Source organism: Oncorhynchus nerka, linkage group LG8 (genome assembly GCF_034236695.1).
Source record: "Oncorhynchus nerka isolate Pitt River linkage group LG8, Oner_Uvic_2.0, whole genome shotgun sequence".
Lineage (NCBI taxonomy): Eukaryota > Metazoa > Chordata > Actinopteri > Salmoniformes > Salmonidae > Oncorhynchus > Oncorhynchus nerka.
Genome location: NC_088403.1, coordinates 46,575,800 through 46,636,747, shown reverse-complemented (window position 1 = coordinate 46,636,747; position 60,948 = coordinate 46,575,800). Strand labels below are relative to the sequence as shown.

Below are 60,948 nucleotides of genomic sequence, written 5' to 3'. Positions count from 1 at the left end.
AGTGGAGGTTGAGAAAAGACTACAAATAAAGACTAATTTACGTAATTCCAAAGACTCATTTACGTACGTTTTTAAAAAGGTCTACGAAAATGTATTTTTTTAACAGTAGTTATGGGGCTACATCTAGGGATTTTTCGAACAGTAACTAAACTATTTAAATAAACGTTTAATCTAATACAACTTTTTGACGGAGAACACGTAACACCGTAGTTTTACTAAACACATCGCGGAACTCTTTCGTTGTGAGCACGGAGAATAGTGGGACCTATTTCTGAGAAACACAGACAAAGAAAGATTGGTGTAGAAATGTCTCATGTTGTAGCTAAGCAGGATACCACATTTATCTGATATTACACAGATACCAATTCAGTTATAATATAATTGTGTTTAGAAAACAAAATAAGTCAAAATGTTGATTAAAGTCAAGGTAAGAGAACGTCAGACACATACAATATATGCAGCCACACAAGCAATTTGGCTAGTTTAGGTTTTAATTCAGCTGCTCAGTGCACACAGTCAGTAGCTAGCTAGCTAGCTACATGCGTCCATAAAATAAGAATCGAATAACTTGGATCATAAGTAACTAACTGACGTGTGCTGGTTATGAAGGCATCCTCTTAACATGACTAACTATTTGATCAATGTCTGTCTCTCAGACACTCACTGGGAAAGAAATTGAGATTGACATAGAGCCCACAGACAAGGTATGTGCTAGAATTTTTTTTCCACTATTTCCATTGTTCCTTATCTCTCTGTGTGTGTGTGTGTGTGCATTCCACAGCCCTCAGTGAAACCATACAGTGATATTATGTATTCAGTGTGTGTATTTTCTGTCTCGTCTCTTGTCAGGTGGAGAGGATTAAAGAGCGAGTGGAGGAGAAAGAGGGGATTCCGCCTCAGCAGCAGAGGTTGATCTACAGTGGGAAACAAATGTAAGGCACAGAGGCAACATCGTGGAATGAATCATGTGTAAAAGAAACCTTAGCTTATATATTCTCTGTTTTCAAGTGATTGCGCCGCATTAGTCTTGGAAGTTCCAGACCTAGGGCAACAGCACTGGACCATTGTTAATGTAGGAGGCAACCCGTCTTCCTAGGAAGAGTACACGTCCACAGACATTCTCTCTAGTCAGTGGTCAGATAACAACACACACAAAAATAACAGTTTGTGCATGAGAATGAAGTTGTCCCTCTCTTCCTAATATCAGTTTCTTTCCCTCAGGAACGATGAGAAGACAGCAGCAGACTACAAGATCCAGGGAGGCTCCGTACTACATCTGGTCCTTGCGCTAAGAGGAGGGGAGGTCCTCCACTGTCCCACGAGCCTCCTGCTTGCCTTGTAACCACCACACCCGCCTTGGACCCAGTAGATGTTGCCCTTAGGCACAGATCTAGGATCAGCTTAAACCTCCTCAAATCCAAACCATAACCATTATGGGCTATAAATGCTGAACTGACCATAGATCAGTAATTATGGGCAACTTCAGCCCTCTCCCCTTGGGGAGACCTTCTTGGAGACGTATTACCCTGTTACAATCACTCATGTGTCATTAATATTAAAATATGAGGGCTCTGCTTCATATCTGTAAAGAGAAGGTTTTGTCCTTTGGGCTTATCACCATGTCAGCACTCGCTCCTGTCCCTCCCTCTTTTGAGTGCATCAAACTGATGATGCCGATGTTACGTTTACAGTGCATGAAAGTGAGAAATTATAATTATTTTAAGTAGATTAATGTAATGGTTTAGTTTGTCAATAAATAAAAAACATCAGTTATCAGTGACTTTTGTTGTGTTGTCATTAATGATGTGTTTAATGTTATAGAACTGAAAGGTACGTTCTGTAGGAAAAATACAAACGCCACACCAGTCATCAACAATGAATATACTTCAGTATATATTTATTTATCTCTTGTTACTACATGTACATTCATGCTGAAACTCACAAAAATAATCCAGAAGAGACAGGAGGTTGGTAGAAAGTTTAACAGTTTTCATGTGGTCAAGAAAATCTCTTGGCTCTATGTGTAAGGGAGATGGTTGGACTCAAAAATCATTTGCAGCAGAAAAGTATTTTTTTTAAATAGCTTAATTTATTTGAACTATCTGTCTATTTGGCTCCCAATGGTGCCAGGAGGATTAAGTATGGGGCTCACAATCTTATTGCTTAGAACAAAAACGCAGTGAGACCTCACATCATGTATTGCGTCCATCTCCATCAACACATAGATAGGCATTGCCATAGCCTGGTTAAATGTGTTGTTATTGCGCTCACCATTGTTTCACTTGGTGAGTGCAACGTTCAGTGTGGTTTAACCAGGCTAGCATAGACAAGAAGGTGAGCAATGATTTACTGAGGTGTGTTTTGCAATATATAAAAATAGAATCTACCTATTTTATTTCTATGTTGCAGTACTACACACACCAAGGCTTCTACTGTATATTCCTGAACCACCATTGAAGGCCTGCAGTCCTCTGTTTGGTCTGTGTCAAGGGAGGCAATTGCTTGGTGTTATTAAATAGCTCATCAGTTTAGATGAGGCAGTGATTGAGTAGCCTGGTTCTATCTGTAGTCTATGTGCTTTAGCCATTCATTGTACGCTACCACAGTGATAGTCATGGTTGCATATACAGATCTAAGACCAGGCTAATATTGACCAAGCAGAACAGTAGGTCTGATACTACAATGTTGCTACAACGATTTCTCATTGGTAACGCATAGTAGTTGAAAAAATGAATATTCTACTGAAGGAAATAGCAAAATGGGGATATTTAAGTGCTATACCTGTGGGATTCTTCCTCAGCAATACACACATGATACACATTGGGTTTAACATTGGGTTACCATGAATGTATATGAAGTCGTCAACCCTGTGCACATGCATCGCAATGTCCTTCTGTTGTAAGAGTAAAGCCATATTGTTTCTGAGGCGACTTGAGCTGATGGTGGTGGATTAATAATGCACAGTTATGTCGATAAAGAGGATACATTACCCACTTTAAAAAACAAAATGTTTTTCCTGTGGTGAGTTCCCATACAGTACGTACAGTAGAATATATAGTTAATGTGACATCTAGCGATATATAGGCACATATCACACAACTTTCAGACACCCTGTCTGAGCTACAGTATATGTTGAAGTTCCAGGCAGACTACATTGCAGATGCATGCCAGATCTCACAACGCCTGGGTAGGTGTTTAACACATCAGCTAACCACATGATATAATATAGCAATCTGATGCCTGACTGCCCAGTTGATGACGTGACACATAACCATTGATTGATGCAATGCAACATCAGCAATGTAGTCGCCCTGGAAATCGACCTTTGACCCCGAACGAACGCTGTGATTATTAAATCTTCACAAGGACAACAGACACCAACCCATACCATGACTTTTGACTTGTGCTAGCACTGCAGAGGGCAAACTGTCTCTATACAAACTGGTTGACTTATCATAAACTGCAAGTATAGATGTATATTGATTTCAATGACTTAATACTGTAAAGTATGTGTCTAAGGTCCAAATCTGTATTATTGTACAATATTAATACAACTGCATCAATTACATTATTTTTTGTATCTGCATGATCAGTAAATTACCATCGGAAATAACGTTAATGTGATTTTAGAGGAATGTGTATACATTTATGAAAGATTAAGACATCTAGACTAAAGGAATGACTTCTTCACTTCACTGGTAAGAGGTCTTAAGACAAAGGTGGTGGTCATTAACATAAAGCCAGCCCTCTATGGAAACCGGTAAACTCTTGAGTGTTCATTGGTTTTTGGCAGTGTGGAGAAGGCAGTGTGAATGTACTGAGAAGGCCCCAAACTGGTTATAAAATCTGAAGAAGAACAGTGTGTGTACGTGTGTGTTTCAAAGGTGAAATAGCGAGGCCATTGTTGGTATACTGGGCCACACCACCATCCATAGTATACACTATCGGTCAAAAGATTTAGAACACCTACTCATTCAAGGGTTTTTCTTTATTTTTACTATTTTCTACATTGTAGAATAATAGTGAGGACATCAAAACTATGAAATAACACATATTGAATCATGTAGTAACCAAAAATGTAGCCAATATCCACCCTTTGCCTTGATGACAGCTTTGCACACTCTTGGCATTCTCTCTTCATGAGATAGTCACCTGGAATGCATCTTTCTGTCTCTCTCTTTCTCTCTTTTCTCTCGGAGGACCTGAGCCTGATGACTCCTTGCTGTACCCAGTCCACCTGGTCGTGCTGGTGCTCCAGTTTCAACTGTTCTGCCTGCGGCTATGAAACCCTGACCTGTTCACTGGACGTGCTACCTGTCCCAGACCTGCTGTTTTCTCTCTCTACCGCACCTTCTGTCTCTAACTCTGAATGATCGACTATGAAAATCCAACTGAGATTTACTCCTGAGGGGCTGACCTGTTGCACCCTCTACAACCACTGTGATTATTATTATTTGACCCTGCTGGTCATCTATGAACGTTTGAACATCTTGGCCATGTTTTTATATAATCTCCACCCGGCACAGCCAGAAGAGGACTGGCCACCCCTCAGAGCCTGGTTCCTCTCTAGGTTTCTTCCTAGGTTCTGGCCTTTCTAGGGAGTTTTTCCTAGCCACCGTGCTTCTACATTTGCATTGCTTGCTGTTTGTGGTTTTAGGCTGGGTTTCTGTATAGCACTTTGTGACATCGGCTGATGTAAAAAGGGCTTTATAAATACATTTGATTGATTGATTAGCAGGTGTGCCTTCTTAAAAGTTTATTTGTGGAATTTCTTTCCTTCTTAGTGTGTTTGAGCCAATCAGTTGTGTTGTGACAAGGTAGGAGGGTATATAGAAGATAGACATATTTGGTAAAAGTCCATATTATGGCACTTTTACCACTTTTACTATATGGATAGTCCATATTATGGCAAAAAAAGCTCAAATGAGCAAAGCGAAATGAGAGTTCATCACTACTTTAAGACATGAAGGTCAGTCAATACGGAATATTTCAAGAACTTTGAAAGTTTCTTCAAGTGCAGTCTCAAAAACCATCAAGCGCTATGATGAACCTGGATCTCATGAGGACCGCCACAGGAATGGAAGACCAAGAGTTACCTCTGCTGCAGAGGACAAGTTCATTAGAGTTACACGCCTCAGAAATTGCAGCCCAAATAAATGCTTCACAGAGTTCAAGTAACAGACACATCTCAACATCAACTGTTCAGAGGACTGTGTGAATCAGGTCTTCATGGTCGAATTGCTGCAAAGAAACCACTACTAAAGGACAGCAATAATAATAAGAGACTTGGTTGGGCCAAGAAACATGAGCAATGGCCATTAGACTGGTAGAAATGTGTCCTTTAGTCTGGAGTCCAAATTTGAGATTTTTGGTTCCAACCGCTGTGTCTTTGTGAGACGCGGTGTGGGTGAACAGACAATTTCCGCAGGTGTAATTCCCACTGTAAAGCATGGAGGAAGTGTTATGGAGTGGGGGTGCTTTGCTGGTGACACTCGCTGTGATTTATTTAGAATTCGCAGCGATACGCAATCCCATCTGGTTTAGGCATAGTGGGACTATCATTTGTTTTTCAACAGAACAATGACCCAACACACCTCCAGACTGTGTAAGGGCTATTTTACCAAGAAGGAAAGTGATGGAGTGCTGCATCAGATGACCTGGCCTCCACAATCCCCCGACCTCAACCAAATTGAGATGGTTTGGGATGAGTCCGACCGCAGAGTGAAGAAAAAGCAGCCAACAAGTGCTCAGCATATGTGGAAACTCCATCAAGACCGTTGGAAAAGCATTCCAGGTGAAGCTGGTTGAGAGAATGCCAAGAGTGTGGAAAGATGTCATCAAGGCTATTTGAAGAATCTCATTTGTTTAACACTTTTTTGGTTACTACATGATTCCATATGTGTTATTTCATAGTTTTGATGTCTTCACTATTATACAATGTAGAAAATAGTGAAAATAAAGAAAAACCCTTGAATGAGTAGGTGATCTAAGACTTTTGACAGGTAGTGTATGTATACTGTATATTACAGAGTCACCTGACAACAAACAAACAGAACATTTCTCGTTCATATCTAAATCCCTGATGTCACTTTAACAACAAACGTAACTTTACATTCATGTAATATTATCCAGTTATTCTTTTGGGGACAAAACATGATCAGTTATATTAATTCAAACACCAAATAAAGCACTATCAAACTACTTTGAAGAGTAGATGTGTAGATGTGTATTCATCTACAAAAATACTGAATTACCTCATTACTGATAGACATTAATAATAGACATTTACATCAACACCAGCACGCCACTGCTGTTGATTTACACTGAAGTAAGCTTAGCTACACATACAATTCAACTTCTGACAATTTTCTCCCAGAGCGTTGACATATGAGTGTGTGTTTGTGTGCATGTGAGTGTGTGTGTGTCCGTGTCTCTACAGGTGTAAGAACTGTAGTCGGCTTGTTAGTCTGTGCTTCTCGTCTTTTAAATCATCAGACTGTTCATTTGAAGAGTTGATTGTCTGCCTTTAATGAAATCTTCCTCAGGTATGCAGTAAACACACTGAGTCAACCTGGAATATTCAAAATGGCCATTTCTTTGTTTTTTTTCATCAACATGATTTAAAAAAAAAAAACTCTTTAAAAATCTCTGGATAAAATAACCTGTCAATGATAACAATTACATACCACTACCTAAGGCACCGAACCAGATCCCTCATAGGTTCTTAAAAGTATATCTTCGCTGTTGCAAAAAAAGAAAAATAAGACCCAAAAGTTATTGATATAGAACATAAAAAAACTAATATAATAACAATGACACGTGATATAAACAATTACAACAATTATAAAAAAAACATTTTGGAATCAAAAACAGTATTTAGTGTATTTGAAACAGAACATTCAAAGAATGTATCTGAATTTGATGGTTTTGATAAAGGAATACAGCTCTGGTGTGTTTTCAGTAAGACAAGGCAAATTCTATTCCAAAGGTGGCAAAAAAGAAACAAAACACAAAAGCAATGCTGATGATGAATCTGCCACAGTACAGTACGAGTACTTTAAAATGGCCAGCGCTCTCTCACTCATGGAGTGTTCAGGGAGTGTGTGGAGGAAGATGAGGAGGATGAAAAAAAAGAGTAGTTAAGGGGGTAAATTAAATGATTAGAGGATGAAAAGATGAGTGTGTATCTGTGAAGATGTCAGGTTGGATATGTCTTCTGCAATAAGCAGCGTTGAAAGGTGGCACACTGAAATGTAATGACCGGATATAGGTCTATATAGGTCTCCTCCTCCTCTCCTCTATGTGGCACAACATTGGTGATTGAAACAAAGATACAATCAGGTGGGTGAACACATAAAAACAGTGTGTGTCACTAAGAGTATTTCCGAGTCTGTGAGTGTTAACTCCTCTCTGCCATAGTGATATACCTGAAACTCTGACTCTACCTCAATGAGAGTGTATTTCTCTGAGTTTGTGTGTGTGTCTGTGTGTGTGTGTGTGTTGAGGAGTTGGTGGGTGGTGGTGGTGTGGGGGGGGGGGGGGGGGCTAGTAAAGGTGTGTGTTTAGCAGTCTGCAGACTTTCGTGTCTCCCCATCGTCTTGCGAGAGAGGAGCCTGGGCCTCCTTCAGCTCCTCGCCCTCCTCCCCGTTCCCTGCTCCCTTCGTTTCCCCTGGATACACAACCACACAGAACTTCTGGCCCAGGTAGGTCATCTTGGCTGAAGAGAGAGAAGAGGAGCGGTTAGGACACTAGAGTAGACTCCAAAACTAGTCAGTGGATCCATAGTAGAAATAGAGGGAAACAAGAGGATGACAAAAGACTGCAAACGTATAGTGAATGCAAAGTTGATATAAAGAGAGAAAGACAAAGAAGTTTATAAGTATCACATCATAAACACAGTACAATAGAGCCTTGGCACATGTAACAGGAAAATACACAGGGTTAGATAGTTAGATTAGTAACTGTGGCCTTATCTGAATACCCGGACTTGTGTTCTAAATAGTAGGCATTTTGGGATTGGGAAAATAGAATGTTTTATGGTAAGTGGAATTTTAAAAATCTAGTATGCTTTAAATCCCAGGATGTCATACTCATTTGGTCTTTTCCTCTAGTAGAATTCTCTGCACACTAATGAGGAGAGAATCGTCTTTTGAGACCTCCGTGTGATTACTACACAGTACATACTAAATGATACACAGGTTGATTAGTACACCGTGTGTTGTTTTAGTAAGCAGTAGGCAACACATATTTCGGACACATAGTCTATCATAAACAGCCTTAACATTGCCGATTTGGTTGTGGCTACTGAGATTAGTAGTGGCACGCTGTGAATCAACATACGTAACATAACGTCAAGTGACTAGAGACAGTTGAGTTCATAAAAACAACAATGATTTTAAAGGTTGAATAAAGTTGAATTCATCTGAAGGAAGTTCCAGTTTATTGTAAATATGAAGTTATTCTTAATTGACCTGCCTGGTTAAATAGAGGTTAAATAAAGAAATAAAGTTGCCGTACCAACGAAGCTGTTGAAGCATTCAGGCTTGTTGTCCCAGTAGACACCCAGGAAGTAGACAGGCACTCCAGTCAGCATGATAGCCATGCCGAGGCCACACACAATGGGCTCAGAGTACAGGGAGAAGATGAGCAGGAAGGCCCAGAACAATAGGTAGATGACCGGCCATACCAGACTGATCTGGAGGGGGAGAGAGAGAGGGAGTGGGTGAGGGTATGGGAGAGAGAGAGAGAGAGAGGGTGAGGGTATGGGAGAGAGAGAGAGAGAGAGAGAGAGAGGGTGAGGGAGGGGAGGGAGAGAGAGAGAGAGAGAGAGAGAGAGAGAGAGAGGGTGAGGGTATGGGAGAGAGAGAGAGAGAGAGGGTGAGGGTATGGGGGAGAGAGAGAGAGAGAGAGAGAGTGAGGGTATGGGGAGAGAGAGAGAGAGAGAGAGAGAGTGAGGGTATGGGAGAGAGAGAGAGAGAGAGTGAGAGAGAGAGAGTGAGGGTATGGGAGAGAGAGAGAGAGAGAGTGAGGGTATGGGAGAGAGAGAGAGAGAGAGAGAGAGAGTGAGGGTATGGGAGAGAGAGAGAGAGAGAGTGAGGGTATGGGAGAGAGAGAGAGAGAGAGTGAGGGTATGGGAGAGAGAGAGAGAGAGAGAGAGAGAGAGAGAGAGAGTGAGGGTATGGGAGAGAGAGAGAGAGAGAGAGAGGTGGAGTCATAATGCAAAAACACAATGAGAATAGGCCCTCAAATACCTACAGTCAGATTTACCAAAATCTTTGCACTAGCTATAACATTATCCCATACTTTCAAAAGGGAATTAAACACTGTGAAACAAACTAGATGGTACTTTTACATTAAGTAAACTTGTGGGACATGATTTAGCTCTTTAAAAGTATTCTTGTGGTAGTGGAGGAAGTGTTCTGATTTCAGATTTAAATAGCAGAGAAGTAAACCAGGAAGTCATAATGTGACACCCCTATGCGACACTCGTCCCTCAACTGATCTGTCTTGTAGGACGTGGAACTCGTCTCTAAAAAAAAAAATCAAGATTTTTGCTCATCGATCTAACACTAGTTCCTAAATTTAAAAAATCGCTGTAGCTATGACGCACTGGCTACTACGGCAAACTCATCATCTGAGCAAACTTGCTCCAGCTAGCAGCCTAGTGCAGGCTTGTTTGAATGGCCTTTAGGTAGCTTGTTTGAATGGCCTTTAGGTAGCTTGTTTGAATGGCCTTTAGGTAGCTTGTTTGAATGGCCTTTAGGTAGCTTGTTTGAATGGCCTTTAGGTAGCTTGTTTGAATGGCCTTTAGGTAGCTTGTTTGAATGGCCTTTAGGTAGCTTGTTTGAATGGCCTTTAGGTAGCTTGTTTGAATGGCCTTTAGGTAGCTTGTTTGCCAGCTTGTTGATGAAGTTGAACGGCACCAAAGTTATTTGACTGTAATCAGAAATCAGCACGTACAGCATCTGACTGACAGCTGGCACTGTGCCTTCGCTACTTTATAACATTTGTCCAACGCGATGATAATGTCGCAGAGGACAGTCAGCTGTGCTGTAGAACTGGGCGCACTATTACGGCAGAACGGATATATTGAAAAGATATTTGTGCATTAGCTACATCTTCACTACACTACCTAGCTAGGAAAGGTGGTTCAGTGGACGATGTCACCTTGGTAACATTTTCGAACGTTAGAACAGCCAAATTTGTTTTTAGCTATCCTGTGAGTGAGCGTTATCAGACAGATCAGTGCAGACGGTCGTCACGCTATCTAACATGAGACAATGGGGAAAGTGGTCAATGTAACTGATTTGTGTCAAAAATTACATTGTTGACAGTGAATAGAATGTTTGAAGTCACGGAAGTTTATAACAATGGCACTTTTAGAAGGTTTTAGAAATCCCATTCAAGTGGAGGATTACATTTTTTTAAGGACAAAAAGCGTAATAGGTTAAAAAGTACAAATATTATCAAAACGTTGTATGCAAGCAACTTAATCCAGACACATTTTAAAGTTTGAATGTAATTTCTAGCTTCAATGGTGTCAGAGGAGTAACGTAAACTCACCCCATTCCGTACAAATGTGCTGCAACATTCAAACGAGGCGACAAAGAAAACTAATGGGACTGTGTTGACGTCAAAATCGGGGGTGTGAACTAGGTTTCTATTCAAGCTTTGATCGACATGGTAATGGCTCTATAGTATTGGAGAAAAGTTGAAAAAACTGACCCTCGGTTACATCTTGACGTGTCATGTAGTAACGTACAGCACACATAAAGCAACTATTTCTATCTTACAATCTCTCTCCACCAGGTGTAGCACTTCTATCCTCCTTTAAAAACAAGAAATGGACAGTAACGGGGTAATGGGGGGGGTAATGGGGGGATACCTAGTCATTTTTTTGCATCATCATTGCATGTGATCATCATTCTCAAAGCTGTTGGACAGATTGAGTGAAAAAAAGCAATTTTCCCACACAACATCTCTCCTTCTCACTATCACGCATTAGTTTCTCTTCCCCACCCGCCATTTTTAAAAAGACCCGACGGGGCTCATTGCCTGCTTGAATTATGCAGAAACGGGCAGCGTTTAGGTCATGTAATTGATTCTGTTGGAAAGGGGAGAAATTGTGCTTTACAATGGTATTGACAGTACAGTTGATCTGGAAGTATTACGTTTTTGGGGAGCTAAAATAAGGGCAATTGTACGGACCAAGGCGATGTACAAGTTTACATGAGTTTACGTTAGTGTACTAAAGAATCATATAAAGATAGATGTATGACAAAGATTTAAAGTGGGACGTCCAATTAAAAAGTATATATAAAGTGTATCCTAAATTAAGATTTGTTGGAAACGTTTAGTAAATATAGCCTCTAGAACCCAGTGCCAAGAAAATGTCTTCTTTGAAATTCACCCTGATTGGTCGGTGCATATCGGGTGCCTTGATGCGCAGTACGATCTGCCCGGCAACAGTGACCCCGTAGAAGAGGTAGTTGATGAAGCCCACGTAGTTAATGAGGGTGTACATGTCACTGGTGCACAGCATCAACAGGGTGGACAGACACTGGGGGAGGGAGGGAGAGAATGGGTCAATATGGGTACAGTATATGAAAATATAAAGTACACTACATGACCAAAAGAATATGGACACATGCTCGTCGAACATCTCATTCCAATATCATGAGCATTAATATGGAGTTAGTCCTCCCTTTGCTGCTATAACAGCCTTCACTCTTCCACATACTTTTGTATATACAGTGGGAAGAATAAGTATGTGAACCCTTTAGAATTACCTGGATTTCTACATAAATTGGTCATAAAATTGTATCTGATCTTCATCTAAGTCATAACAATAGACAAACACAGTCTGCTTAAACTAATAACACACAAACAATTATAAATGTTAATGTCTTTATTGAATACACTGTGTAAATATTCACAGTGCAAGTTGGAAAAAGTATGTGAACCCCTGGATTTAATAACAGGTTGACCCTTCTTTGGCAGCAATAACCACAACCAAACGTTTTCTGTAGTTGCGGATCAGACCTGCACAACGGTCAGGTGGAATTTTGGACCATTCCTCTTTACAAAACTGTTTCAGTTCCACAATATTCTTGGGATGTTTGGTGTGAACCGCTCTCTTGAGGTCATGCCACAGCATCTCAATCGGGTTGAGGTCAGGACTGACTAGGCCACTCCAGAAGGCGTATTTTCTTCTGTTCAAGTCATTCTGTTGTTGATTTACTTCTGTATTTTGGGTTGTTGTCCTGTTGAATCACCCAACATCTGTTGAGCTTCAATTGGCGGACAGGTAGCCTTACATTCTCCTGCAAAATGTCTTGATAAATTTGGGAATTAATTTTTCAGTTGTAAGGTGTCCAGGCCCTGAGTCAGCAAAGCATCCCAAACCATGAAGCTCCCTCCACCATAGTTTAAAATTGGGATGAGGTTTTAATGTTGGTGTGCTGAGCCTTTTTTCTCTCCACATATATTGTTGTGTGTTCCTTCCAAACTACACAACTTTAGTTTAATCTGTCCACAGAATATTTTGCCAGCACCACTGAGGAACATCCAGGTGCTCTCTTTTGCAAACTTTTTTGGACAGCAGTGCCTTCTTCCATGGTGTCCTTCCATGAACACCTTTCTTGTTTAGTGTTTCACATATTTTAGACTCGTCAACAGAGATGTAAGCATCTTCCAGAGATTTCTGTAAGTCTTTAGCTGACACTCTATGATTCTTCTTAACCTCACTGAGCATTCTGCGCTGTGCTCTTGCAGTCATCTTTGCAGGACGGCCACTCCTAGGGAGAGTAGCAACAGTGCTGAAATTTCTCCATTTATAGACACTTTGTCTTACCGTGGACTGACTTTTAGAGATACTTTTATGCTTTATGCAAGGCAACAATTCTTAATCTTAGGTCTTCTGAGATCTATTTTGTTTAAATTATGTATTCAATATAGACAAGAAAAACACAATAATTTGTGTTATTAGTTTAAGCACACCGTCTCTATTGTTGTGACTTAGATGAAGATCAGATAACATTTTGATGTAAAATGTATGCATAAATCCAGGTAATTCCAAAGGGTTCACATACTTTTTCTTGCCACTGTATAAGTGTACTGTGCAGACACAGACGCCTGTGTCAAAGGTAGAAAGAAAGAGGGGAAGAGAGATGGAGAGAGAGAGAGAGAGAGACAGAAAGGATGTAGCACTCACAGTGAAGAGCAGAGCAGGGATGGGGGTACAACGCTTCACGTGGATCATGGCCAGGAGACTGGGGAGGTGGCCCTCTCTGGCTCCAGCAAAGAACAACCTGTTCGAGAGAAAGAGAGAGAGATTGAGAGCGAGTGAGAGACGGGTTAACTACTAATACAATCCAACGCAGTGCAACAATAACGAAGCAATGAACGGTTGACGTAGGTGGGATAAGTACACCGATAAAAAAAAAACAAGAGAGTTCACAGAGAAAGATGTACAGTACCAGTCAAAAGTTTGGACACACCTACTCATTCAAGGGTTTTTCTTCATTTTTACTATTTTCTACATTGTAGAATAATAGTGAAGACATCAAAACTATGAAATAACACACACGGAATCATGTAGTAACCAACAAAACAAAATGTATTCATCATCATGTTGAATCATGTTAAACAAATCAAAATATATTTTATATTTGAGATTCTTCAAAGTAGCCACCCTTTGCCTTGATGACAGCTTTGCACACTCTTGGCATTCTCTCAACCAGCTTCATGAGGAATGCTTTTCCAATAATCTTGAAGAAATTCCCACATATGCTGAGCACTTGTTGGCTGCTTTTCCTTCACTCTGCAGTCCAACTCATCCCAAACCATCTCAATTGGGTTGAGGTCGGGTGATTGTGGAGGCCAGGCCATCTGATGTAGCACTCCATCACTCTCCTTCTTGATCAAATAGCCCTTACACAGCCTGTAGCTGTGTTGGGTCATTGTCCTGTTGAAAAACAAATGATAGTCCCACTAAGTGCAAACCTGATGGGATGGCGTATCGCTGCAGAATGTTGTGGTAGCCATGTTGGTTAAGTGTGCTTTGAATTCTAAATAAATCGCTGACAGTGTCACCAGTAATGCACCCCCACACCATCACACCTCCTCCTCCATGCTTCATGGTGGGAACCACACATGCAGAGATAATCCGTTCACCTACTCTGCGTCTTACAAAGACAAATCTCAAATTTGGACTGATCAGACCAAAGGACAGTTTATGTCCATTGCGCTAGTTTCTTGGCCCAAGCAAGTCTCTTCTTCTTATTGGTGTCCTTTAGTAGTGGTTTCTTTGCAGCAATTCGACCATGAAGGCCTGATTCACGCAGTCTCCTCTGAACAGTTGATGTTGAGATGTGTCTGTTACTTGAACTGTGAAGCATTTATTTGGGATACAATTTCTGAGGCTGGTAACTCTAATGAACTTATCCTCTGCAGCAGAGGATGAGAGCCAGTTTCATCATAGCGCTGGATGGTTTTTGCGATTGCACTTCAAGACACTTTCAAAGTTCTTGAAATTGATTGGCTCAAACGCATTAAGGAAAGACATTCTACAAATTAACTTTTAACAAGGCACACCTGTTAATTTAAATGCATTCCAGGTGACTACATCATGAAGCTGGTTAAGAGAATGCCAAAAGTGTGCAAAGCTGTCATCAAGGCAACGGGTGGTTACTTTGAATAATCTCACATTTTAAATATATTTTTTGTTTGTTTTAACACTTATTTAGTTACTACATGATTCCATATGTGTTATTTCATAGTTTGGATGTCTTCACTATTATTCTACAATGTAGAAAATAGTAAAATATAAAGAAAAATCTTGGAATGAGTAGGTGTGTCCAAACTTTTGACTGGTACTGTTTATGGAGATAGATAAAGAAAAACAGAGATACAAGAGGCAGATAAATAATGTGGAGGAGAATACCGTGACGAGGTGAAGAGGGACCCGTTGACCCCTCCGAAGGTGGACAGAGCAACAGAGATGGGCATGATCCATGACATCACGCCTAGCAGCTTCTCACCAAACGTCTGGAGGGAGAAAGGAAGGAAGGAAGGAATAGACGGAGGAATATAGGGAGGAAGAGAGGGGACAAGAGAATATGGTGAAACACACAATTACACATTCAGTGAACTGCTACATAGCTACACCACAAGGTTTGATACTTATACACTTAAAAGTTAAAATTGTAGCATCAGTTGATTGATAATATGGTACAGATATGCCACTCCACTAAGCAGAATTCAAAGTTCAATCTGAATTTAAGGACCATTAACTCTCTGTGACCGACGAGGGGGCGCCAGAGGCCTTTGTTAATACTGAGGTTGAACGCGAATAACCCCAGAGCTGCTTCCTGATCCTGGCAGGACGGTGGGTGGAGCTACTCACTACAGCAACAGCGTTGGAGGCCAGCAGCTCCTGAGGACTCATGGCGGTGACGTAAGCGATGTTGGCAAACACGTACACGAACGTCACCAAGGGGATGGAGATGAAGATGGCACGTGGAAGATTCCTAGAATAGAGAGAGGAATGGAGGGATGGGGAGAAGGGATGGGGGAAGGTATATCATTCATTAGAGACATGTAGGTAATAGGTATCAGTCCAGTTCAGAATTGAGAGAGGGATGGGGAAAAGGTAGACCAAAAAGGTAGACCATTTATTAAAGACATGTAGGTCTCATTCAATAGGGATCAGTCCAATTCTCAAATATAATATCAAAATATAGAATTTGGGACACACGCATGGACTAATTGTAGTAGGGCTTTACACATAGGGGTCAACCAGCTCCTCAGTGACGTAGTTGAGGAAGTTCCATCCTCCGTAGGCGAAGGAGCCTTGTAGGAAGGCCAGGGCTATCAGCCCCACGTCGTACTCCTGGAAGGGCTCAAAGGCATGGGCTGGCTCCAGCCAATAGTACTCCCCTGGAGGAGTAGAGGGGAACAGAGGGGAAGAAGAGCGAATGAATGGGGTTTAGAATGAGGATTTTATGGTGGTGTAGGCCTATATTTTAGAGTGGTGTAGGTCTAGATTTTATGGTGGTGTAGGCCTAGATTTTAGAGTGGTGTAGGTCTAGATTTTAGGGTGGTGTAGGCCTAGATTTTAGAGTGGTGTAGGTCTAAATTTTAGGGTGGTGTAGGCCTAGATTTTGTATTTTTGTGAAATACAAAAATAATAACAATAATAACAATAAGGATGCAGGGTGTGCATGTGTGTGTGTTTGTGTGTGTGACAGACAGACAGAGTACGCACTATTGGCTTGCACACCATGTCTACTTCCGACCCCGTCTATCTCTGTCCTTTCCTCCTAGTCTCATCTTTTCGTTGTCATGCCAATACGAACAGGTCATGCATCCTTAATCTCTCTTCCTGCCTCCCTCTTTCTTCCTCTCCTTCTTTCTCTGTCATTGTCTGCCTCTTCCCCGACTCTCTCCCTCATCTCTCTCTGGTTGGTGATTCTCCCATACTCTCACCCATTGTATTCTTACACAAACACTCAGAATCCCTCTCTCCTCTCTCTGTGTTTACAGCCCTATTCTCACTGTTGTCTCTGTCTGTCTCTCTCATAACTGACCCCCATTAGTGTTATGCTAACTAACCCACAGACACGACTGGGATGAAAACCATCTTAAAACTCTATTAGCTCTGTGAGTTTTATCAGAGGCCCCAGAACTGTGACCTCTTATCTCTCTGAATCGGGAAGCTATGTCTGTGTCGCAAAGAAGCACCCTATTCTCTATGTAGTGCACTACTTTCTTTTAGGGCCCATAGGGCTGTGGTGAAAAGAAGTGCACTATATGTGGATTAGGGTGTCATTTGGGACACAGACTTTGAGTCCACAGCGACCCAGTGATGGGATGTCAGTGGGGTTTGGTGTCTTTGTGGTGTCTCTGGACCGAGAGAGAGATGAGAGAGATGGGCAGACTCTGTGGTATGGAGTGTGATACACACACACACACACACACACACACACACACACACACACACACACACACACACACACACACACACACACACACACACACACACACACACACAAACACACACACACACACACACACACACACACACACACACACACACACACACACACACACACACACACGGTGCCTAGTCCTACCCTTGCAGATCTGCACGATGCCCATGATAATGATGAGAGCCAGTGCCAGCAGCTTGCCGGCTGTGAAGATGTCCTGGACTCTGGTGGCCCATCGCACACTGGAGCAGTTCACCCACGTCAACAAAACTGAAAGAGAGAGAGAGAGAGAGAGAGAGAGAGAGAGAGAGAGAGAGAGAGAGAGGGAGGAAGGAAGCGATAGTGTTATAGTGTTATAATTGAATAAATGTGTTTTTATCATTATGCGTTTTTGCTGTGGCAATATAAGATAGGGACTTATAATGCCACGAAAGCTTGTTGAATTAAACTGAATTCAATTGTCAATAAAGCTTGAATTATATTCAACTGAAAGGTTCAATTGTCAATAAAGCTTGAATCAAATTGAACTACAAGAAATATTACACAACAGAGATCAACACAATACAATTCACGCTGGGCGTTGTGCTCCGTTCATTCATGTCCTCCACTGCTCTCTGTTACATTACACTAAGCCAGGCCAGAATAACACAGGAACACAATGGCGAATCCCAGTACAATAAACATAGTAGACTGGAGGAATTCTCACCATAGAATTCTCACCAGCTCAGCAGAGATCTGTTGCTAACAATGCACAAAGGGAGAAGTACACGACTACACTACATTTCCCTTCTGTTGTGTTTTTTTTGAAGGGTTTCCAACAGCGATCGGTGTGAGTGCACGGACACTAGCTAGTGGTCATAGTACTATAAACGGTGACGTAAGGAGAGAGGAATAGAGGGAGCGAGAGAGAGAGACTGAGAAACAGAAACAGTAGTAGCGGATGGATAGAGAATCGGAAGGAGGGAGAAGAAGGTGTGTGTGTGTGTGTGTGTGCGACGGGAGTTGCAGTAACACACATTGAGCTACAACTGGTCGTGATGCGTCAACAAAAGGTGACGCACGCAGCTACCTTTGCTACCATCATTGAAATGACGTGCAAACCACGTGGATTCAACCAGTGTGTGCCCAGTGGGGCTGTACTATCACAACGTACTAGGAACCCCCCCTAGTTCGTACCACACGCCAAAGGCTCATGGGTCTAAGTTCATCCACAGACACTGACTGGGGGTTCAGCGTGTCTGTCCTGCACTCTGTCCCACCTCCACCTTTCTCATGCTGCAGTACAGTACATGTCACCATGGTCCCCGCAATGGAATTAACGTCCTGTCCAGGTGGTGTACTTGTACATCAAGCTGCACTATGCTACAGAAACAGGAGATGTATGGGCTGTTCTGGCAGAGCTGCTTCCTTACTGTTGCAAGGGTAAGGATACCTACTTCCTCGGGTAATGTTAGACGTGATGGAAACGATAAGGGCAGCATGTAGCCTAGCGATTTAAGAGCGCTGGGCCAGTAACTGAAAGGCCGCTAGTTCAAACTCCCCCAGCCGACTAGGTGAAAAATCTGTTGGTAAACCCGCTCTGCCAGGCACAGATGGAGAGGCGGAGAGGAACAGGGGAAGAGAAGAGGGGCTTGTTAGTAATTGATAGTTGTGAAAGAGTGTATGATGTTTAGAGGTTTGGGGGAAGTCGAGGGGGTAGTGAGAGGAAAGGGGGTATGGGGCTGTTTGGCCTGATCTGTGGGCATGTTGTCAGCCGGTAACACATAGTTAGTCTGGTCCCAGATCTGTGTGTGCTTTATCCAACTCTGAATATTGTTGTACAATGGAGCGTAAAAAGCACATAAAGTACAAATCTTGGATCAGGCTAACAAAATAACAGCTGCAACACACTGTAGACACAACAGTGGTAGTGGTGTGTGGGAGAGCCAGTGTGCGCTATGGGGAGTAAGACTGTGCTGTTTCTGCTCTCCGATTCGGTAAACAGGAAATACAGACAACCACATATGAGTTGAGCTGTGTGTGTGTGTGTGTGTGTGTGTGTGTGTGTGTGTGTGTCGAACCCCATATCTACATTTAAACAACAACTATACGTAACGAAGAACGAACCGTACAGATGTGCTCTCTCTGCCAAGCGCCAAGTGCGTTTGCAATCATTACAGTAACAATAACATACGTAATGGAAAACATCGGTGACATTTCTGCAAAATGCCCCTGACAGTGCAGTCATATCCACTTGGCAGCACCTGTGCTGCAGGGCAGGGGCACATTTTAATCAGCCCTACTGTGGGCTGTCTCATACTCTCATTTTTCAAAACAGCATGAATCCCACTCCTCTCTGTTCTACATGTGGTCAGGCTAAGAGGAACGTATACTGGGTAACACCTGGGAAACCGGGCGCGTTCTGAGAACCCGAGCCATTCTCAGCTGTTTGTAAGCTGAGTACACACTGGGATCTGAGGAACTCCATAACAAGGCACCAACTCCAGGCCACGGAGACAGAGAGAGGGGAGGAGCTGGCTGGTGGCACGTTTCTGAACCCGGTGACACTTTCCTAAAGTATGTCCGTGGCTGCAGCACAAGTCCCCAGTGACCAATGAATGGTTAGTGGTTGTGGGAGTGGGGTACAGGAGTGTGGGGGGGGGGGGGATCGGCAGTTAATATATATATACTGTATTGTAGTTTTTTGTTTTTTTGTTGTGTATAGTCAGAATAAGTGATTGCACAGCACCATTCAGGTACTGGAAACACATACACCCTCACAAAAAACATCCCCATACCTGCTATAGATTGTATATGGATTTTCTAGGGCATCTGTGATAGAAAACAGACAGCAAGGACGTCTGGACTCTCACGACTCTTCTTAGACACATGAAACCTCTTGTAGAACACAAACCTACAGAATATCTCGGACACCCACCCTCCCCAAGACACAGTCAGCCAGTCACAGATCCATCAGTGTACTGTACGTTCAGTAAGATAGTAAGACGTACTGTACGTTCAGGTGCAGTAAGATACAACAACAAAAAAACAGAGATGGAGGAAGGGCAGAAAAAGGGAGAGAGGGAAGAGGGGGATGAAAAAGAGGAATTGTAATAAGGGTTCAGCTATCAGAGTATACTGCTCTACGGGCAACATGGGCAACAAGACAGATACAGGTACATGCCATATAAAGTGGGTACTGTAGACGTGAATGGTTAATCAAGTAACAATTGATCCAAGTGCAAAGATCTATTGATAAGATCTTCTTAGAAAACACTGATTTGAAGATGATTATTAAACCGTTCTTAGGGTTTTTTTTTGAAAGAGTTAACAGACAAAGGATATTTGGGAGGTTGTTTGCTTTTTCACAAACTAGCTTCACACTGTTCATGTTCCCTCTCTCTGTTCCCTTTGTCGCTATGACTCTCTGTCTCTCTCTCTCTCTCTCTCTCTCTCTCTCACTCCCCATCTCTCTCTCTCTCTCTCTCACTCCCCATCTCTCTCTCTCTCTCTCTCTCCCCATTTATCTCTCTCTCTCTCTCTCTCTCTCTCTCTCTCTCTCTCCCCATCTCTCTCTCTCTCTCTCTCTCTCTCTCTCTCTCTGTCTCTCTCTCTCACTCCCCATCTCTCTCTCTCTCTCTCCCCCTCTTTCTGTCTCTCTCTCTCTCTCTTTCTCCCCGTCCCGCTCTCTCCCTCTCTCTCTCCCTCTCTCTTTCCCTCTCTCTTTCCCTCTCTCTCTCTCTCCCTCTCTCTTACTTTTCCCACATAGGATTCACGATATGTAGCCTATTAAAACAATTGGGCACCTAAGAATCTAACGTTAGCAACAAACCAAAGACATTTCTATAAAGTGGCTTTTAGTTGCCTGGCTTGCAAGATTCAGCTATCCTAAATCCATTCTTAAACGGATGTTTCTTTGTGTGCACAAAATAGAGCAGGTAACGTTGCTACTTGGGACCAGACTGCTATTTAAATGAGCTACAAGTTTGAAATCGGAGAACAACAATAGAATGTTCATGATTTAATGCATGCCAAAGCCGGTAAGATGAAAGGAGACATTTATACCGAGGGGTTGGCGGGAATTTTAAACATAATACCGCAACGATTACTAGGTCAGTTGGAGGAAATAAAAGTACAACACCTTTCAGATATAAAGAAAAGTCTGCAAAAAAAATTGGCGGCAAAATGCCTCGTTTAGAAAGGTGTAGCTGTCTCTCTCTGACTGTCTGAGCACTGCTTGTGGTATTTGGGCAGCGTGTGTGAAGTTTTCAGAGGGTTCCGGCACTACGACTCTCAGAGTGGAGCAAACACAAGTATCCGTTTGTCTTAAAACACTCTCCCACTTTGCTACCTTCTTTTACCCACTCTCTTCCTTACATGCTCTTTGACCCTGGGTGAAGAGAAAAAAGGGCAGAAGGAGGAAGTGAGAGAGAGAGCGAGAGCGAGAGCGAGAGCGAGAGAGAGAGACAGAGAAAAAAGGACAGACAGAACCTCACAAGGTCGTTCCCTTCTTTTTGCCCTTCACGCTCATTCACAGATCTGCTATGATTGGATAGTTGAAAGCTATAAGGCGTAAACCAGGTGTAGCTACTGCTGGCACCTATCCCATATTCTTAGATTTGTGAAAGAAGAGTCTGTTGATGTTTCGTTCCTCTTTCTTTCTTATGTCCTTTTCCCGCCCTTTCCACTCTTTCACTTCCATGTGTGACTTTACCCATGGTCAGAGAACTCGGATCATGGCCAAAACACCAAGTGGCGCTACTACAACACAAACAAAGAAACTTTAGCATGCAGAGAGTTGACAAAGGTGTGTCTACAGGATAACTCATTAAAGTTGTCAAAGTTGAAAGAGTTTTTCAGACTTTCAGTAATTGTTGCACAGCTGAAAGTCCCTCCCTCCCTCCCCACCATCTCCCTCTCCCTCCAGGATATAGGGTACTCACGTAGGCAGACGGCGGCCAGCAGGCGCAGTCCGTTCTCCGGGGGGAAGCAGGTTGGGAAGAGGGGCTGTAGGACGTAGTTGGAGAAGGTGAGGGCGATGACTGCCTGGTTGGTGGGGTAGATCACCAGCACCGCGATCCACAGACGCAGGAACCTAGAGGAGAAGGAGGGAGTGAGAGATGGAGGCAGAGGGGTCAATTAGGGTTATGAACGGCATTTAGACACTGACGTACGCACGCACACACACACACACACACACACGCACGCACGCACACGCACACACACACTAGCTTCAGGTCAGTGTGGTAACACATAATTGTATTAATGGGGCAGGGTCTACACTTAGAAGAATACAGGTTATTCACTTAGAATGTGTGTGTGTGTGTGTGTGTGTGTGTGTGTGTATGTGTGTATGTGTGTGTGTTAGGGAGGGGGCAATGGGGAGTTGAGATTTAGCTGACTAGAGAGGAGGCCACATTAGGACATGGTTTTTCCACAAATTCTCCACAAGCTTATGGAGAGAGCATTACGCGTCGCTGCGTCCACCTTGTTAGCCTGGTTGTCCCTCACAACGAATGTGTGTGTGTGTTTATGCGTGTCTGTGAGCGAGTGTTGAGCTAATGTATGTCTGTGTTTCTATATATGTGTGCGTGTGTGTGTGTGTGTGTGTGTGTGTGAACAAATGTTCACAAAGCAATAAGTCTGTAAGATTAAAGAAAAGCCCCAAAGCTGAGCCATCAGTAAAGGACTTAATTTGCTAACACTGCAGATAGCGTGTCATCACGACTGTATGTCACCACCACCACCAAGTCTGGCCCCTGGAATGCTTGGCCCTGCACCGCTGGGGTGAGTGGGCACTTCCACAAACCCCTATGGAGACCTGTGGAGAGTCTCCGTGGAAGAGTCCACTCCCCCCGGGAACACGGGGGTGTCCTTATCGACACCCTCCTCCTACTCCTATACAGTACACCATCCAAACAAACACTCCTTGATTGTAGCTTGGTATCACAGAGAGAAGGAAACAGGGAAACAGTATGTGCCCCGAAAAACTTCAAACCAAAACATCTGAGGCACCTGGAGGAAACAGTTCGAGACCATTTCTAACATACCAAACAAAGCCTTCAAACAGAGAATATCAGTTGGTTCTGGGTAGAATATCATGTTTCATTGTACATTTCTCATTGATGTATTGATGTCTATAATGGGACACTAACAATAGTCTGAGGTGCTGTTTTGTCTGGGTGGATTCCTATCTGAAAATACCCATGTATCCATGAGACTGTTACAAGACAAGGTCAAAACTTAATCTGAGTGTGTTTACCGTCTGGGAGAACACTATGAACACACAGACAGTCTTCAATCAATGTGTACAAAGGTTTGATGATATGTTCTGGGTAGAAGTTGTCAGAGAAAATAAGAGGGTGAGTGAGTGACACAGAGAGAGAGAGAGAGAGAGAGAGAGAGAGAGAGAGAGAGAGAGAGAGAGACATCCTCCTCCATGCTTCACGGTAGGAACCACACATGCAGAGATCATACATTCACCTACTCTGCGTCTCACAAAGACACGGCGGTTGGAACCAAAAATCTCAAATTTGGACTCATCAGACCAAAGGACATTTTTCCACTGGTCTAATGTCCATTGTTCGTGTTTCTTGGCCCAAGCAAGTCTCTTCTGAACCATGAAGGTCTGATTCACGCAGTCTCCTCTGAACAGTTGATGTTGAGATGTGTCTGTTACTTGAACTCTGTGAAGCATTTATTTGGGCTGCAATTTCTGAGGCTGGTAACTCTAATGAACTTGTCCTCTGCAGCAGAGGTAATTCTCTTCCTTTCCTGTGGCGGTCCTCATGAGAGCCAGTTTCATCATAGCGCTTGATGGTTTTTGTGACTGCACTGGAAGAAACTTTCAAAGTTCTTGACATTTTCCGGATTGACTGACCTTCATGTCTTAAAGCAATGATGGACTGTCATTTCTCTTTGCTTATTTGAGCTGTTCTTGCCACAATATGGACATGGTCTTTTACCTTCTGTATACCAATCCTAACTTGTTACAAAACAACTGATTGGCTCAAACACATTAAGAAGGAAAGAAATTCCACAAATTAACTTATAACAAGGCACATCTGTTAATTGAAATGCTTTCCAGGTGACTACCTCATGAAGCTGGTTGAGAAAATGCCAAGAGTGTGCAAAGCTGTCATCAAGGCAAAGGGTGGCTACTTTGAAGTATCTAAAATATATTTTTGATGTCTTCACTATTATTCTACAATGTAGAAAATAGTAAAAAATAAATAAAAACCCTGGAATGAGTATGTGTGTCCAAACTTTTGACTGGTACTGTATGCTGTGGGTTAAAGGTCACCAAACACCACAGCTCTAGTCACTCACCCTGCCAGTCCTCCGAAGATGTCCTTGACGTATGAATAGTCTCCCCCTGACTTGGGGATGGTGACACCCAGCTCGGCGTAGCACAGCGCTCCGATGGCCGTGATTATGCCGGTGACAATCCACACGATCAGCGCCAGACCCACTGAGCTAGCATTCTCCATCACGCCCTTAGGGCTGACAAAGATCCCAGAGCCGATGATATTACCTGGGATAGAGAGAAGAAGAGGGGGATGGTTATTCATGTGACACAAACAGTTATTTGAAACACTGAAGAGAAAGGGGAACGATTATTAGTGTGACACCAGTGTCATTCATAAGCTGGAAGAGCTGAAGGGGGGTTGGAACATTTTAAGTGAGAGAACATCTGACTTGCCTAGCTAAATAAATGTTAAATGAATTAAATAAAACCATCTGTTCCACCAGCTCATGATGAGGGGAGAGTGGACCGTTATCGACGGGACACCAGCATCTGTCACAGAATGCAATCAGGAGCTCAATTGGGGGGAGTGGAACAGAGTGAACACAATGGAGAGGGATTCTAATCAATATATGCAACAAAAGCACAGTTCCATCTCCTACAGAATCCCTATTCCAACCATGAGTGTAATCTACACTGAATATACAAAACATTTGGAACACCCGCTCCTTCCATGACATAGACTGACCAGGTGAATCCAGGTGAACACTATGACCCCTTAACGATGTCACTTGATGGCTCCTCACCACCTGTGCTATTTTGTTAGTTTTTACTTATTTTGTACATAATGTTGCTGCCACCATCTCTTATGACCGAAAATAACTTCTGGACATCAGAACAGTGATTACTCACCACGAACTGGAATAAGCTTTTTCCTTTAACGAGTCCAACGAGAAGGATATACTGCTCTCCCCGGAACAGGCCCAAATCCCCGTCATTTGCGTGAAGAAAAGATGAAGGAAAAGGGGGCGTGTGGTAAGACGAGGGGTGGAGGGTGTGTGTCTTTTTGTCAATAACAGCTGGTGAGCGATGTCTAATATTAAAGAAGTTTCGAGGTATTGCTCACCTGAGGTAGAGTACCTTATGATAAGCTGTAGACCACACTATTTACCAAGAGAGTTCTCATCTATATTATTCGTAGCTGTCTATTTGCCACCATAGACCAATGCTGGTACTAAGACCGCACTCAACCAACTCTATAAGGCCATAAGCAAACAAGAAAATGCTCATCCAGAAGCGGCGCTCCTAGTGGCCGGGGACTTCAATGCAGGCAAACTTAAATCAGTTTTACTACATTTTTACCTGTATGTCACATGTGCAACCAGAGGTGAAAAAAAACTCTAGACCACCTTTACTCCACACACCGAGATGCATACAAAGTTCTCCCCCACCCTCCATTTGGCAAATATGACGATAATTCTATCCTCCTGATTCTTGCTTACAAGCAAAAACTAAAGCAGGAAATACCTGTGACTCGCTCAATACGGAAGTAGTCAGATGACGAGGATGTTTCGCTACAGGACTGTTTTGCTAGCACAGAACAATGGCATTGAGGAGTATACCACCTCAGTCATTGGCTTCATCAATAAGTGCATCAACGACGTCGTCCCCACAGTGACCTACGTACATATCCCAACCAGAAGCCATGGATTACAGGCAACATCCGCATCCAGCTAAAGGCTAGAGCTTCCGCTTTCAAGGAGCGGGACACTAATCCGGACATATATAAGAAATCCCGCTATGCCCTCAGACGGACCATCTAACAAGACAAGCATCAATACAGGATTAAGATTGAATCCTACTACACCGGCTGTGACAATTATCGGATGTGGCAGGGCTTGAAAACTATTACGGATGACAAAGGGAAACACACACGCGAGCTGCCCAGCGACGTGAGCCTACCAGACGAGCTAAATGCATTTTATGCTCGCTTTGACGCAAGCAACACTGAAGCATGCACGAGAGCACCAGCTGTTCTGGATGACGGTGTGATAACGCTTTCGGTAGCTGATGTGAGCAAGACCTTTAAATAGGTCAACATTCACAAAGCCGCGGGGCCAGACAGATTACCAGGACATGTCCTCAAAGCATGCACAGAACAACTGGCAAGTGTCTTCACTGACATTCAACCTCTCCCTGATCGAGTCTGTAATACCTACATGTTTCAAGCAGACCACAAAGGTAACCTGCCTAAATGATTACCACCCCATAGCACTCACGTCGGTAGCCATGAAATGCTTTGAAAGGCTGGTCATGGCTCACATCAACAGAATCCTCCCGGATACCCTAGTACCACTCCAATTCACTTACTCCCCCAACAGATCCACAGATGACGCAATCTCAATCATACTCCACACTTCCCTTTCCCAACTGGACAGAAGGAACACCTATGTGAGAATGCTGTTCATTGACTACAGCTCAGCGTTCAACACCATAGTGCCCATGAAGCTCATCACTAATCTAAGGACCCTGGGACTAAACACCACCCTCTGCAACTGGATCCTGGACTTCCTGACTGGTCACCCCCAGGTGGTAAGTGTAGGCAACAACACATCTGCCACTCTGATCCTCAACAATGGGGCACCTCAGGGGTGTGTACTTAGTCCTCTCCTGTACTCCTTGTTCACCCACGACTGCGAGGCCAAACACGACTCCAACACCATCATTAAGTTTGCTGACGACACAACAGTGGCCTGATCACTGACAACGATGAGACAGCCTATAGGGATGAGGTCAAAGAACTGGCAGTGTGGTGCCAAGACAACAACGTCTCCCTCAATGTGAGCAAGACAAAGGAGCTGATTGTGGACAAAAGGAAAAGGTGGGCCAAACAGGCCCCCATTAACATCGACGGGGCTGTATTAAAGTGGGTAGAGAGTTTCAAGTTCTTTGGTGTCCACATCACCAACAAACTATGGTCCAAACACACCAATATAGTCGGGAAGAGTGCACGACATAACCTTTTCCCCCTCAGGAGACTGAAAAGATTTGGCATGGGTCCCCAGATCCTCAAAAAGTTCTACAGCTGCACCATCGAGAGCATCCTGACCGGTCGGATCACCGCCTGGTATGGCAACTGCTTGGCATCTGACCATAAGACGCTACAGAGCTACGGCCCAGTACATTACTGGAGCCAAGCTTCCTGCCATCCAAGACCTATATAATAGGCGGTGTCAGAGGAAAGCCCATAAAATTGTCAGAGACTCCAGTCACCCAAGTCATAGACTGTTCTCTCTGCTACCACATGGTAAGCAGTACCGGAGTGCCAAGTCTAGGTCCAAGAGGCTTCTGAAGAGCTTCTACCCCCAAACCATAAGACTGCTGAACAATTAATCAAATGGCCACCGGACTATTTACATTTAAACCCCATTTGTTTTGTACACTGCTGCTACTCACTGTTAATTATCTATACGTAGTCACTTCACCCCTACCGCACACTGACTCTGTACCGGTCCTACCGCACACTGACTCGGTACCGGTATCCCCTGTATATAGCCTCGTTATTGTTATATTATTGTGTTACGGGCTCGGGAGAGACGAAGGTTGAAAGTCATGCGTCCTCCGATACACAACCCAACCAAGCCAAGCCGCACTGCTTCTTAACACAGCGCGCATCCAACCCGGAAGCCAGCCGCACCAATGTGTCGGAGGAAACACCGTGAACCTGGCAACCTTGGTTAGCGCGCACTGCCGGTAGGCCAATTGTGCGTCGCCCCCACGGACCTCCCGGTTGCGGCCTGTTACGACAGAGCCTGGGCGCGAACCCAGAGTCTCTGATGGCACAGCTGGCGCTACAGTACATTTACATTTACATTTAAGTCATTTAGCAGACGCTCTTATCCAGAGCGACTTACAAATTGGTGCATTCACCTTATGACATCCAGTGGAGCAGCCACTTTACAATAGTGCATCTAAATCTTTTAAGGGGGGGGGGGGGGTGAGAAGGATTACTTTATCCTATCCTAGGTATTCCTTAAAGAGGTGGGGTTTCAGGTGTCTCCGGAAGGTGGTGATTGACTCCGCTGTCCTGGCGTCGTGAGGGAGTTTGTTCCACCATTGGGGGGCCAGTACAGCGCCCTTAACCACTGCGCCACCCGGGAGGCCCCTTGTGTTGTCTTTTTATTATTTTTTACTTTTGTTTATTTGGTAAATATTTTCTTAACCCTTCTTGAACTGCACTGTTGGTTAAGGGCTTGTAAGTAAGCATTTCATGGTAAGGTCTACACTTGTTGTATTTGGCGCATGTGACAAATACATTTTGATTTGATTTGATAAATCCACTTCAATCAGTGTAGACGAAGGGGAGGAGACGGGTTAAAGAAGGATTTTTAAGCCATGAGACAGTTGAGAAATGGATTATGTAGGTGTGCCATTCAGAGGGTGAATGGGCAAGACAAAATATTTAAGTGCCTTTGAATGGGGTGTGGTAGTAGGTGTCAGGCGCACTGGTTTGTGCCAAGAACTCTGGGGGTGCAATGGGGGCGCAACTAAATATTAGGAAGGTATTCCTAATGTTTTTTACACTCAGTGTATATCACTGAGAGACCACCCACTGGGCACACACTGGTTGAATCAACATTGTTCACACGTCATTTCAATGAAAGGACGTTAAACCAATGTGGAATATACATTGAATTGACATCTGTGCCCAGTGGGAATACTGTGTTACCATACCCATGGGGAAGAATAAGCTTTGCACCAGAGGCCGTTAAGGCCCTCATTGCTCCGCCTCTCAGTTCTAATGAGTGTGTGGAAAGAGGAGGAGAGAAAAACAGAACAATGGGAGATTAACATGGGTGTAGTGCAAAATGGATGAGAGGGGGAAAAAATGGGGGCAGAGAGAAAATTGGACGAAGGAGACAGACAGACAGAGAGCAAGAGAGAGACAGCGAGACATAGAGAGATAAACAGAGAGACAGAGAGAGAGAACATTTTGTTTTAAAAGCAATGAGCAGACCCTCCAGCAGACAGTGGGAACGCAATGTGCTGAGTTAGCACTGAGGATGAGGAGTCATGGAGAGAGACTGAGGGAGAGAGAGAGAGAGAGAGAGAGAGGGGGGGGGGGGGTTACAGAGTACAATGAGGAATGAGAGGCCCGTGTGTATGAGTGTGTACTAGGGAGGAGCCAAAACTACATCTGAACATCAGAACAATGCCCTGACAGCCTCTATAAGCATCAGACTGTCAGTCAGTTTATAGAGCAAGGAAACATGAAAGAGACTGCGTGTGTATGTGTGTTTCTGGTTCAGACAGGTTCACTACTCGCGCCCCATCAAAGATCTGACAAAGCAGTAGGGATCAGAGGTCAGGGGTTGAGAATCAGAAAGCTGACTGATTGGCTCATAAACATTGACAGCCAATAGGGCTTCAGGGCCAAAGGTTGTATGTTATAGCTTGCAGTCGGATCTGAGTGTGGAGAATTTAAAGTTCAAAGTCAAAGATATTGATACCGATCTGTTTGAGATTTAAACGTGCTAGTGGTGTAGTTTGATAAGGGGTTGCGTGTCTCTCTGTGTGTGTGTGTGTGCGTGTGTGTACGTGCGCGTGTTTTAACACACATATGTTCTCTTTCACTTCAACATTTCTCTACACGTGCAGTACCAGTCAAAAGTTTGGACACACCTACTCATTCAAGGTTTTAATCTTTTTTTTTTTTACTATTTTCTCCATTGTAGAATAATAAATGAATCAAAACTTTGAAATAACACACATGGAATCATGAAATAACCAAAAAAGTGTTAAACAAATCAAAATGTATTTAAGATTTTAGATTCTTCAAAGTAGCCACCCTTTTGCCTTGATGAAAGCTTTGCACACTCTTGTCATTCTCTCAACCAGCTTCATAAGGTAGTCATGAGGGCTTTATAAATACATTTGATTGATTAACAGGTGTGCCTTGTTAAAAGTTAATTTGTGGAATTTCTTACCTTCTTACAGCGTTTGAGCCAATCAGTTGTGTTGTGACAAGGTTGGGGTGGTATACAGAATATAGCCCTATTTGGTAAAAGACCAAGTCCATATTACGGCAAGAACAGCTCAAATAAGCAAAGAGAAACAACAGTTTATGACATGAAATTCAGTCAACCCGGAAAATGTCAAGAACTTTGAAAGTTTCTTCAAGTGGGCTCCCGAGTGTTGCAGCGGTCTAAGACACTGCATCTCAGTGCTAGCGGCGTCACTACAGACCCTGGTTTGATTCCGGGCTGTATGACAATTGTCCGTGATTGGGAGTTCCATAGGGTGGTGCACCATTTTCCCAGCAGCGTTAGGGTTTGGCCGGGTAGCCCGTCATTGTAAATAAGAATGTCTTCTGAACTGATTTGCCTAGTTAAATAAAGGTTCAATTAAAATAAAGGTTAAATAGCAGTCACAAAAACCATCAAGAGCTGTGATGAAACTGTCTCTCATGAGGACCGCCACAGGAAAGGAAGACCCAGAGTTACCTCTGCTGCAGAGGACAAGTTCATTAGAGTTACCAGCCTCAGAAATTGCAACCCAAATAAATGCTTCACAGAGTTCCAGTAACAGACACATCTCAACATCAACTGTTCAGAGGAGACAGCGTGAATCAGGCCTTCATGACACCAATAAGAAGAAGAGACTTGCTTGGGCCAAGAAACACGAGCAGTGGACATTAGATCGTTGTAAATCTATCCTTTGGGATTTTTGATTCCGACCCGCCGAGTCTTTGTGAGACGCAGAGCAGGTGAACGGATGATCTCTGTATTTGTGGTTCCCACCGTGAAGCATGGAGGAGGAGGTGTGATGGTGTAATGGTGCTTTGCTGGTGACACTGTCTGTGATTTATTTAGAATTCAAGGCACACTTAACCAGCATGGCTACCACAGCATTCTGCAGCACTACGCCATCCCATCTGTTTTGCGTGTTAGTGGGACTATCATTTATTTTTCAACAGGACAATGACCCAACACACCTCCAGGTTGAGTAAGGGCTATTTGACCAAGAAGGAGAGTGTTGGAGTGCTGCATCAGATGACCTGGCCTCCACAATCACCTGACCGCAACCCAACTGAGAAAGTTTGGGATGAGTTAGACAGCAGTGACAGAAAAGTAGCCAACAATTGCTCAGCATATGTGGGAACTCATTGGAACTGGAAAAGCATTCCAGGTGAAGCTGGTTGAGAGAATGCCAAAGCTTTGACCAAAGCTTTCATCAAGGTGGCTACATTAAAGAATCACACATATAAAATATATTTAGATTTGTTTAACACTTTTTTTGGTTACTACATGATTGCTTATGTGTTATTTCATAGTGTTGGTGTCTTCACTACTATTCTACAATGTAGAAAATAGTAAAAATGAAGAAAAACCCTTGAATGAGTAGGTGTGTCCAAACTTTTGACTGGTACTGTATGTACATATCACATGTGCAGTGTCTAGCCTAAACCCCTCTCCTGTATTATTCCTTAGCAAGGTTACCTTAGTGGGTGAAAGGTAAAAGCATGATAAATCTCAACCTCGACAAAAGCAAGTGACTGCTCCAAGAAAGCTGACTCCCGTGGTCTTTGGTACTCTGCTGTATGAGCAGTGACTGTGTCGGCTTTATAATGCATCAGTTCAGCAACTTTGTGTGTAACACTGATGATAAGACAATGAGGAGACTGCGTTAGGTTGTAGTGTCACTGGTGAGCTGGTGAGAGCAGTGTAAAAGAGACTGGTTTAGACTGGTTAAACTACGGTACACCTTATCTGTGGGATGAGCTTCTAGTTTCCTTATTCAGACTGTGTGTGTGTCTGTGTGTGAGAGTGAAGGGTGCTGACTGAAGTGGAACACACATGCATACACGCTTACACACACACACACACACACACACACACACACACCGACACAATGATTCACACACGCGCACGCACACTTACGTTTCCTGTTCTCACTTTCGCCCTGCTTCCCCTTTGTGTGAATTGTACCAGAAAGGAACACACCTGATGCACACACAACCATGCACACACTCACTCACACACATACGCACCCACACACATGTCTTGTTCTCTCTGTCTACCTGCTTCCACTTCCTGCTTCCTGTTCTCACTTTCCCCCTGGTCCACTTTGTGTGAACCGTACGAGAAAGAAACATCCCTGACACACTCGGACACAATGCTCCAGAACGGGTGGTTTTTCCTCTCTCCTCTTCCCTCTTCCCCTCCTCTCGTCCTACCTCTGATGCCAGGGCTGCGATTCTCCACCCTTCTCCAAAGTGGGCACTTGCACACTCCCGTGATGGATTTAAAAGTGTAGGATTGGTGCAAACGTTGGCTGGAGGTAGTTTCCGCCATTGTTAAATCTATGACGGGGAGTGTGCAACCGCACACGTCTTGAAAAGGGTGGATCATCTCTGGAAGCACCAGAGCAGGTAAGAGCCAAACCCAACGTGTGTAATCTCCAGGAGAATATAGCCAAAACATCACTGGCCTTAAAACGAAGCTACGGTAGTAGGCCTAAAGCTCAGACAAAGCCGTTCAAGTCATGGACGAGGCTTACTTACTCGCACAATGGTTGCATCCCAAATGCACCCTATTCCCTACATAGTGCACTACTTTATTTGGAATAGGGTCCCATTTGGGACGCAGGCATTGACTATTTCAGCTTTCTGATCCCCTTTTCAGGAACAATGTGCTGTGTAGTGTAGTGCCTACTCAGGCTTTTGCACATGAAATGTAATGATACATAGAGTTTCAGCAGCAGTGTACTACTACGGTGTAGTTTCGGGGAGATCGATGATGATTGGTGTCAAAGTTGGACGTCTATCCATGTCATGAGTACTTCAGGAAATGCCTTCGAAATCGGCAACAGTGAGCACTATCACCATCAAGTGGGCTTGGGTTTTGCTAGGGTGTTGTGGACGGGCGTCGCGTCATCCCATGACTCTGGATCAGAAGGTTGCGTGTTCGGTCGTGGACACTGTTCTCTATTTTTATTTTACCCTATCCAAAACCTTAACCCTTGCTTTAAACATTTGGAATGACTGCCTTAACTTCTACATTTGATGTTCGGAGAAATAGAACAATACAGAGCAGCAGGAACAACAACAAAAAACGCTTTAAATTTTACGTTTGGAGAACGTGGATGAACGTCTAATTCTGTAGTGAGAACTTGTTGGTAGTTTTGCATTTTCCCATTAATGGTTGAGTTTAGGATCGGGGCCAACTACTGCTTGGACACTGTCCAACCTTTCCGAGGACACACACACACACACACACACACACACACACACACACACACACACACACACACACACACACACACACACACACACACACACCTCGCCCCTCTCAGTCCTCACCCACCTCACCCTTCTCAGTCCTCACCCACCTGCCTGTTTCCTTCCCCTTTCATCCCAGTCCAAAACACCTCACCCTTCTCAGTGATCACCCTCCTCACCCTTCTCAGTCCTCACCCACCTGCCCGTTCCCTTCCCCTTTCATCCCAGTCCAAAACACCTCACCCTTCTCAGTGATCACCCTCCTCGCCCACGTCACCCTCCTCGCCCCTCTCAGTCCTCACCCACCTCACTCTCCTCAGTCCTCACCCACCTGCCCGTTCCCTTCCCCTTTCATCCCAGTCCAAAACACCTCACCCTTCTCAGTGATCACCCTCCTCGCCCACGTCACCCTCCTCGCCCCTCTCAGTCCTCACCCACCTCACCCTTCTCAGTCCTCACCCACCTGCCCGTTTCCTTCCCCTTTCATCCCAGTCCAAAACACCTCACCCTTCTCAGTGATCACCCTCCTCGCCCACGTCACCCACCTCACCCTTCTCAGTCCTTACCCACCTGCCCGTTTCCTTCCCCTTTCATCCCAGTCCAAAACACACCAACCTCACCATAGAGATGATGATGATTTCCCTTACTGTCGCCCTAACTATGTCTGAAATGACACCCATAGTGCACTACCTATACTGATATAGTGCACTACTTATAACCAACCATATAGCGCCCTACCATAGAAGCCATAGAGGCCTCACAGGCTACAAAAGCTAAGCCAGCTCAGCTAATGAAACAGCAGTATCACCTTGGGAATCTTAGTTCCTCCAAATCTGCAAAAGTTCACTTCTGATCCCAGCTTTGCGTGGAGGAGGGGAGGGGGGGGCTGAAGAAGGGGGTGGAGGTGGGCTTGAAGGAAAATAGGTGTACCTTAAACTCATAAAGAACTCCCTCAGCCCACTTTGAGGAAACTCAGCGAAGCAGACAGAGAACAAAGGGAAGAGTTTGAACATGGAAGTTTGAGTTCAGTGATCTGACGATAAGGCCTCTCACGTGAGATAGGAGGAGAGATCAGGGTCATTTTCATTTGGCACCAAACGTACAGAAGAAAACAGGGAGGGGCACTGTCTGAACTTATCCAATAAGAAACGTCCTTTTTTGTATTATGTTGCAAAACCTTTTGCTATGGTGTAAATAAAAATTAAAAATTAAATTATTTCACCTTTATTTAACCAGGTAGGCCAGTTGAGAACAAGTTCTCATTTACAGCTGCGACCTGCCCAAGATAAAACAAAGCAGTGCTACAAAAACTACAACACAGAGTTACACATCAACAAACGTACAGTCAATAACACAAAATAAAAGAAAAAAAGAAAGATCTATGTGCAGTGTGTAAAAAATGTAGAAGAGTAGGGAGGTAAGGCAATAAATAGGCCATAGAGGCGAAAATAATTCAAATGTAGCATTGGAGTGATATATGTGCAGATAATGATGTGCAAGTAGAGATACTGGGGTGCAAAAGACCAAAAGGGTAAGTAATAATACGGGGATGAGGAAGTTGGGTGTGCTATTTACAGATGGGCTGTGTACAGGTACAGTGATCGGTAAGCTGCTCTGATAGCTGATGCTTAAAGTTAGAGAGGAAGATATAAGACTCCAGCTTCAGAGATTTTTGCAATTCGTTCCAGTCATTGGCAGCAGAGAACTGGAAGGTAAGGTGGCCAAAGGAAGTGTTGGCTTTGGGGATGAACAGTGCAATATACCTGCTGGAGCGCTTGCTACAGGTGGGTGTTGCTATGGTGACCAGTGAGCTGAGATAAGGTGAAGCTTTACCTAGCAAAGACTTATAGATGACCTGGAGCCAGTGGGTTTGGCGACGGATATGTAGTGAGGGCCAGCCAACGAGAGCATAGAGGTCGCAGTGGTGGGTAGTATATGGGGCTTGGTGATAAAACGGATGGCACTGTGATAGATTACATCCAGTTTGCTGAGTATAGTGTTGGGGGCTATTTTGTAAATGACATCACCGAAGTCAAGGATCGGTTGGGTAGTCAGTTTTACGAGGGTATGTTTGAATGAGTGAAGTGAAGGAGGCTTTGTTGCGGAATAGGAAGCCGATTCTAGATTACATTTTGGATTGGAGATGCTTAATATGAGTCTGGAAGGAGAGTTTACAGTCTAACCAGACACCTAGATATTTATAGTTCACATATTATAGATATTTATAGTCCGCATATTCTAGGTCAGAACCGTCCAGGGTAGTCAAATCAAATCAAAGTTTATTTGTCACTTGCGCCGAATACAACGTGTGTAGACCTTACAGTGAAATGCTTACTTACAGGCTCTAACCAATAGTGCAAAAAAGTTATTAGGTGAACAATAGGTAAGTCTTAATTAACACAATTATTTTGTTAATGTTCAAACAAGTTGGCCATAATTAATACATTTCCACTAGTGTACAGTTACTGTGCCTCCCAATACCTAGAATGTTGTATTCAAATCTGCAGCTAAAATCCTAATTGAAAGCTTTTGGAGACAGTGTCTCCTGACCCCTCCTGTCTCAGCCTCCAGTATTTATGCTGCAGTATTTTATGTGTCGGGGGGCTAGGGACAGTCTGTTATATCTGGAGTACTTCTCCTGTCCTATCCGGTGTCCTGTGTGAATTTAAGTATGCTCTCTCTAATTCTCTCTTTCTCTCTTTCTTTCTCTCTCTCGGAGGACCTGAGCCCTAGGACCATGCCTCAAGACTACCGGGCATGATGACTCCTTGCGGTCTCCAGTCCACCTGGCCGTGCTGCTGCTCCAGTTTCAACTGTTCTGCCTGTGATTATTATTATTTGACCATGCTGGTCATTTATGAACATTTGAACATCTTGGCCATGTTCTGTTATAATCTCCACCCGGCACAGCCAGAAGAGGACTGGCCACCCCACATAGCCTGGTTCCTCTCTAGGTTTCTTCCTAGGTTTTGGCCTTTCTAGGGAGTTTTTCCTAGCCACTGTGCTTCTACACCTGCATTGCTTGCTGTTTGAGGTTTTAGGCTGGGTTTCTGTACAGCACTTTGAGATATCAGCTGATGTACGAAGGGCTATATAAATACATTTGATTTGATTTAAAGAAATAAAAACAACAGTAAAAAGACAGTGAAAAATAACAGTAGCGAGGCTATAAAAGTAGCGAGGCTACATACAGACACCGGTTAGTCGGGGTGACTGAGGTAGTATGTACATGTAGATATGGTAAAGTGACTATGCCTATATGATGAACAGAGAGTAGCAGTAGCGTAAAGTAGTGATGCTAGTCGGGCGGGAGGGTGCGGGCAGCAATCGGTTGAAGAGCCTGCACTTAGTTTTACTTGCATTTAAAAGCAGTTGGAGGCCACGGAAGGAGTGTTGTAAGGCATTGAAGCTCATTTAGAGGTTTGTTAGCACAATGTCCAAAGAAGGGCCAGATGTATACAGAATGGTGTTGTCTGCGTAGAGGTGGATCAGAGAATCACCAGCAGCAAGAGCGACATCATTGATATATACCGAGAAAAGAGTCAAGTAACGGAGTTCAAGTAACAGACACATCTCAACATCAACTGTTTAGAGGAGACTGCGTGAAACATGGTCGAATTGCTGAAAAGAAGCCACTACTAAAGGATACCAATAAGAAGAAGAGACTTGCTTGGGCCAAGAAACACGAGCAATGGACATTAGACAGGTGGAAATCTGTCCTTTGGTCTGAACAGTCTAAATTTGAGGTTTTTGGTTCCAACCACCGTGTCTTTGTGAGATGCAGAGTAGGTGAATGGATGATCTCTGCATGTGTGGTTCCCACCGTGAAGCATGGAGGAGGAGGTGTGATGGTGTGGGGGTGATTTGATGGTGACACTGTCCGTGATTTATTTTGAATTCAAGGCACACTTAACCAGCATGGCTACCACAGCATGTGTCCAAACTGTTGACTGTACTGTATGTAAATGTAATGTTTCCGTTTTTTTTGTTTTTTAAAATAAATTAGCAAACATTTCTAAAACAAAACGTTGTCATTATGGGGTAGTGTGTGTAGATTGATGAGGAAAATATGTTAAATAGATTTTAGAATAAGGCTGTAACAAAATGTGGGAAAAAGTCAAGGTGTCTTAATACTTTGCGAAGGCACTGTAGTTCTGGTGATCAGATTTAGTGTCCAGATTTAGAAATTATACATAGAGTAGTTCGCTGGTTACATCGGGTTTCCAATTCTACTGGTAACGTGGGTGTAAATAACTTGCATTTACAAAAAAGATGAGTTCAGTCATCTTCATTTACAGTAATGATGGGGATAATGTCATGACAGTTTCGGTTTGCGCTGAAGATCACAGAGATTTTCAAACCACCTCACAGAGAGATAAAGAATGACTGTCAACTGCTGAAATGATGCAATAGGAATCAATGACAATTAGCCTTAATTAGAAGCTTAAAAACCTACATTATAAGTTGAAAGTGATCCAAAACTAGTAATAGAGTAGGTGACCTTATGCTACTTAACCCAAACCTTGTTCTAGTCTTTGTGAACTCACTATATAAACCCGACTGCAAACCAACTCTCAGCCAACCTGAGCAGCAGTGGTTAGTTACATTTTCTACTAGGCCTATTCATAATTCACACACAATCAAACCTTTGAAAATATACATAAAAATTAGGACAGTATCTATACCCATTTAAAAAAAAAAAAGTTTTTTAACTTACCAACAATAATTCCGCACGCGCTCACAAGACCGATCTCTTTCTTCAGAGCCACCCCTCCTTCTCCGGACTCTTTCCCGGACTCGGGGCCAGCATCCCCGCCAGACGCCACTGAACATCCTCGTTGCCTTGGTCCGTCCGTCATTTTTTTGATAAGAGTTGTTCAGTCCTCGTTGACACTTGCTGCTGCAGCTGTGCCTGCGGTCGCTCTCAGTTGACAGCTAAAGAGCGCTTGGACGTAGGGGCTCAATTTGCGCTTTGGTAAGACAGCACAACACACCTCACCCAAAGTTGTCGAAGATGATCGGATACAAGTTATTTTGACTTGTTGCTGTATACTGGTATAGCAATTCAACCCTTAAAAAAAATCGAATGGAGATTTCAGATGTTATGGGCACCGCACTACACAAATGGTTAATTTATATATACAAAAAGTCAGTGCACTTACACTTTATGTAAACTTTATTTTTAGCTCTGTATCATCATCATGTTTCTGTTGTCCTGAATACCAATGTATTTGTTGTTATAATGTTGCACTCGTGGGCTGCTTGCGCACTAACGAATTTTGTAAAATAAAAACACATATGCCTAGTTTGCGCTGCGGGCAACCACAACAAAACATTAGATGAGATAGCTTTCTATCTCGTTTGACCGGTAATGCGACTAGCACATTTGTGATTTCATTGTGCTATAATATATTTTCACTGTTTGACGTCTTATTAAACATGTCTAAGCAAACAAGGTACACGTATTCAATAGTACATTTAGTGAACAAGAATTGCGTGTTCCAGTGACATACTGCGAAAGAAGCCTCCTGTCACAAAACAATAGCGTTCACTGCTTCCTTGTTTCCAGGCGAGAGCTCGAGAGACCCGACTAAAGCATCCTTTTTTTAAACTCACAAACAAAACTGGGTCTTCCTATCCCAAAATCGACCCTCAATAAAAATGTCCTTTCTGGTCTTCAGACACGAGCTGTATCCTTGCTGCTTTGGTTTGACTCAGCAGTGAGCAAGATATTGGGTACATATACATATCCCTTCACGTGAGTACAGTAGGACCGCCCCTTTACCGCACTAGCCCGCTCCTCTTCTCGCCACCACTATTTCCTGAGCTTGTTTTCTTCCTTCAGTTCAGCCTGTTCCATATACCCAAACCCTCCTCCCCCCATATTCAAGCAATCAGCTGTTCCCCGACCCACCTCTGCTCCGTACTGTACACCACCATACCCCCCCCCAAAAAAAACACACAGCAAACGTAGTACTACACTGTCTCTCCCTCTCACTCATAGGTCTTCGTCAAGGTGCAACCTGAGTCTAAGTGTAGCATGTTCACTTGCACCTCTTGTGGAGTGAATTTTTCTGACTTCAGGGTGATGAAATTCCACTATGACCTTGTCATTGCACACACAGACTACACACACCATGCACACGCAGAAACACAACACACCATGCACACTTTGAAAGCATTTCTTGTGTTTCCAGCAGGTATCTTTGGATTTGCTGACGTGCTGCTCTTTGTATCCTTGATTATACGCGGTGTGTGTGTGTGTGTGTGTGTTTGTCTATCAGACCTGAGCAGAAAAAAACTTTTCAAATCCTTGAGGTTGTCAAATATAGTTTATATACTGGGCTACCATCGGCTACGGCTGATGACAGGAACAAATATAAGAAGTAAAAATCGATATATTTATTTGATGGCTGCCAAATATTTTATGAAGAACCAAAAACTACAACAGTTAGTTGAATTAGTCTAAATATATGAGCGTAAGCACATGGTTTTGAGGGCTTTAAGATGTGAATCTTAATATAGCCTATAGCCTAGAATGAAATACACGAGGGTCATGGAATCCCCTTGACATTAGAGTAGACCATTTACGCAGCTTCAAAATGACTAACAAATATATTTTCATAATGAGTGAGACATAAGGTAATACAGTAACGCTTGACATAAAGTTCTTATACTGTACATGTATAGTAACTTTGTGATTATTACAATAACAACATTGTAGTTATAGAGGACTTTATAATTGCATAACAACCGAGTTATTACATAAGTGGATTAAGGAACAGTCACTATTCCTATTGTGTACAGAAGTTACCGAAACGCCCCGCTCGTTGTTATGCAATTAAAATGCAATTTCCAAAGTATCATGTCACAACATGCTAATAAAACGTTGGTCCAAAAGTATTTACAGTTTTATTACAGACACAATAACAGTTTAATATTTTTTATTTATGATTTTTTTATTTAACCTTTTTTTATTTAACTAGGCAAATCAGTTGCCTACCAAAAGGCAAAAGGCCTCCTGGGGGGACGGGGCCTGGGATAAAAAAAAATATTATTGTCACTGAGAATGCAAACAGTACCAAAATATGGATATTAAGTGTCAAAAAGAAACTAAATATTCCAGAACTGCCTTTTTGAATCAACTACAGCCAAGGTGAAAAATCATGTTAGTTTGCATGTCCGCAGGAAGATGTAGTTACTTTCTGAGATCTGTATTCAAATAGTTTTGAAAAGTAGTTACTTTCTGAGATCTGTATTCAAATAGTTTTTAAAAAGTAATCATTTTTGGGGATCTGTATTCAAATAGTTTTAAAAAGTAATCATTTTTGGGGATCTGTATAGTTGTAGTCACCTCCAAAGTAGCTATTTGTTCCCCAGGTAAAATAGTTACTTTTCCATAAAGCATAGTTAAACCTATAGTTAACCCAGGTCGGATGTGTGTACTGTATGTCTAAAATTGAGTAAGAGATGGTGAGAGATTCTGAAAAAATTGATGTTTTTTTTAAACGATTCCATATTGTGTTATATTTTTTCTCTCACCCATCTACACACAATACCCCGTAATACCCTTTGGATGGTGTATCAATACACCGAGTCACTACAATGATAAAAACGTCCTTCCTTACTCAGTTGCCGGAGAGGAACAAAACCGCTCAGGCATTTCACCATGAGGCCAATGGTGTCTTTAAAACAGTTGCAGAGTTAAATGGCTGTGATAGGAGAAAACTGAGGATGGATCAGCAACATTGTAGTTACTCCACAATACTAACCTAATTGATAGAGGGAAAAGAAGGAGGCCTGGACCGAATACAACTATTTTAAAACATGCATCCTGTTTGCAACAAGGCACTAAAGAAGCTCTGCAAAAAAATGTGTCAAAGCAATTCACTTTTTGTCCTGAATACAAATGTTATGTTTGGGGAAAATCCAATACAACACATTACTGAGTACCACTCTCCATATTTTCAAGCATAGTGGTGGCTGCATCGTGTTATGGATATGCTTGTAATTGTTAAGGACTTGGGAGTTTTTCAGGACCAAAAAGAAACTGAATGGAGCTAAGCACAGGCAAAATCCCAGACACTGGCAGATTAATTCACCTTTCAGTAGGACAATAACCTAAAAAAGCAAGGCCACTGGAGTTGCTTACCCAGAAGACAGTGAATGGTTCCTGAGTGGCCGAGCTACAATGGTGACTTACATCTGCTTGAAAATATATGTCAGTGGTTGTCTAGCAATAATCAACAACCAATTTGACAGAGCTCGAAGAAATGAGAAAATAATAATGGGCAAATGTTGCACAATTCAGGTGTGGAAAGCTTGTAGAGACATACCCAGACAGATTCACTGCTGTAATCGCTGTTAAAGGTGCTGCTACCAAGTATTCACTCAGGGGTATGAATAATTATGTAAATAAGATATTTCTGTATTTCATTTTCAATAAATGTTTTTTAAAACATATCTTCACTTTTTCATTATGGGATATTGTGTGTAGATGGGTAAGAAAATAAAAATCTATTTAATCCATTTTGAATTCAGGCTGGAACACAACAAAATCTGGAATAATTCAAGGGGTGCGTATGTGTGTGTGTGTGTGAGTGTGTCAGTGTGTGTGTGTGTCAGTGTGCGGTCACTGTAAATAAGACCTACTACACTCTAAAAAATGCTGGGTTGTTTGAAAGACCCAACTGCTGAGTTGCAGACATTGGGTCACTTAGTTGGGTTGTTTTCTTAAAATATAGCAAGGTTGAATTGTTCATCCTGGGTCATTGATGAGTAAATGTCATTCCGGTTCATCTGTTCAGTTGATTTGTCATCACATGTTAAGGTTGAATGAGGCTTTAATGAGGCTTACACAAGTGTATGGATTCCTCAAGAGCCTATGCACATCCCAAATGTTGGGAAAGTTACCACTTTGTTACAATATGTAAATAATAATGTGATGAATTTTATATTAAAACATGTAACGTGCAAAAATATTCATGGAAAATGGAACAAAAAATGGAACATTGCAATGTACAATCTTAACATGAGCAGCAATGACATTAACTCTCATATATGAGCGTAAGCACATGGTTTTGAGGGCTTTAAGATGTGAATCTTAATATAGCCTATAGCCTAGAATGAAATACATGAGGGTCATGGAATCCCCTTGACATTAGAGTAGACCATTTACGCAGCTTCAAAATGACTAACAAATATATTTTCATAATGAGTGAGACATAAGGTAATACAGTAACGCTTGACATAAAGTTCTTATACTGTACATGTATAGTAACTTTGTGATTATTACAATAACAACATTGTAGTTATAGAGGACTTTATAATTGCATAACAACCGAGTTATTATATAAGTGGATTAAGGAACAGTCACTATTCCTATTGTGTACAGAAGTTACCGAAACGCCCCGCTCGTTGTTATGCAATTAAAATGCAATTTCCAAAGTATCATGTCACAACATGCTAATAAAACGTTGGTCCAAAAGTATTTACAGTTTTATTACAGACACAATAACAGTTTAATATTTTTTATTTATGATTTTTTTATTTAACCTTTTTTTATTTAACTAGGCAAATCAGTTGCCTACCAAAAGGCAAAAGGCCTCCTGGGGGGACGGGGCCTGGGATAAAAAAAATATTATTGTCACTGAGAATGCAAACAGTACCAAAATATGGATATTAAGTGTCAAAAAGAAACTAAATATTCCAGAACTGCCTTTTTGAATCAACTACAGCCAAGGTGAAAAATCATGTTAGTTTGCATGTCCGCAGGAAGATGTAGTTACTTTCTGAGATCTGTATTCAAATAGTTTTTAAAAAGTAATCATTTTTGGGGATCTGTATTCAAATAGTTTTAAAAAGTAATCATTTTTGGGGATCTGTATAGTTGTAGTCACCTCCAAAGTAGCTATTTGTTCCCCAGGTAAAATAGTTACTTTTCCATAAAGCATAGTTAAACCTATAGTTAACCCAGGTCGGATGTGTGTACTGTATGTCTAAAATTGAGTAAGAGATGGTGAGAGATTCTGAAAAAATTGATGTTTTTTTTAAACCATTCCATATTGTGTTATATTTTTTCTCTCACCCATCTACACACAATACCCCGTAATACCCTTTGGATGGTGTATCAATACACCGAGTCACTACAATGATAAAAACGTCCTTCCTTACTCAGTTGCCGGAGAGGAACAAAACCGCTCAGGCATTTCACCATGAGGCCAATGGTGTCTTTAAAACAGTTGCAGAGTTAAATGGCTGTGATAGGAGAAAACTGAGGATGGATCAGCAACATTGTAGTTACTCCACAATACTAACCTAATTGATAGAGGGAAAAGAAGGAGGCCTGTACCGAATACAACTATTTTAAAACATGCATCCTGTTTGCAACAAGGCACTAAAGAAGCTCTGCAAAAAAAAATGTGTCAAAGCAATTCACTTTTTGTCCTGAATACAAATGTTATGTTTGGGGAAAATCCAATACAACACATTACTGAGTACCACTCTCCATATTTTCAAGCATAGTGGTGGCTGCATCGTGTTATGGATATGCTTGTAATTGTTAAGGACTTGGGAGTTTTTCAGGATCAAAAAGAAACTGAATGGAGCTAAGCACAGGCAAAATCCCAGACACTGTGTCACGCCCTGGTCTAAGTATTTTGTGTTTTCTTCATGTATTGGGTCAGGCCAGGGTGTGGCATAGAGTTTTTGTATTGTGGTGTGTTTTGTCTTGGGATTTTGGTATGTGTGTATAGTGGGATTGTAGCTTAGTGGGGTGTTCTAGGAGAGTCTATGGCTGTCTGAAGTGGTTCTCAATCAGAGGCAGGTGTTTACCGTTGTCTCTGATTGGGAACCATATTTAGGCAGCCATATTCTTTAGTTGTATTGTGGGTGATTGTCCTGTGTGTCTTGATGTCCTGGTTAGAGGTTAGTAGACACTTGTATAGGCTGTTTTCGGTTTTCGTTTTGTAGTGTTAGTGTTTTGTTGTGTGTTACGTTTTTTTATTAAAGATGAATCGCAATAGACACGCTGCAGTTTGGTCTGACTCTCCTTCACCATTAGAAAGCCGTTACAGAATCACCCACCACAGGACCAAGCAGCGTGTCAACAGGCAGGAGCCACAGGAGAAGCAACAGAGGCAGCAGCAGCAGGAGCAGCAGCAGCAGCAGCAGCTACAGTGGGAGAGATTGCACTACCTGGAGAAATGGACATGGGAGGAGGTACTGGACGGTAAAGGACCCTGGGATCAGCCTGGAGATTATTGTCGCCCCAAAGCCGAGCTGGAGGCAGCAAAAGCAGAGAGGCGGCATTATGAGGAGCTAGCACGGCAGAGCGGATGGAAGCCTGAGAGTCAGCCCCAAAAATTTCTTGGGGGCTCACAGGGAGTATGGCTACGCTAGGTAGGAGACCTACGCTAACTTCCTGTGGTTACCGGGGGGCTGCATAGCCCGGTGCGGTATATTCCAGCTCCTCGTATCGGCCGGGCTAGAGTGGGCATCGAGCCAGGTAAGGTTGGGCAGGCTCGGTGCTCAAGAGCTCCAGTGCGCCTGCACGGTCCGGTCTATCCAGTACCACCTCCACACCCCAGCCCTCCGGTAGCAGCTCCCCGCACCAGGCTTCCTGTGCGTGTCCTCGGTTCATTACCACCAGTGCCAGCACCACGCATCAGGCATACAGTGTGTCCCGCCTGTCCAGCGCTGCCGGAGCGTCCCGCCTGTCCGGCGCCGCTGCCGGAGCTCCCGCCTGTCCAGCGCCGCTGCCGGAGCCTCCCGCCTGTCCGGCGCCGCTGCCGGAGCGTCCCGCCTGTCCGGCGCAGCTGCCGGAGCGTCCCGCCTGTCCGGCGCCGCTGCCGGAGCCTCCCGCCTGTCCGGCGCCGCTGCCGGAGCCTCCCGCCTGTCCCGGCGCCGCTGCCGGAGCCTCCCGCCTGTCCGGCGCCGCTGCCGAGCCTCCCGCCTGTCCGGCGCTGTCAGAGCTACCGCCCCTCATGCCAGAGGCGCCAGAGCCCCTCATTCCAGAGGCACCAGTACTCCTCTGTTCAGCGCAGCCAGAGCTGTCAGCCTGCATGAAGCATCCAGAGCTGTCAGTCTGCCCAGCGCCGTCTGAGCTACCCGTCTGCCCAGCGCCGTCTGAGCTACCCGTCTGCCCAGCGCCGTCTGAGCCACCCGTCTGCCCAGCGCCGTCTGAGCCACCCGTCTGCCCAGCGCCGCCAGTGCCGCCAGTCTGCCCAGCGCCGCCTGAGCTGCCAGTCTGCCCAGCGCCGCCAGTCTGCCCAGCGCCGCCAGTGCCGCCAGTCTGCCCAGCGCCGCCTGAGCTGCCAGTCTGCCCAGCACCGCCAGTCTGCCCAGCATCGCCAGTATGCCCAGCGCCGCCAGTGCTCCCAGTCTGCCCAGCGCCGCCAGTGCTCCCAGTCTGCCCAGCGCCGCCAGTCTGCCCAGCGCCGCCAGTCTGCCCAGCGCCGCCAGTCTGCCCAGCGTCGCCAGTGCTCCCAGTCTGCCCAGCATCGCCAGTCTGCCCAGCGTCGCCAGTCTGCCCAGCGTCGCCAGTCTGCCCAGCGTCGTCTGAGCCACCCGTCTGCCCAGCGCCGCCAGTGCCGCCAGTCTGCCCAGCGCCGCCTGAGCTACCAGTCTGCCCAGCGCCGCCAGTCTGCCCAGCGCCACCAGTGCCGCCAGTCTGCCAGGATCAGTTAGATCCGCCATTCAGCCAGGATCCGCCAGTGTGCCAGGATCCGCCAGTCAGCCAGGATCTGCCAGATCCGCTAGTCAGCCAGGATCCGCCAGTCAGCCAGGATCTGCCAGATCCGCTAGTCAGCCAGGATCCGCCAGTCGGCCAGGATCTGCCAGAACCGCCAGTCAGCCAGGATCTGCCAGATCCGCTTGTCAGCCAGGATACGTCAGTCAGCCAGGATCTGCCAGATCCGCTAGTCAGCCAGGATCCGCCAGTCAGCCAGGATCTGCCAGATCCGCTAGTCAGCCAGGATCCGCCAGTCGGCCAGGATCTGCCAGAACCGCCAGTCAGCCAGGATCTGCCAGATCCGCTTGTCAGCCAGGATACGTCAGTCAGCCAGGATCTGCCAGTCAGCCAGGATCTGCCAGATCCGCTAGTCAGCCAGGATCCGCCAGTCAGCCAGGATCCGCCAGTCAGCCAGGATCCGCCAGTCAGCCAGGATCTGCCAGAACCGCTAGTCAGCCAGGATCCGCCAGTCAGCCAGGATCTGCCAGTCAGCCAGGATCTGTCGGAACCACCAGCCAGCCAGGATCTGGTAGATCCATCAACCTGCCTGAGCTTCCTCTCACTCCTGAGCTTCCTCTCACTCCTGAGCTTCCCCTCAGTCCCGAGCTGCCTCAGTCCCGAGCTGCCCCTCAGTCCAGTGGGTTTCTGGGTGAGGACTACTAGGCCATGGTCGGCGGCGAGGGTGGACTATCCAGGGACGCGCGGAGAGGGGACTAAGACATTAATTGAGTGGGGTCCACGTCCCGCGCCGGAACCGCCACCATGGACAGACGCCCACCCGGACCCTCCCTATTTGTTTTGAGGTGCGTTCGGGAGTCCGCACCTTAGGGGGGTTCTGTCACGCCCTGGTCTAAGTATTTTGTGTTTTCTTCATGTATTGGGTCAGGCCAGGGTGTGGCATAGAGTTTTTGTATTGTGGTGTGTTTTGTCTTGGGATTTTGGTATGTGTGTGTATAGTGGGATTGTAGCTTAGTGGGGTGTTCTAGGAGAGTCTATGGCTGTCTGAAGTGGTTCTCAATCAGAGGCAGGTGTTTACCGTTGTCTCTGATTGGGAACCATATTTAGGCAGCCATATTCTTTAGTTGTATTGTGGGTTATTGTCCTGTGTGTCTTGATGTCCTGGTTAGAGGTTAGTAGACACTTGTATAGGCTGTTTTCGGTTTTCGTTATGTAGTGTTAGTGTTTTGTGTGTTACGTTTTTTATTAAAGATGAATCGCAATAGACACGCTGCAGTTTGGTCCGACTCTCCTTCACCATTAGAAAGCCGTTACACACTGGCAGATTAATTCACCTTTCAGTAGGACAATAACCTAAAAAAGCAAGGCCACTGGAGTTGCTTACCCAGAAGACAGTGAATGTTCCTGAGTGGCCGAGCAACAGTTGTGACTTACATCTGCTTGAAAATATATGTCAGTGGTTGTCTAGCAATAATCAACAACCAATTTGACAGAGCGCGAAGAAATGAGAAAGTAATAATGGGCAAATGTTGCACAATTTAGGTGTGGAAAGCTTGTAGAGACATACCCAGACAGATTCACTGCTGTAATCACTGTTAAAGGTGCTGCTACCAAGTATTCACTCAGGGGTGTGAATAATTATGTAAATAAGATATTTCTGTATTTCATTTTCAATAAATGTTTTTTAAAACATATCTTCACTTTTTCATTATGGGATATTGTGTGTAGATGGGTGAGAAAATAAAAATCTATTTAATCCATTTTGAATTCAGGCTGGAACACAACAAAATCTGGAATAATTCAAGGGGTGCGTATGTGTGTGTGTGTGTGAGTGTGTCAGTGTGTGTGTGTGTCAGTGTGCGGTCACTGTAAATAAGACCTACTACACTCTAAAAAATGCTGGGTTGTTTGGAAGACCCAACTGCTGAGTTGCAGACATTGGGTCACTTAGTTGGGTTGTTTTCTTAAAATATAGCAAGGTTGAATTGTTCATCCTGGGTCATTGATGAGTAAATGTCATTCCGGTTCATCTGTTCAGTTGATTTGTCATCACATGTTAAGGTTGAATGAGGCTTTAATGAGGCTTACACAAGTGTATGGATTCCTCAAGAGCCTATGCACATCCCAAATGTTGGGAAAGTTACCACTTTGTTACAATATGTAAATAATAATGTGATGAATTTTATATTAAAACATGTAACGTGCAAAAATATTCATGGAAAATGGAACAAAAAATGGAACATTGCAATGTACAATCTTAACATGAGCAGCAATGACATTAACTCCCATATATGAGCGTAAGCACATGGTTTTGAGGGCTTTAAGATGTGAATCTTAATATAGCCTATAGCCTAGAATGAAATACATGAGGGTCATGGAATCCCCTTGACATTAGAGTAGACCATTTACGCAGCTTCAAAATGACTAACAAATATATTTGCATAATGAGTGAGGCATAAGGTAATACAGTAACGCTTGACATAAAGTTCTTATACTGTACATGTATAGTAACTTTGTGATTATTACAATAACAACATTGTAGTTATAGAGGACTTTATAATTGCATAACAACCGAGTTATTACATAAGTGGATTAAGGAACAGTCACTATTCCTATTGTGTACAGAAGTTACCGAAACGCCCCGCTCGTTGTTATGCAATTAAAATGCAATTTCCAAAGTATCATGTCACAACATGCTAATAAAACGTTGGTCCAAAAGTATTTACAGTTTTATTACAGACACAATAACAGTTTAATATTTTTTTATTTATGATTTTTTTATTTAACCTTTTTTTATTTAACTAGGCAAATCAGTTGCCTACCAAAAGGCAAAAGGCCTCCTGGGGGGACGGGGCCTGGGATAAAAAAAATATTATTGTTACTGAGAATGCAAACAGTACCAAAATATGGATATTAAGTGTCAAAAAGAAAATGAAATATTCCAGAACTGCCTTTTTGAATCAACTACAGCCAAGGTGAAAAATCATGTTAGTTTGCATGTCCGCAGGAAGATGTAGTTACTTTCTGAGATCTGTATTCAAATAGTTTTGAAAAGTAGTTACTTTCTGAGATCTGTATTCAAATAGTTTTTAAAAAGTAATCATTTTTGGGGATCTGTATTCAAATAGTTTTAAAAAGTAATCATTTTTGGGGATCTGTATAGTTGTAGTCACCTCCAAAGTAGCTATTTGTTCCCCAGGTAAAATAGTTACTTTTCCATAAAGCATAGTTAAACCTATAGTTAACCCAGGTCGGATGTGTGTACTGTATGTCTAAAATTGAGTAAGAGATGGTGAGAGATTCTGAAAAAATTGATGTTTTTTTTAAACCATTCCATATTGTGTTATATTTTTCTCTCACCCATCTACACACAATACCCGTAATACCCTTTGGATGGTGTATCAATACACCGAGTCACTACAATGATAAAAACGTCCTTCCTTACTCAGTTGCCGGAGAGGAACAAAACCGCTCAGGCATTTCACCATGAGGCCAATGGTGTCTTTAAAACAGTTGCAGAGTTAAATGGCTGTGATAGGAGAAAACTGAGGATGGATCAGCAACATTGTAGTTACTCCACAATACTAACCTAATTGATAGAGGGAAAAGAAGGAGGCCTGTACCGAATACAACTATTTTAAAACATGCATCCTGTTTGCAACAAGGCACTAAAGAAGCTCTGCAAAAAAAAAAAAATGTGTCAAAGCAATTCACTTTTTGTCCTGAATACAAATGTTATGTTTGGGGAAAATCCAATACAACACATTACTGAGTACCACTCTCCATATTTTCAAGCATAGTGGTGGCTGCATCGTGTTATGGATATGCTTGTAATTGTTAAGGACTTGGGAGTTTTTCAGGATCAAAAAGAAACTGAATGGAGCTAAGCACAGGCAAAATCCCAGACACTGTGTCACGCCCTGGTCTAAGTATTTTGTGTTTTCTTCATGTATTGGGTCAGGCCAGGGTGTGGCATAGAGTTTTTGTATTGTGGTGTGTTTTGTCTTGGGATTTTGGTATGTGTGTATAGTGGGATTGTAGCTTAGTGGGGTGTTCTAGGAGAGTCTATGGCTGTCTGAAGTGGTTCTCAATCAGAGGCAGGTGTTTACCGTTGTCTCTGATTGGGAACCATATTTAGGCAGCCATATTCTTTAGTTGTATTGTGGGTGATTGTCCTGTGTGTCTTGATGTCCTGGTTAGAGGTTAGTAGACACTTGTATAGGCTGTTTTCGGTTTTCGTTTTGTAGTGTTAGTGTTTTGTTGTGTGTTACGTTTTTTTATTAAAGATGAATCGCAATAGACACGCTGCAGTTTGGTCCGACTCTCCTTCACCATTAGAAAGCCGTTACAGAATCACCCACCACAGGACCAAGCAGCGTGTCAACAGGCAGGAGCCACAGGAGAAGCAACAGAGGCAGCAGCAGCAGGAGCAGCAGCAGCTACAGTGGGAGAGATTGCACTACCTGGAGAAATGGACATGGGAGGAGGTACTGGACGGTAAAGGACCCTGGGATCAGCCTGGAGATTATTGTCGCCCCAAAGCCGAGCTGGAGGCAGCAAAAGCAGAGAGGCGGCATTATGAGGAGCTAGCACGGCAGAGCGGATGGAAGCCTGAGAGTCAGCCCCAAAAATTTCTTGGGGGGGGGGCTCACAGGGAGTATGGCTACGCTAGGTAGGAGACCTACGCTAACTTCCTGTGGTTACCGGGGGGCTGCATAGCCCGGTGCGGTATATTCCAGCTCCTCGTATCGGCCGGGCTAGAGTGGGCATCGAGCCAGGTAAGGTTGGGCAGGCTCGGTGCTCAAGAGCTCCAGTGCGCCTGCACGGTCCGGTCTATCCAGTACCACCTCCACACCCCAGCCCTCCGGTAGCAGCTCCCCGCACCAGGCTTCCTGTGCGTGTCCTCGGTTCATTACCACCAGTGCCAGCACCACGCATCAGGCATACAGTGTGTCCCGCCTGTCCAGCGCTGCCGGAGCAATCTGTATTCAAATAGTTTTGAAAAGTAGTTACTTTCTGAGATCTGTATTCAAATAGTTTTGAAAAGTAGTTACTTTCTGAGATCTGTATTCAAATAGTTTTGAAAAGTAGTTACTTTCTGAGATCTGTATTCAAATAGTTTTGAAAAGTAGTTACTTTCTGAGATCTGTATTCAAATAGTTTTTAAAAAGTAATCATTTTTGGGGATCTGTATAGTTGTAGTCACCTCCAAAGTAGCTATTTGTTCCCCGGGTAGAATAGTTACTTTTCCATAAAGCATAGTTAAACCTATAGTTAACCCAGGTCGGATGTGTGTACTGTATGTCTAAAATTGAGTAAGAGATGGTGAGAGATTCTGAAAAAATTAATGTTTTTTTTTTTTAAACCATTCCATATTGTGTTATATTTTCTCTCTCACCCATCTACACACAATACCCCGTAATACCCTTTGGATGGTGTATCAGTACACCAAGTCACTACAACGATAAAAACGTCCTTCCTTACTCAGTTGCCGGAGAGGAACAAAACCGCTCAGGCATTTCACCATGAGGCCAATGGTGTCTTTAAAACAGTTGCAGAGTTAAATGGCTGTGATAGGAGAAAACTGAGGATGGATCAGCAACATTGTAGTTACTCCACAATACTAACCTAATTGATAGAGGGAAAAGAAGGAGGCCTGTACCGAATACAACTATTTTAAAACATGCATCCTGTTTGCAACAAGGCACTAAAGAAGCTCTGCAAAAAAAAATGTGTCAAAGCAATTCACTTTTTGTCCTGAATACAAATGTTATGTTTGGGGAAAATCCAATACAACACATTACTGAGTACCACTCTCCATATTTTCAAGCATAGTGGTGGCTGCATCGTGTTATGGATATGCTTGTAATTGTTAAGGACTTGGGAGTTTTTCAGGATCAAAAAGAAACTGAATGGAGCTAAGCACAGGCAAAATCCCAGACACTGGCAGATTAATTCACCTTTCAGTAGGACAATAACCTAAAAAAGCAAGGCCACTGGAGTTGCTTACCCAGAAGACAGTGAATGTTCCTGAGTGGCCGAGCAACAGTTGTGACTTACATCTGCTTGAAAATATATGTCAGTGGTTGTCTAGCAATAATCAACAATCAATTTGACAGAGCGCGAAGAAATGAGAAAGTAATAATGGGCAAATGTTGCACAATTTAGGTGTGGAAAGCTTGTAGAGACATACCCAGACAGATTCACTGCTGTAATCACTGTTAAAGGTGCTGCTACCAAGTATTCACTCAGGGGTGTGAATAATTATGTAAATAAGATATTTCTGTATTTCATTTTCAATAAATGTTTTTTAAAACATATCTTCACTTTTTCATTATGGGATATTGTGTGTAGATGGGTGAGAAAATAAAAATCTATTTAATCCATTTTGAATTCAGGCTGGAACACAACAAAATCTGGAATAATTCAAGGGGTGCGTATGTGTGTGTGTGTGTGTGTGAGTGTGTGAGTGTGTCAGTGTGTGTGTGTGTCAGTGTGCGGTCACTGTAAATAAGACCTACTACACTCTAAAAAATGCTGGGTTGTTTGGAAGACCCAACTGCTGAGTTGCAGACATTGGGTCACTTAGTTGGGTTGTTTTCTTAAAATATAGCAAGGTTGAATTGTTCATCCTGGGTCATTGATGAGTAAATGTCATTCCGGTTCATCTGTTCAGTTGATTTGTCATCACATGTTAAGGTTGAATGAGGCTTTAATGAGGCTTACACAAGTGTATGGATTCCTCAAGAGCCTATGCACATCCCAAATGTTGGGAAAGTTACCACTTTGTTACAATATGTAAATAATAATGTGATGAATTTTATATTAAAACATGTAACGTGCAAAAATATTCATGGAAAATGGAACAAAAAATGGAACATTGCAATGTACAATCTTAACATGAGCAGCAATGACATTAACTCCCATATATGAGCGTAAGCACATGGTTTTGAGGGCTTTAAGATGTGAATCTTAATATAGCCTATAGCCTAGAATGAAATACATGAGGGTCATGGAATCCCCTTGACATTAGAGTAGACCATTTACGCAGCTTCAAAATGACTAACAAATATATTTGCATAATGAGTGAGGCATAAGGTAATACAGTAACGCTTGACATAAAGTTCTTATACTGTACATGTATAGTAACTTTGTGATTATTACAATAACAACATTGTAGTTATAGAGGACTTTATAATTGCATAACAACCGAGTTATTACATAAGTGGATTAAGGAACAGTCACTATTCCTATTGTGTACAGAAGTTACCGAAACGCCCGCTCGTTGTTATGCAATTAAAATGCAATTTCCAAAGTATCATGTCACAACATGCTAATAAAACGTTGGTCCAAAAGTATTTACAGTTTTATTACAGACACAATAACAGTTTAATATTTTTTATTTATGATTTTTTTATTTAACCTTTTTTTATTTAACTAGGCAAATCAGTTGCCTACCAAAAGGCAAAAGGCCTCCTGGGGGGACGGGGCCTGGGATAAAAAAAATATTATTGTTACTGAGAATGCAAACAGTACCAAAATATGGATATTAAGTGTCAAAAAGAAAATGAAATATTCCAGAACTGCCTTTTTGAATCAACTACAGCCAAGGTGAAAAATCATGTTAGTTTGCATGTCCGCAGGAAGATGTAGTTACTTTCTGAGATCTGTATTCAAATAGTTTTGAAAAGTAGTTACTTTCTGAGATCTGTATTCAAATAGTTTTTAAAAAGTAATCATTTTTGGGGATCTGTATTCAAATAGTTTTAAAAAGTAATCATTTTTGGGGATCTGTATAGTTGTAGTCACCTCCAAAGTAGCTATTTGTTCCCCAGGTAAAATAGTTACTTTTCCATAAAGCATAGTTAAACCTATAGTTAACCCAGGTCGGATGTGTGTACTGTATGTCTAAAATTGAGTAAGAGATGGTGAGAGATTCTGAAAAAATTGATGTTTTTTTTAAACCATTCCATATTGTGTTATATTTTTTCTCTCACCCATCTACACACAATACCCCGTAATACCCTTTGGATGGTGTATCAATACACCGAGTCACTACAATGATAAAAACGTCCTTCCTTACTCAGTTGCCGGAGAGGAACAAAACCGCTCAGGCATTTCACCATGAGGCCAATGGTGTCTTTAAAACAGTTGCAGAGTTAAATGGCTGTGATAGGAGAAAACTGAGGATGGATCAGCAACATTGTAGTTACTCCACAATACTAACCTAATTGATAGAGGGAAAAGAAGGAGGCCTGTACCGAATACAACTATTTTAAAACATGCATCCTGTTTGCAACAAGGCACTAAAGAAGCTCTGCAAAAAAAAAATGTGTCAAAGCAATTCACTTTTTGTCCTGAATACAAATGTTATGTTTGGGGAAAATCCAATACAACACATTACTGAGTACCACTCTCCATATTTTCAAGCATAGTGGTGGCTGCATCGTGTTATGGATATGCTTGTAATTGTTAAGGACTTGGGAGTTTTTCAGGATCAAAAAGAAACTGAATGGAGCTAAGCACAGGCAAAATCCCAGACACTGTGTCACGCCCTGGTCTAAGTATTTTGTGTTTTCTTCATGTATTGGGTCAGGCCAGGGTGTGGCATAGAGTTTTTGTATTGTGGTGTGTTTTGTCTTGGGATTTTGGTATGTGTGTATAGTGGGATTGTAGCTTAGTGGGGTGTTCTAGGAGAGTCTATGGCTGTCTGAAGTGGTTCTCAATCAGAGGCAGGTGTTTACCGTTGTCTCTGATTGGGAACCATATTTAGGCAGCCATATTCTTTAGTTGTATTGTGGGTGATTGTCCTGTGTGTCTTGATGTCCTGGTTAGAGGTTAGTAGACACTTGTATAGGCTGTTTTCGGTTTTCGTTTTGTAGTGTTAGTGTTTTGTTGTGTGTTACGTTTTTTTTATTAAAGATGAATCGCAATAGACACGCTGCAGTTTGGTCCGACTCTCCTTCACCATTAGAAAGCCGTTACAGAATCACCCACCACAGGACCAAGCAGCGTGTCAACAGGCAGGAGCCACAGGAGAAGCAACAGAGGCAGCAGCAGCAGGAGCAGCAGCAGCTACAGTGGGAGAGATTGCACTACCTGGAGAAATGGACATGGGAGGAGGTACTGGACGGTAAAGGACCCTGGGATCAGCCTGAGATTATTGTCGCCCCAAAGCCGAGCTGGAGGCAGCAAAAGCAGAGAGGCGGCATTATGAGGAGCTAGCACGGCAGAGCGGATGGAAGCCTGAGAGTCAGCCCCAAAAATTTCTTGGGGGGGGCTCACAGGGAGTATGGCTACGCTAGGTAGGAGACCTACGCTAACTTCCTGTGGTTACCGGGGGGCTGCATAGCCCGGTGCGGTATATTCCAGCTCCTCGTATCGGCCGGGCTAGAGTGGGCATCGAGCCAGGTAAGGTTGGGCAGGCTCGGTGCTCAAGAGCTCCAGTGCGCCTGCACGGTCCGGTCTATCCAGTACCACCTCCACACCCCAGCCCTCCGGTAGCAGCTCCCCGCACCAGGCTTCCTGTGCGTGTCCTCGGTTCATTACCACCAGTGCCAGCACCACGCATCAGGCATACAGTGTGTCCCGCCTGTCCAGCGCTGCCGGAGCAATCTGTATTCAAATAGTTTTGAAAAGTAGTTACTTTCTGAGATCTGTATTCAAATAGTTTTGAAAAGTAGTTACTTTCTGAGATCTGTATTCAAATAGTTTTGAAAAGTAGTTACTTTCTGAGATCTGTATTCAAATAGTTTTGAAAAGTAGTTACTTTCTGAGATCTGTATTCAAATAGTTTTTAAAAAGTAATCATTTTTGGGGATCTGTATAGTTGTAGTCACCTCCAAAGTAGCTATTTGTTCCCCGGGTAGAATAGTTACTTTTCCATAAAGCATAGTTAAACCTATAGTTAACCCAGGTCGGATGTGTGTACTGTATGTCTAAAATTGAGTAAGAGATGGTGAGAGATTCTGAAAAAATTAATGTTTTTTTTTAAACCATTCCATATTGTGTTATATTTTCTCTCTCACCCATCTACACACAATACCCCGTAATACCCTTTGGATGGTGTATCAGTACACCAAGTCACTACAACGATAAAAACGTCCTTCCTTACTCAGTTGCCGGAGAGGAACAAAACCGCTCAGGCATTTCACCATGAGGCCAATGGTGTCTTTAAAACAGTTGCAGAGTTAAATGGCTGTGATAGGAGAAAACTGAGGATGGATCAGCAACATTGTAGTTACTCCACAATACTAACCTAATTGATAGAGGGAAAAGAAGGAGGCCTGTACCGAATACAACTATTTTAAAACATGCATCCTGTTTGCAACAAGGCACTAAAGAAGCTCTGCAAAAAAAAATGTGTCAAAGCAATTCACTTTTTGTCCTGAATACAAATGTTATGTTTGGGGAAAATCCAATACAACACATTACTGAGTACCACTCTCCATATTTTCAAGCATAGTGGTGGCTGCATCGTGTTATGGATATGCTTGTAATTGTTAAGGACTTGGGAGTTTTTCAGGATCAAAAAGAAACTGAATGGAGCTAAGCACAGGCAAAATCCCAGACACTGGCAGATTAATTCACCTTTCAGTAGGACAATAACCTAAAAAAGCAAGGCCACTGGAGTTGCTTACCCAGAAGACAGTGAATGTTCCTGAGTGGCCGAGCAACAGTTGTGACTTACATCTGCTTGAAAATATATGTCAGTGGTTGTCTAGCAATAATCAACAATCAATTTGACAGAGCGCGAAGAAATGAGAAAGTAATAATGGGCAAATGTTGCACAATTTAGGTGTGGAAAGCTTGTAGAGACATACCCAGACAGATTCACTGCTGTAATCACTGTTAAAGGTGCTGCTACCAAGTATTCACTCAGGGGTGTGAATAATTATGTAAATAAGATATTTCTGTATTTCATTTTCAATAAATGTTTTTTAAAACATGTCTTCACTTTTTCATTATGGGATATTGTGTGTAGATGGGTGAGAAAATAAAAATCTATTTAATCCATTTTGAATTCAGGCTGGAACACAACAAAATCTGGAATAATTCAAGGGGTGCGTATGTGTGTGTGTGTGTGTGTGAGTGTGTGAGTGTGTCAGTGTGTGTGTGTGTCAGTGTGCGGTCACTGTAAATAAGACCTACTACACTCTAAAAAATGCTGGGTTGTTTGAAAGACCCAACTGCTGAGTTGCAGACATTGGGTCACTTAGTTGGGTTGTTTTCTTAAAATATAGCAAGGTTGAGTTGTTCATCCTGGGTCATTGATGAGTAAATGTCATTCCGGTTCATCTGTTCAGTTGATTTGTCATCACATGTTAAGGTTGAATGAGGCTTTAATGAGGCTTACACAAGTGTATGGATTCCTCAAGAGCCTATGCACATCCCAAATGTTGGGAAAGTTACCACTTTGTTACAATATGTAAATAATAATGTGATGAATTTTATATTAAAACATGTAACGTGCCACAATATTCATGGAAAATGGAACAAAAAATGGAACATTGCAATGTACAATCTTAACATGAGCAGCAATGACATTAACTCTCATATATGAGCGTAAGCACATGGTTTTGAGGGCTTTAAGATGTGAATCTTAATATAGCCTATAGCCTAGAATGAAATACATGAGGGTCATGGAATCCCCTTGACATTAGAGTAGACCATTTACGCAGCTTCAAAATGACTAACAAATATATTTTCATAATGAGTGAGGCATAAGGTAATACAGTAACGCTTGACATAAAGTTCTTATACTGTACATGTATAGTAACTTTGTGATTATTACAATAACAACATTGTAGTTATATAGGACTTTATAATTGCATAACAACCGAGTTATTACATAAGTGGATTAAGGAACAGTCACTATTCCTATTGTGTACAGAAGTTACCGAAACGCCCCGCTCGTTGTTATGCAATTAAAATGCAATTTCCAAAGTATCATGTCACAACATGCTAATAAAACGTTGGTCCAAAAGTATTTACAGTTTTATTACAGACACAATAACAGTTTAATATTTTTTATTTATGATTTTTTTATTTAACCTTTTTTTATTTAACTAGGCAAGTCAGTTGCCTACCAAAAGGCAAAAGGCCTCCTGGGGGGACGGGGCCTGGGATAAAAAAAATATTATTGTTACTGAGAATGCAAACAGTACCAAAATATGGATATTAAGTGTCAAAAAGAAACAAAATATTCCAAAACTGCCTTTTTGAATCAACTACAGCCAAGGTGAAAAATCATGTTAGTTTGCATGTCCGCATGAAGATGTAGTTACTTTCTGAGATCTGTATTCAAATAGTTTTAAAAAGTAATCATTTTTGGGGATCTGTATCGTTGTAGTCACCTCCAAAGTAGCTATTTGTTCCCCGGGTAGAATAGTTACTTTTCCATAAAGCATAGTTAAACCTATAGTTAACCCAGGTCGGATGTGTGTACTGTATGTCTAAAATTGAGTAAGAGATGGTGAGAGATTCTGAAAAAATTAATGTTTTTTTTTTAAACCATTCCATATTGTGTTATATTTTCTCTCTCACCCATCTACACACAATACCCCCGTAATACCCTTTGGATGGTGTATCAATACACCGAGTCACTACAATGATAAAAACGTCCTTCCTTACTCAGTTGCCGGAGAGGAACAAAACCGCTCAGGCATTTCACCATGAGGCCAATGGTGTCTTTAAAACAGTTGCAGAGTTAAATGGCTGTGATAGGAGAAAACTGAGGATGGATCAGCAACATTGTAGTTACTCCACAATACTAACCTAATTGATAGAGGGAAAAGAAGGGCCTGTACCGAATACAACTATTTTAAAACATGCATCCTGTTTGCAACAAGGCACTAAAGAAGCTCTGCAAAAAAAAAATGTGTCAAAGCAATTCACTTTTTGTCCTGAATACAAATGTTATGTTTGGGGAAAATCCAATACAACACATTACTGAGTACCACTCTCCATATTTTCAAGCATAGTGGTGGCTGCATCGTGTTATGGATATGCTTGTAATTGTTAAGGACTTGGGAGTTTTTCAGGATCAAAAAGAAACTGAATGGAGCTAAGCACAGGCAAAATCCCAGACACTGGCAGATTAATTCACCTTTCAGTAGGACAATAACCTAAAAAAGCAAGGCCACTGGAGTTGCTTACCCAGAAGACAGTGAATGTTCCTGAGTGGCCGAGCAACAGTTGTGACTTACATCTGCTTGAAAATATATGTCAGTGGTTGTCTAGCAATAATCAACAACCAATTTGACAGAGCGCGAAGAAATGAGAAAGTAATAATGGGCAAATGTTGCACAATTTAGGTGTGGAAAGCTTGTAGAGACATACCCAGACAGATTCACTGCTGTAATCACTGTTAAAGGTGCTGCTACCAAGTATTCACTCAGGGGTGTGAATAATTATGTAAATAAGATATTTCTGTATTTCATTTTCAATAAATGTTTTTTAAAACATATCTTCACTTTTTCATTATGGGATATTGTGTGTAGATGGGTGAGAAAATAAAAATATATTTAATCCATTTTGAATTCAGGCTGGAACACAACAAAATCTGGAATAATTCAAGGGGTGCGTATGTGTGTGTGAGTGTGTCAGTGTGTGTGTGTGTCAGTGTGCGGTCACTGTAAATAAGACCTACTACACTCTAAAAAATGCTGGGTTGTTTGGAAGACCCAACTGCTGAGTTGCAGACATTGGGTCACTTAGTTGGGTTGTTTTCTTAAAATATAGCAAGGTTGAATTGTTCATCCTGGGTCATTGATGAGTAAATGTCATTCCGGTTCATCTGTTCAGTTGATTTGTCATCACATGTTAAGGTTGAATGAGGCTTTAATGAGGCTTACACAAGTGTATGGATTCCTCAAGAGCCTATGCACATCCCAAATGTTGGGAAAGTTACCACTTTGTTACAATATGTAAATAATAATGTGATGAATTTTATATTAAAACATGTAACGTGCAAAAATATTCATGGAAAATGGAACAAAAAATGGAACATTGCAATGTACAATCTTAACATGAGCAGCAATGACATTAACTCCATATATGAGCGTAAGCACATGGTTTTGAGGGCTTTAAGATGTGAATCTTAATATAGCCTATAGCCTAGAATGAAATACATGAGGGTCATGGAATCCCCTTGACATTAGAGTAGACCATTTACGCAGCTTCAAAATGACTAACAAATATATTTGCATAATGAGTGAGGCATAAGGTAATACAGTAACGCTTGACATAAAGTTCTTATACTGTACATGTATAGTAACTTTGTGATTATTACAATAACAACATTGTAGTTATAGAGGACTTTATAATTGCATAACAACCGAGTTATTACATAAGTGGATTAAGGAACAGTCACTATTCCTATTGTGTACAGAAGTTACCGAAACGCCCCGCTCGTTGTTATGCAATTAAAATGCAATTTCCAAAGTATCATGTCACAACATGCTAATAAAACGTTGGTCCAAAAGTATTTACAGTTTTATTACAGACACAATAACAGTTTAATATTTTTTATTTATGATTTTTTTATTTAACCTTTTTTTATTTAACTAGGCAAATCAGTTGCCTACCAAAAGGCAAAAGGCCTCCTGGGGGGACGGGGCCTGGGATAAAAAAAATATTATTGTTACTGAGAATGCAAACAGTACCAAAATATGGATATTAAGTGTCAAAAAGAAAATGAAATATTCCAGAACTGCCTTTTTGAATCAACTACAGCCAAGGTGAAAAATCATGTTAGTTTGCA

The 60,948-nt window shown here is 42.7% G+C and overlaps 2 protein-coding genes across 3 annotated transcripts; one reads left to right on the top strand and one right to left on the bottom strand.

The window, feature by feature from the left end:
- Nucleotides 1-266: 266 nt before the first annotated feature.
- LOC115133434 (NEDD8) lies at nucleotides 267-1,780 on the top strand. Its single transcript, XM_029666652.2, has 4 exons — nucleotides 267-427; nucleotides 657-704; nucleotides 850-932; nucleotides 1,222-1,780. Exons 1-4 carry the CDS (start codon nucleotides 410-412, stop codon nucleotides 1,340-1,342), a joined length of 270 nt encoding a protein of 89 aa, XP_029522512.1. The 5' UTR covers nucleotides 267-409; the 3' UTR covers nucleotides 1,343-1,780.
- A 91-nt stretch (nucleotides 1,781-1,871) lies between these two features.
- Nucleotides 1,872-39,290, bottom strand: LOC115133846 (large neutral amino acids transporter small subunit 2-like). Of its 2 annotated transcripts, none has more exons than XM_065021847.1 (12): nucleotides 38,659-39,290; nucleotides 38,214-38,567; nucleotides 24,300-24,504; nucleotides 21,914-22,065; nucleotides 17,136-17,261; nucleotides 15,786-15,939; nucleotides 15,407-15,530; nucleotides 14,945-15,048; nucleotides 13,214-13,310; nucleotides 11,411-11,560; nucleotides 8,518-8,695; nucleotides 1,872-7,717 (listed from the first exon to the last, which is right to left on the bottom strand). In XM_065021847.1, exons 2-12 carry the CDS (start codon nucleotides 38,353-38,355, stop codon nucleotides 7,563-7,565), a joined length of 1,587 nt encoding a protein of 528 aa, XP_064877919.1. In that variant the 5' UTR covers nucleotides 38,356-38,567; nucleotides 38,659-39,290; the 3' UTR covers nucleotides 1,872-7,562. The 2 variants fall into 2 exon arrangements, with proteins under 2 accessions (XP_064877919.1, XP_064877920.1); XM_065021848.1 differs by having other exon boundaries at nucleotides 39,010-39,290.
- Nucleotides 39,291-60,948: the final 21,658 nt, after the last annotated feature.

Excerpts from the sequence above, each read along its gene's own strand:
- LOC115133434 (XM_029666652.2), top strand. Across the intron at positions 705-849 it reads ACATAGAGCCCACAGACAAG|GTGGAGAGGATTAAAGAGCG; the intron begins GTATGTGCTAGA and ends GTCTCTTGTCAG. Across the intron at positions 933-1,221 it reads ATCTACAGTGGGAAACAAAT|GAACGATGAGAAGACAGCAG; the intron begins GTAAGGCACAGA and ends TCTTTCCCTCAG.
- LOC115133846 (XM_065021847.1), bottom strand. The coding sequence starts at position 38,355 with ATGACGGACGGACCAAGGCAACGAGGATGTTCAGTGGCGTCTGGCGGG. Across the intron at positions 22,066-24,299 it reads ATCTTCGGAGGACTGGCAGG|GTTCCTGCGTCTGTGGATCG; the intron begins GTGAGTGACTAG and ends CTTCTCCTCTAG. Across the intron at positions 17,262-21,913 it reads GCTGGCCGCCGTCTGCCTAC|TTTTGTTGACGTGGGTGAAC; the intron begins GTGAGTACCCTA and ends TCTCTCTTTCAG.